The sequence below is a fragment of the Chlorocebus sabaeus genome, chromosome 20, assembly GCF_047675955.1.
Source record: "Chlorocebus sabaeus isolate Y175 chromosome 20, mChlSab1.0.hap1, whole genome shotgun sequence".
Taxonomy (NCBI): domain Eukaryota; kingdom Metazoa; phylum Chordata; class Mammalia; order Primates; family Cercopithecidae; genus Chlorocebus; species Chlorocebus sabaeus.
In genome coordinates, this window is record NC_132923.1 from 83,328,487 (window position 1) to 83,400,235 (window position 71,749).

General features: G+C 45.9%; 1 protein-coding gene and 1 pseudogene across 1 annotated transcript; one reads left to right on the top strand and one right to left on the bottom strand.

Moving 5' to 3' along the window:
* Positions 1-13,052: 13,052 nt before the first annotated feature.
* Positions 13,053-20,531, bottom strand: DMRTB1 (DMRT like family B with proline rich C-terminal 1). Its single transcript, XM_007978696.3, has 4 exons — positions 19,961-20,531; positions 18,041-18,213; positions 14,849-15,053; positions 13,053-13,120 (listed from the first exon to the last, which is right to left on the bottom strand). The coding sequence occupies exons 1-4, from the start codon at positions 20,529-20,531 to the stop codon at positions 13,053-13,055; spliced, it is 1,017 nt and encodes a 338-aa protein (XP_007976887.2).
* Positions 20,532-40,805: 20,274 nt separating this feature from the next.
* On the top strand, positions 40,806-42,540 carry LOC103225919 (solute carrier family 25 member 3 pseudogene; annotated as a pseudogene).
* Positions 42,541-71,749: the final 29,209 nt, after the last annotated feature.

Here is a 71,749-nt window from a genome sequence, read left to right on the forward strand (position 1 = left end):
GTGGAGGCTGCATGACAGCTCCACTCGGGGACTATCCTAAAAGACAGTGGCAAAAGGAGATCCTCCTATGGGCAGAGAACTTCCACTGGTTCCTTCAATTGTCCACTTCAGTGGAAGGAAAGATAGCCTGAGGTATAGATTTGCATCAATGCATGGGCAGGGATTTATGGGTGCTCAAGGAATGGGAAAAAATGAGATTGGAAAATTGGTGATAAGGAGGTAGGTATGTAGCTAGACCTCTCAAAATAGGCATACTAGCACTTTGGGAGGCCGAGGTGGGAGGATCACCTCAGGCCAGGAGTTCAAGACCAGCCTGGGCAACATAGCACATGTTGTAGAGACTCTGTCTCTACAAAAATAAAGAATACATAAAAATTTTTAAATTAAAAAAAAATTTGTAAGGCACAGTATGGGAAGACATTCATGTCCCACATAAATGCCCACTAGGAGACAACCACTGCAGAGGATGCTGTCAATAATTAGGTGAACAAGAGGCCCTGTCCTGTGGGTATCAGTTAGTCCCTTTGCCCAGCTAGTCCTGTCCTTGCTCAAAGGGCTCAAGAACTAAGTGACCATCAAAGCCAGTGTCTTAGTCTGCCTGGGTTTCCATAATGAAATACTACAGGCTGTGTGGCTTATACAACAGAAATGCTTTCCTCACAGTTCTAGAGGCTGGGAAGTTCAAGATCAAGGTGTGAGCAAAATGGATTTCATCCTGCGGCTCTTCTTTTGGCTTGTAGGTGGCCACCATCTTGCTGTGCTCACATGACCTCTTCGTGCACATGGGGGTGGGATAAGGAAGGGAGGGGGAGGGAGAGGGGGACAGAGAAAGAGAGAGAGAGTATGCACTCTGGTGTCTTTTTCTTTGAGAAGGTGTCTTTCTTTGAGACAGAGTCTTGCTCTGTTGCCCAGGCTGGAGTGCAGTGGTATGATCACGGCTCACTGCAGCCTTGACTTCTCAGGCTCAAGAGATCCTCCTACCTCAGTCTACTGAGTAGCTGGGACTACAGCCATGCTACCATGCCTGGCTAATTTTCTTATTTTTTATTTTTTGTAGAGATGGGGTCTTGCCATGTTGCCCAGGATGCTCTTTAGCTCTTGGGCTCAAGTGATCTGCCCTCCTCAGCCTCTCAAAGTGCTGGGATTACAGAAATGAGCTACCCTACCCAGCTGCTTTTTCTTTTAAGGACCCTAATCCTACTGGATCAGGGCCTCGCTCCTATAACCTCATTTAATCTTAATTAGTTTCTTAGAGTAATCTTGGCCCCATCTCCAAATACAGGCACTGTAAGTTAGGCCTTCAACATGTGAATTTGGTGAGGGAGACGTAAGTATTCAGTGCATAACCTCAGGGACAGGGGCCTTTCACAGGCTCAGCAACATGGACTTCCTTTCACCAAAGCTGATCTGCCTACTGCTACTGAGAGCCCAGGCTGCCAATCACACAGACCAATGCTACCCGCTCAGCACCATTCCTCAGGAAACCACGGTGATGGCAAGTTGATTACATGGAACGGTCTCCATCAGGAGGGGTGCTGAAATTCATCCCCAGGGAATCTAGACAGAGATTTGCCTTCTCTACTGGATGTCTCTGCCAGTAATGCCATCTGTGGCCATATGGAATGCCTTACCCATCGCCACACTGCAGCGCCTCCAACCCAGGAACTCAATGGCTAGTGAGAGAAGGATGGCTACAGGCTTGCACCTAGCAGCTAGTCTGAGGGATGGTGGAATGGCCTGCCGAAGCTTCTGCTGCAGAGCCAGCGGGGAGGCAGCACTCTGTGAGGCAGGGCCTTGTCCTGGACGCGGGTGGTGTCCTTAGCCAGGGACCAGTACACAGTGCTGTCTTCCACCAGAAGCATCCCCAGTCTTTCTTTTCTTAATAACAGCTTTATTGAGATGTAATTCACACGCCATATAAATTTCCTTTTTAAAGTAGCCAGTGCGATGGGTTTTAGTATATTCACAGAGTTGTGCAACCATCACCACAGCCCCCTCGTTCTTGTACCTTAATAACCTACTTATGGAATTCTTGTTTCCCATCTCTGCAACGTAACAGATAATGTTGGAGCTCTGCCCAGATTTCCCTTGGATTCTTTTTTCCCATTTTTGGGCCTCCTGGTTTTGGTGTATTTTTGTTTCTAACAGCCACATGTGAGGCTCTTTTTCAGAGAACATCCCTTGGACTCCCAGAGCCTGCCTGGCATGCTGGCTCAGGCAGCTGGGGGTGGCTGGGAATTTACTTCACCTCTGGGGCAGCCCTTAACCATGGAGCGAGTCAGAGGCTGACAGCCAGCATCTCCACCTCATGTCCACCTAACTCCCGGGGGCACATACACGCCAGAGCTCCCATGTGCTCAGGCTCAGGCTGAGGCTTGCCTGAACTTGGGGCCTTCCTAGGTTCTTCCCTTTCCCTGTTCTTTTTCCCCCTCTCCCTGACTGGTCTCCCCTGGGAGCACTTTCTTAGTAAGTCACCGGTGCATGAAACCTCATTTTGGACTCTGCTTTTGAGGAACCCGAACTAAGCAGGTTTGGAGGTCCTATTTCTCAAAGGCTTCCACCAAGAAACACAGTTGTGAGGCCGTTACCTTAGAAAGTGGGGCTACTGTTGGCCACTCGGACTCCTTGTGCTATTGAGCTGACAGGCAAACAGCTACCACAGTGCCCTGGGTGGGTGAGCTCGATCACCACAAAGCAGCTGGGCTCTGCTGCACAAAGAGAAAACGGGGGCTTTGCCTGGAACCTGGGCATCCACAGAGGTCGGGGAGAGATACAGGGGAAATTGCAGCAGGCAACTAAAGCAGGCTGACTGGGGACTCAGGCCTGGCAGGACTGAAGAACTGGGTCAGCTGCCAGGTACAGAACTATCACCGGCCAAGGGGCTCTAAGGGTGAAGGAAGCATGGTGGGGGTGCTGGAAGAAAGAAGCCATGATGACTGTCCTTTGCTTCTTGGTCAGCTACAGACATGGTGACTACAGCCACTGCCGCAGCCTGTGTTTATTGGTTGATGTCTTTCCCCCGTCTCCTGCCATCAAGCAAAAGTTCTGGTTTAGCCTCCCAGTGGGAGCATGACTGAACTATCATCGCTGCGTGCTGACTCAGTGGCTGATGGGCTCTGTGTCTCTGCCCCCATCTTGGAGACAAGAGTTTCTTGCTCTAAAAGAAGGGCAAGAATAGGCATTGAGCAGCAGAGGGGCAGACTGTGCTAATCCTGTCTATCCGCCCCGCCCCAGCCTATTCTTCGCCCTTCTCTGCCATGTTCTTTGCCACATGAGTCTGAGCCAGGGTGTGTGAATGGCCTCGCCCAGACCCCTTGGCCCTCTGCTGTCTGCTTGTGTCTGCACAGTGGATGGCACTAGCAAGAGAGCAGAAGGCGGGAGGAGAGCATGGCAGGGCTGGTCCTCCCGGGTTCCCCTGCGTGCAGGGCTGCTTTCCTGGCTGCAGTCACGTGTCTTCATGAGCACAGCCGCACAGGGCAGACCTTCCTCCACAGGCTCCTGTTCGCTCTGGGATCTGTGGACACTAGTTTGCCCCTTTGGCCCTGGGATGGTAACAGGTTCCTGCTGCAGTGTCTCTAGGGTACCAGTGTCTCTTGTTGTTTCCCTTAACCCTGCCCACAACTCTAAGAGTTGGTGGACTGTGATTAATCAAGAAATTAAATCTCTTGAACCTTCCAAGTTGGCCTCTGTTTCCTACCAGAACCCCCACTGCCAGGACACCTTTCAGACATACAGTCAGAGAGGCTGAGACGACAAAGGAGACACAAGTCCGGAGCCCAGGCGAGCCCTCGCCACACACAAGATGGAGCAAGAGCATGGACCCGGATGAGCACCTCAGAAGAAAAGCATCCACAAGAATAAAGGAGGGGCTGGAGCCCCAGTAGCCAGAGGGCAGGCAGAGAAGGAGGAGGAGCATGGGCGAAGGAGGGGCAGCCCAGGAAGTAGGAATTAGATGAGAGGAGAGTGCTGTCCTGAAGTCTAGAGAAGTGTGTGCAAATGCAGCGGGAGGTCAGGGAAGCAGAGGACAGAGAACTGACCACTGGATTTGGTCACCAAGTTGTGGCTGGTGATCTCAATCAGTGAGTGAGATGTAATCCTTACCCTTAAGTTAAGAAGAAAGAAGAATTGCACAGAAGAAACAAGTGCAATAATGTCTTGGAGAAAAGTGCAAGCCATGCCTGGCAGCAAGGGACAGAGAGCAAAGGAGAGCAAGGCTGGACTTCTGGGGAGGCTCAGAACAGGCTCCATGGAGTGGGGAGGAGGCCCCATGGGAGGGGCGACCCAGGCAAAGGGTGCTACGTGAGCAAGGGCTGGAGGCATTTTGGGAAATTCTAATGCAACGGGGACAATGTGGCATAGAAACCCCAGAGATGGTCAGCTGAACTGGAGGCTGTGAGAGGACTTTGATTACTGACCTATGCCTCTCAATCCCCAGAACAGCAGAGAACCAGGGAAGGGTTTTACGTGGGGAGATGCTCAGATCTGGATATTCGGACGCTGCCATGCATGAGGACAATATCTAGCTCATTCTAAAAGCCTGACGTGTCCTAGGCATCCAGTAAATGCTATAGCCTTAGTGGATAGAACATGGGCTGTTTCTAATGTTGCAGATGGTGGCTGACATCACTCCATGACTGATGTGAATATGCCATGGTAGTAAAAAAAATTCAGTTCAAATTGAAAAATTAAAAATCCAAGAGCCAGATGTAGAAAAACACTGATTTAATTAAAGACTGACAATGGAAATGGCCAGGGTCTCAAAACCAGGTATGTTTCACATATCAGAACAAAGTGTTATGATATCTTGCTTTCCCACGCAAGGGGGGACCATTGTTCCAGCAAGTGGCAACTCAGCGTTTAGTGGGAAACTGGATTATAGCTGGAAATTAATTGTCCATGAATGCGGAGAAGCAGCCAAGTTCACGTGGAGTGTTCCATGGATTACATTTACTACCAAGAAGAAAGAAAGAAAGGAAAGAAAACAGATTTTCTGATTTCAATTAAAAAAAAGAAGATGAAGAAAAGACACCACCCAGCAGCTAATTACTCACAGGCCAATGCCTGTGCTAGCTCAAATGCAAGAGCTGACATGATAAAATGTTAGCATCTTGTGATCTGCTGTTAATAAAATGTAGCACAAAGGCACAGAGGAGTTTTACATCTGCTCACAGGATGCCGCACAGCTTGGGGAACCCTCCCCAGCCCGCCTACCCAACTGCTCTCTCACCAGGACTAGCATGGAACCCCTGGTCCTAGGCTAGGGAGAGGAAAAGGATGTTGTTGTATGGAGGCTGGACAGCTCCAGAAGGGGTAAGAGGTGAGGCTGGAGCCTGCCTGCCCAGACATCCTCTGCAGACTGGCCAAGGGTCTACCCTGCATGCAGTGGGACTGGCGTAGTGGTCCTGCTTGAGAAGAAAACCTTAGCAGGAGAAACCTTCAGGAAATTAAGTTAGCAGTCATAGCAAAAGATTAGAAACAACCTAAACGTCTCTTAGTAGCATTAAATAAGGGTGCATCAATTCAATGAAATACTACACAGCTGCTAACCAGAAAGAAGATGTGAGGATCTTCAAGCTCTAATGCTGAAGTACATAACTGGGGTCCTAGAGAGAATTAAGGGCTCTGTGAACTAGGATGAAGGAATCACAGCTTGATTTTTCACTAACCTCTAACTATAATTCAGTGTCTCCTTTAATTATGAACGTAGGCCCCAAACCCCAGTAGAATTAGCTGTGACTTGGTCACTGACAGAAATCACAGATATTCTCGTCTCACTTTATGGTTGTGGCATGTATCTCAAAAGATCAATTACATCACTACTTTGAAACTATTAATAATGATTAGACCCATGGCTAGACCTTGGTATTTAATACGTTAGCCAGGAATAACATGTATTATTAAGTGGCAAATGTATTTCTCTATTTTGACAAGTGTATTAAACCTAATTGGTTTTCTCTGTAACCTTATGTGTTTTGTTTTATCCACTTAAATCACTACTCTAAGAAGGAGTCACTGGCTTCACCAGACTGACAATGGGGTTCATGCTACGGAAAAAAAGCTCAGAAACCCTGTGGTGTTAATGAACACAGTGACATGCAAACAGTATGGATCATATGCCACTGTATGTGTGTTTGTTCAAAACACAGATCAGTTGAACAGAATAGAGAACCCAGAAATAGGCCCACATACATCTGCTCAATTGATTTTTAACAAAGGCACCAAGCAATTCAGTGGAGGACTCTGTGGTGCTGGAGCAACTGCACATCCACAGGCAAAAAAAGGAACCTTAATCTACACTTCACACCTGATACAAAAATTAATTTGAATGTGAACTGTAAAACTGAGTCAGAATAAATGGGACAGATCTTATCCACGTCAATATTCTGGTTGTAATGTTGTACTGTAGTTTTGCACAATGTCACCATTGGGGGGAGCTGGGTAAATGGTACATAGGATTGCTCTGTATTATTTCTTACAACTGAGTATGAATCTATAACTACCTCAGAATTAAAATATAATGTAAAAAAGCTTTTATATGTATAAATTATCTCTGGAAAGAGACACAAAAAACAGGGATATCTCTGAAGGATATAAGTGAGCATGAGAAATAGAGGTGGGAAAAATATCTGTTCCTTGCTCATACTTTTAAATTGTTTACCATGTTTGTGCATTATTTATATTCATAATTAATTATGTTTAAATAAAAACAAACAAACAAAAAGCATGGAGAAAGATGAAGAAATAACCATGAAAAGAAACTACCCTAGGAAAAATCAAAACGATTTCCCAGGTTACATTTGAATTAAAAGCACTAATACTGAAAAATTTCCCATCTAGTTTGTGAAAGGGATAAGGCTTACATTTTAATATACTATTAATACTCATGTTTTTTTAAAAAATCAACTTCATGTTTGTTTGTTCATCATTTTCAAAATGAAATTAAAGGATTTGGAAATTTCTGAGAAATGATTTCATTCCTCGTGTAGGACCTAAGCTACACGTTCTTTGCTTTTGGCTGGTCCACACCCACTGAACCCCAGGTGGGCAGCAAGTCCTGGGGGGACCGCTTCCCCAAGACTCCCTCTCAGAGAAGCAGGAGAGCACAGTGCAGCTAGGAACTTAACTCTGCACTCAGGTGGAACTTGAATTTGCCACTTATGGACATGGCGACTGAGGGGGAACATCTAATCTCTGTAGGCCTCAGTTTTGCCATCTGTAAGATGAGGTACTTGGTGCCTGCCTGAGGGGTCACTCTGAGGACTCAGAGACAGAATGTGCAGGAAGCATTCAGCACAGTGCCTGTCATGTGGGGAACACCAGGAAGGAAAGAGCCTTGGTCATTTCTAGCCTCTGACATGGTCTCAAAAAGGTCACTGCCTTCAAGCATCCAATGACACCGGTGCCATCAAAGAAGGTGTTTCACAGAAGCACTCCTGCATTCTCAGCGCACCACCGAACCAATGCCACCAGAGAACAAAGCAAGGCTTGGAAAAATGACATGATGAGCCCAACAGTACACAGCTAGGAAGAGAAAGGAAGAAGAGCGAGGTCCAAAGACCCCAGCCTTAGCCAAGGAGAGGAAGCCTTGGCTCACGCAGAGCCTCAGGAAGAGGAGCCTGGCCCAGGCCCACCAAGATCATAGTGCCCAGCAGTGGAAGGAGCTGTGAGAATCTCCAGGACTGCAAAGAGAAGACCTCATCCCCCATCCCCCCATGCCTTGAGGGTACATTATGTCTCCAAGAGGGAGCAGAGCACCTCTACCCCACTCTCCTCAGAAAAGTGGGCTGAGTATGGTGGCTCATGCCTGTAATCCTAACACTTTGGAAGGCCAAGGCAGGAGGACTGCTTGAGCCCAGGAGTTCAAGACCAGCTTGGGCAACATAGTGAGACTTCATCTCTACAAAAAATTTAAAAATTAGCCAGGCATGGTGGTGTGCCTATAGTCCCAGCTACTCTGGAGGCTGAAGTGGGAGGGACGCTTAAGCCTGGGAGGTTGAGGCTGCAGTGAGCCATGGTCACACCACTGCACTCCAGCCCGGGTAACAGTGAGACCCTGTCTCTGAAAATAACCCTCCCCACCTTGCTCCATCCTGGCCACAATAGCAAGCATTCTGCCAATCTCATGCCACATAGTGGGGCTCATGGTGAAGCCTGGGCCACAGCGGGAGCTCAAGCCGCAGAGATGCTGGACATCTCTGGCTGAGTGGGGCGTTATACCTGAGACCCTGAGGGCTCTTCCCGCTGACTCACCATGATGCCAGCTTTAGGATTCCCTTGGGGCCTTGCCTGCTATGGTGAATGGAGTGGGCAGTGGTTGAGGAGGTAAACGCCCTTAGGATGCACTCCCTATGCTGCCCCTGAATTTGCCCAGAAACTAGAGCGCGTCATGGGTTCTGTGTTCAAAAAATCCCAGGATGGTAACTCAAAGCAAAATGGGTATTAAAAACTCCGTAACTGGTGCCCAGGGACCCATGTTGCCCTGTGCACACCCTTGTCCACACTTCTATTATACCTGGGGTTCTGCCACTTACAAACGGTGTGACTTTGGGCAAATCTCTATCCCTGTGTGTGCCCCACTTTCTAGAACAGGGATGATAATGCACCCCTTCCATGGGTCGTGGTGAGGATTAAACCAGGGAAGAAGTGCAGGGCTTGGCACACAGTATAGTTTCAACGAAAGCTGACTTTCTGACCCCTGTGTAATGTCCCAGCAAACAGAGCAAAAATGTAAGGCAAAAGATGCCGCAGTAGGTGGCTAAAGACTGGGTAACTGAACTCTCCACCCGGAAAACCACACATGCCCTGGATTCACCCATCCATTGGCAACATATACTGGGCTAATCAGGGCCAAGCCCCACACTGGAAGCTGGGGACAGAGGCTAAAAAGCCCTTGCCACTGCCTCCAGGACGCTCCCGGGCCTGTGGGAGGGACATCTACTCAGTGGAGTCAGAGGCCTTGACGGGAGGCAGCAGCGGGCAGGGCAGGCCCCACCAGCTTCTAACCCACGCTGAGGCTGAGGTCCGGTGTCCTGAAGAAGCCGGCGCCGGAACTAAGTCTGAAAGGACAATAGATGACTAAGTGAAGCTGGAAGGAGTCTAGGCAGACGGCTCTCCACGCGCAAAAGTGCGGAAAGGAAAGAAAGCGGGAGAATGTGCTATGGAATACGAAGATGCGGGTGGTGTCTGAAGCAAAGTTAGGAGGGCATAGATGTCACAGGCAGGGTTGTGCAGAGACGACTGGCTGAAGTTGGCGACTGCATAGCCCAACCTAGAGGGAAATTCCGAGTCTCCGAGGTGCGCTCCAAGCTCGCCGCTGCGGAAACCTATTCCTCCTGCCCCGCGAGCAGAGGCGCAGCGACCCGCCCACTTGCTCCTCGGGAGGACGGTCGCTAGGCAACAGGCCCCGGCCCCGCCCACAGCTGCTGCAGTCGCCCCCTCTCCCGGCGGCGCCCTGCCAGTGCACCGGCGTCAGGGAATGCCGGCTGGTTGCCTTCCACATTATCCCGGTCATCTGGGATGAAGAGTGCTGCCCCTGGCGGCCACTCTCTAGGCTTTCCATCCTTTTTCTGCCTGGACCTGGACGACCCCACGCCCTCCAGGACCTGGGCTGGGCCAGCCAGTGAGGGAGAGGCTGGAGAGGCCAGCAGGCAGGTCCTTATTATTATTATTAATTTTTTTGAGATGGGGTCTCCCTCTGTCGCCCAGGCTGGAGTGCAGTGGTGTGATCTCAGCTCACCGCAATCTCCACCTCCCAGGTTCAAGCGATTCTCCTGCCTCAGCCTCCCAAGTAGCTGGGATTACAGGTATGTGCCACCATGCCCGGCTAATTTTTGTATTTTTAGTAGAGAAGGGGTCTTGTCATGCTGGCCAGGCTGGTCTCTATTTCCTGACCTCAAGTGATCCGCCCACCTCGGCCTCCCAAAGTACTGGGATTACAGGCGTGAGCCACCGTGCCCCGTCAGAGGGAGCAGGAGGGAGCCACAGAGGGCTTGTGTGCAGAGCAGCAACATGAGTAGACCTGGTTTTTCAATGCTTATGCTATTGCTGCTGGAGACCTGCCTGGAGGAGCTGGGCATTAAGGGATCATGGCTTGGGCTGCCTGGCAAGGCCATGGGGAGCAGGGGTTTACCACCTACCAGAGGAAGTAACCATGGTGAGCCCACGGGAGCAGGAAAGGGCAGGCTGGGTGCTCACAACTTGGGGTTCATACCGGGGAAAGGAAGGCAGGCCTTCCTGAAAACCAGTAAGCCAGGGGGCAGTACTGGGACAAGCCCCTGACCCCCAGTTGGTCTTTTCACCCCAGCAGGTGCCTCCAAGGCTCCAGGAAAGATGCTGACCAATTTCTGGAGATTCATCAGCTCACAGGCCTACAGGAGAAATGAGAAATCCTCCCATCCTGGAGACCCGTGGGCATGAACCCCTCCAACAGGACATTACTCTTCTCCGAAGGCCAAAGCCTCCCATCTCCCCACAGGCTAGCTAAACATCCCATTTCCTTGCATTGGTCTGGAATAGTTGTGGTGTCTATGTGGCCACAGAGACTGTTTCATACTTCCGTGTGTGTGCTGACCAGAAACAGGAAAACAGCTTTGAGTAATGCAACTTGGTTGGAAAGTCTTTCAAAATGTGGAGTCTAAGATAAAACTTCAAGTGTTATGAAAAAGTAAGGTTACCGGCTGGGCGTGGTGGCTCATGCCTGTAATCCCAGCAGTTTGGGAGGCTGAGGCAGGCAGGTCACAAGGTCAGCAGATCGAGACCATCCTGGCTAATACGGTGAAACCCTGTCTCTACTAAAAATTAAAATTAAAAAAAATTAGCTAGGCGTGATGGTGGGCACCTGTAGACCCAGCTACTCAGGAGGCTGAGGCAGGGGAATGGCGTGAATCCAGGAGGCGGAGCTTGCAGTGAGCAGAGATCACGCCACTGCACTCTAGCCTGGGCGACAGGGCGAGACTCCATCTCAAAAAAGGAAAAAGGAAAAAGGAGAAAGGAAAAAGGAAAGGAAAGGAAAAAGTAAGGTTACCAATCCAGCCCTGGCAGGTCAGGGGTTCAGTTAGGGCATGGTGATCGATGTCAAGTGCAACCAAAAGGCATGTCTTCTCCACCCTCTCAGGGTCCTACAGCACTGTGGTCCCCAAGGGGAAGACCAGCACTGGGGTAAGTGATAGCTTTAGCCCCCAAGCCAGGCTAGTCTCAAATCACTGCATCATCCTGTCCAGGCTGACACCAGTGCTGACCTGCAGGCCTCAGGCCTCAGCATGCCTGGTCTGCCCTGCTGAAAGCACTCTTGTGTCTGTATAGCAGTAACTGAAAAGTTCTTGTGACAGTACCTGTCTCCAGCGCCTTCCAACAAAGCCCAGGCCCTGGGCCCCAGCCACCACACTGATGCAAGAGAACAGTTAGGGTATCACTTCTCAATGATCCCCCCGCCACCTATTAGAGGACTTAGAAGGATGCCTGGACACCTCTGCCCACAGGCAAAAGAGGAAGTAAAGTTGACCTGTTCTCTTGGGTGCCAGCCATTCCCTGGACAGAGAACAGGACACTGCCGTGACCCTGGAATCCTTTACACCAGGTCCCCATCCTCCTCTGCACTCTTACTGGGAGTACTCATCTCTCTTCTCTGCTTAACTCATTATTGCCCCTTACAATGTGGTTGAGGCCCTGACTCCTGCAGGCTTTCTCTGACCACTCCCATAGCCTCCCTACCTCTGTGTTCCAGTATGAATCCCCTGAGACTCTCTGTCTCTCCCACTAGATGTCATGTGTCTCATGGGCAGAGCTGGGGACTGTCAGGTTCTTAATCTAGTAGAGACACAGGATGTCTTCTAAATGAAGTTATAAATGCAACCAAGGAAAGAAGCTCAGGACCCTAAAACAGAATTGGTTCAAGTTCTGTTTTTTTTTTAAATGCATGTTCCTATGCAGGGACTATGGAAGGAGCTGGAGGAAGGAAACTAAGACATCTTTACATTTTGTGTGTCTGCATCAGATTTCTTTAAAAGGTCTCTACTGCTTCAAATAACAGCAGTAATAAAGAAGTCTACTAGCCTGGCCCAATCCCCTCACTTGATAAAGAAGGGGGAGGTAGAACGGGGAGGGCATGCCTAAGCAAGTGCAGTCAAGGCCAGCCACAGGCCACAAACCCAGGCCCCCAATCTCCCCAACCCAGGCTCCTGCCAACCCTGCCTTCCACCAGGATCAAAGGGAGAATAAGCCTTCCACCAGGATTTCCATTGCTCATTTTATTTCAATAGCCAACTGTCCTCAGAGAAGAAAGTGTTCATGTTACAGGCGATCAGAGGCACCATTCTATTCCCTAGGGACTGCATCAGTGCTTATGAACAGCCTTTTTAAAGTTGGCAATCACTATAAAAACATCAAATAGTCAAACTAATAAATTTTTTAAAACCAATGCCCATAATGGCTGAAACTTTATGGAGGGGGAATGAAGTAGCCCCAGCAGCCAGGATGCTTGCTAGTAAAACCCCTTAGAGAAGGGGCAAGGGGCTGTGGTCAGGAAGATGTAGGGGACACAGCAGCAAGGCAGGACGCTGCAGAACCTGCTGTCAACGACCCTGGCCTGGCTGCTGGCTCCAGCCACCTGGATGAACTGGAATCTCGATGTCTGTGGTGCCCCCAGTGCCCTGGAGGACCAGGCAAAGGCAGCAGAAGGCTGAAATAGATGATGCCTTCTGTCCTGGAGTGGGGCCTGAGGAAATCAAATACTGCCTCTGGGGCTTGTTCCAATAAATGGCAGTGCAACCCAAGGACAGTTAAATTCATTCCTAAATGGGAGCTTCTCCCAGCGCCCACTCCTCAGAGCCCTGGTCCTTCCCCGGTAATAACTTCCTCCATACTCCTCTTCAACTGTACAGTGCAGAACTGAAACTTAGAAATCGCCCTCCTTCCTCCTATATTGAACTGGGAATCAGTTGCCATCTATGCTATCAACCTCCTTCCTCCCTACACATCACTGAATGAAGACAAGAAAACTGTTGCTGTTGCCCCCCAGTGCCCCACTCTGCTGGCCTGGAGGGCAGGCCTGGGGCCTAGTCAGACTGCTCCTGAGACGATGGCTGGCTGGGCTCACCCGGTGGCACCTCTGCATCCTGATCATCTGTGAAAGACAAAGAAGGCAACTGGATTCAGAAAGAGGGAAAATAACTACCTATTTGCAGATGAAGATTTTCTTTTTTTCCTTATTTTATTTTAATTTATTTTATTTATTTAATTTTTTTGAGACGGAGTCTCTCTCCGTCGCCTAGGCTCGGCTCACTGCAACCTCCACCTCCCAGGTTCAAGCGATTCTCCTGCCTCAGCCTCCTGAGTAGCTGGGATTACAGGTACCCACCAACACACCCAGTTAATTTTTGTATTTTTAGCAGAGACGGGGTTACCCCATGTTGGCCAGGCTGGTCTTGAACTCCTGACTTCAGGTGATCCACCCACCTCGCCCTCCCCACAGTGCTGGGATTACAGGTGTGAGTCACTGTGCCTAGCCCAGATATAGATTTTCCATAAGCCTTTCTCATCATACCCAGCCCTAGGAGAGAATGAATTTTCTTTAATTTGTTAGGTGTCAGGAGCCTGGAATCCTAGCCTTGGCCATGTGATTCAGATTCAAGTTCCAGCTCTTGCTCTGCTCCTCCCAAGCTGGGAGGAATGAGCAAGATACTCCACAGCTCTGAACCTCAGCTTCCCCTTCTGAAAAACGAGACGTATCCACCTTGCAATGGCAGCACGGGTACTAAGTGAAACACAGTGATCGGCCACCTTCACCAATGCCTTCATCACTTCAGGTTCTATTTAATCCTCCGAATCCTCATGAGGTAGGGACCACTATTTCTCTGCTTTTACACATGATGAAACTGGAGCACCAAAGAGTGAATGAGCTTGCCCAAGTTACACAGCTGGGCAAGTGCTGCAGCCAGGCTACCCAGCACTGGGGCCAGTGGCTTTCAGCCACATGACACCACCTCTCCAGCTACTGGATCTAGGCACTGCACACACAGTAAGTGTCCAACAGGCCTCAGTTTCCTCTTCAGTAAAATGGTGATACCACCAGACTCCCCTAGCTCATAAGATGGTCTGACAGTCATTTTAAAGGCCTAGTTGAGTTTGTCAGTTCTTTCCAAATCACAGGAGCCCAAGGGGAAGACTGAAAGGAAAAAATCCTAGAAGATTTAAAGCTGCAAGGGCCCTCAAAAGAAAACCAAAAACATTTTCACATCCAAAAGCTTCCTCGACCCTCACAGTAACCTAGTAAGGGGGCCCCTTTTATAGCTGAAAAGCCTCAGTGCCCAGGACCATCCAGTGCCCCAGTGACAGAGCTTGTGAAGGACAGATTCTCTAGCTTCTGGTCTGGTTCCCTCAGAGCAGCCTGGGGCAGAGGCATAGCCCCACCACACGGGCTCCTGCTGCAGCTCCAGGTTCTGCATCTGCTCTCCTACCCCAGCCAGAGAGGCCTGGCACCTCCGGTCTTCCAAACGCACCACATGCCTGCTGTCCTCCACAGCTCTGCCCACGGAGCCAATAAGGTCAGTGAACAGGCACTGGACTGGGACCTAGGCTGAGAACTCTGTTCAAATCCCAGCTCTGCCATTTACACCCACGAGAACTGCTGGAGGCCCTGATTTCCTCATCTGGAATCCCATTCCCACCTCCCTTAGGTGTGTGCTTATGGGGACTGGAGAAGGAGTATAAGAAGGAGCTCATCCTAGGGCTCAGCACCCTTTAAATTCCACGTCACTTCTCTCCACACCTAAACTTTCTTCAGATTAGGTACCTCTTCCTCCAGAAAGTCTACCTGGCTCTGGCAGAAGCTGGAAGACTGGAGCTCACTCACCAGTGTTCTCCTTGTCAGTATCAAACAGGACGGTCAGTGAGAAAGATGACGGAGGCGGTGGTGGCGGTGGCGGGGGGAGGAAGTGGAGTGCAGAGAGGTAGCCTGGCGGGAGGAACTGGGGCTGTGGTGGAAGTGGTGGAAGGGGCGGCAGTGGTGGCGGCGGCAGGTAGTAGCTTGGCTGGAAGTCTCCCACTGGTTCTGATGCCTGCACAGCACGCATAGCAGAGAAGCAGAGAGGAGAGAGAGTTAGCCAGATGGGCTGACCAAACATAGCTCTCACCCCTGAAGTGGGGGGCTCCTGATGGGGAGATGCATGGCCCCAAACACACAGGCACAGGGCACTCGGAAGGCGGCATTCAGCAAACACCTGCCAAATTATTGAAGGCAAGAAGGAATACAGGCAACCTAAGATAAGCATGGGAACAGCTGAATGGTCACAGTGACACAGCCCTTCTGTATATGCCAGGACGACTGTGCTCACAATCCTAGGAGGGGGTTCTATTACTATTCTTGCTGTAATGATGAAAAACAGGTTCAGTGAGATGAAACTACAGGCCCAGGGCCCCAGAGCTACTTTGTGGTTAAGGGCAGAACTGGATCTCAAGTTGGCTGACTCCACAGCCCACTCAGCTGACCTCTGTCCAGCACTGCTCTGCACTGGGGAAGGGTCTGAATGCATCCCAAGCCCACAGGACCCCCTGTCTGGCACATGTGGTCACTTAAACTCAAGTGCCAGCGGGGCCTTTGGGAGAAGTGGTTGGCAATGTGGGTGTAGAGCAGCTGTTTCTGAAGCAAGATACGCTGGGTGACTTCAGACAAGTGGCCTCACTGATCAACATTTTGCTGCTTCTATTCCTTCTTCAAGGGATAGAATCCAATCTCTTACCACAGCACAGGGACCCATCACAGGATCTGGAGGGGGGATGACTACACAGCTCAGAGCTTAACTGAGAAACACACAAATGTTGTAAGAAATAATACTGAGTTTTGGATGTAGTTCCCGCCGTTTACTTCTCTATCTAGATGCTTCAGAGCAACACTTCCTGAGCTGAGTTTCATGGAGTCCTGGTGTCTTACAAAGTATTTTTTAGTACTCTAAAAGTGTTATTTGTTAAGTGAGTTTGAGAAACCCCATATACTGTTCCCCACATTAGTGGGTCACCCATCAGCATATTAAAGGCTTGGAAGAGTCTGCAAAAATCTCCTTAGATTAACCCATCTAACCCGGTTGAACTTCATTCAACCACCAGGAAGGGAAGAAAGCCCACTTTTAAGTACCTACTATGTGCCAGACCCTGTGCTAGATATTTTACATGCATCACCTTATGTATTCTACTCAGGAGCCCTAATAGACAGGTCCTCCTACCCCCACTTTACAGACCAAGACTTGAGTAAAGTCCTCAGAGGTCAGGTAACTGCCACGGGTCACATGGCTGGGACACGACAGAGGAGGCAGGATTGGACCCTAGGTCTGCCCAGCTCCACGGCTGGTGCTGTCCTGTGAACAGGAGAGTAGAGGGAGCCAAGCAGCAGCAGATGGGCAGGGACAGGAACAGGAAGGAAGAAGCTGTTCTAGAGAGCACCTCCAAGCCTTGGCAGGGGGCAGCAGGACAAGGATGAAAGTGATTCAGGGGCTCTTGGGTTTGAAACAGCTCACAAATCAATGCCTGATTCTCTCTCCAGACGTGAGAGGGTAGAAGGGGGATTATTAATGCTTTAATTCCGAGCTGCTCAGCCAAGCATCTCCCTGGATCACAGCTCCTGCCGGGGGCCTGTGGTGGCAGCTTGGGCCCAGATAAACTGACTGAGATCACACTCTTAACAAAGGCCGTCTGGCAGGCCTGTCAGTCAGAGCCCCTGCCCTGGACGCCAGGCTCCAGGCTTCTGTGTGAGCAGACGGAGCGTGCTCTACTTGGCCAGAGCCCCTCTCTTTGTGTGGAGGCTGGAGATGCCTGGCTCTCCCTGGGCAGTGCCCACAGATGTCAGGCAGGCAGCACTGCTGGTGTGAGTAAAGGGCCATGTGTGTTCTACCTCTGTGGGAGAGAGGGAGGGGCAGTGGAAAGCACCTAGACCCCAGTCAGGGCAACCGAGGTGCCTGACCTGGCTCTGTCACTAACCAGCTGTGTAACTGGAATCCTAGTCTCTCACCAGTTTTGTGACCCTGGCCAAAAGCTTAACTTCTCTGAGCCTTTTTTCCTCAATGCTACAATGGGGTACAACACCTACCTTGAAGGTTCAATAGGCACCCTGGAATTATCAAGGCCAGTGGCTTTCAAACTTCTTTCCCTTGAATCAGTGGAAAATGATTTTTAAGCACAATTTTACAACATCTAAGACAAGTGGAAGAGAAGCTGCTGCCGCCAGGCTGAAGCAGGAGTGAGGACCCAGTGACCTGTGTGCCCAACCTGCCCGGGTGCAGCTCGAGCCCCACTGGACTGGCTCCACAATGTGCGGCTAATGACTTTCATTAAGGAGAGAGAGGGCTTTCAGCCATCCTAGTCTGGAAGGAGCTGGTAACCAAGGCCATAAAACTCAATCACACCTGCCTCGTAGTACACACCACAGGGGTGAACTGACTTTACACACTCGTTCTCAAAATTCCCAGCTTAGAGAGAATACCAGCTAATGACTGACCTTTACTAATCTTATAAAAGGATTAAATTTCATTCTTTCAACAGGTATTTCCTAAAGTGTCAGGTGTTTGGGGGAAGGTTTCCGTATTTTTCATGACTCAGTTCAAATGCCACCTCCTCCTGAAAGCCCTCTGCAGTCTCAAGTGTGCTCTACCTGTGGGCAGGGAGTCTACCTCTGGTCCTGACTCTGCCTTAAATTTTGTGGTCCCAGTAAGGTGATATTCCCTTTCTGGAGTCCAGCAAAATGAAGGGCCCTTCCAGCATCAGCATCAGTCAAGGAAGGGGTCACCCTGAACGCTCAGAATCTTTCAGCCCACTGCCCTGAAAAGCACAGGCCATAGCCCAGGCCGAGTGGTGCAGACTGGTCCACACGTGTGCTCCCAGAGACACACACACTGTGTCTGGGCAGTGCCTAAAGCCATCCACCAGCACTCGGGGGCTGGCATGGAGTGGGCACACCGTTTATGACAGCTGGCTTCCTGGGAATGAGGATCCATCAAGGCAACAGGGGCTGCTGGGAGGAGGAGGAAGCTGGCAAGAAATGAGGGGTGGGACTCACCAAGCCTCCGCCTTGGTACTGGCTGCGGGACACATGCCGGAAGCCCTGCTGCAGGGGGACGCCAGGAGGGGCGTCCAGGTAACCCAGTGGGAATGGGCAGTAGGGGTGCATGCTGGAGCCGCCAGGGTACTCAGGGCCCAGTGCACGGTCCGGGTTGATGCTCACAGGGCGCCCTGAAGAAGGCAAGCAAGGAGGGAAGTGTTAGACACCGCTAGGAAAAGCATCCGCAGGGCGGCACAGGCCGGCGGGGCCATAAGCGCTGCTGTCCAAGCACAGAAAGCCCACCCCGCCCTTCCTTCCGCTGGGCCCTCACTGCATCTCCATCCTCCAGCCAGCCCCGCTGCTCTTGGAGAGTCCTCAGAACGACCATCAAGCCCGCTGTGGGCACCCGGCCTGCGGCTCCCCGCTGCCCACACGCCGTCCGCCCACACTCTGCCTCTACAAGTCCTCAGTGCCAAGTTCCTCTTCCTCCGGGTCAACAGTGAACCCAGCCATGGCTCGAGCTCTGGACACCGATTTGTGTGACTCTTCAATCAACCCTGTTCCTCCCCCAAGGACAAGGTCCCTGAGGGCAAGAAATGTGACCCGCGTCCTCCATCACGAATGCCTAGCTCATAGTTCAGCCCAGCCCTGCTTGTCTGTTGAGATGGAACAAAGAAAGGCGGCTTCTCCTAGAATTGCGGTTTCAGGCCTGTGACCCCATCAGATGGGGCGTTCCCTGGGGACCTAGATTTTCCTGGAAAGTCAGGAAGGCGGGACGAGCCTGCAGAAGCCTCTGGACCAATGCCCTGGCACACAGAGGGCAGGAGCTTGTCCAGCGTGACCCAGGCTCCCGCCTTGGCCTCAGCCCGTCCCACCACACCACCATGGGGAGACACCAGGAAAACGCGTCCACACCAAACCCCGGGGCTTTTAAAGCTTCAAATGTACATGTGACTTGAAACTGTACTTCAATACCGAAAGCTCCAAGGCACAGGGAACAATGTAATTTATGTACCAGGTGAGGGGCGAAAAGAAAGGCAACATCTTTACAGACCAACTGTTCTCTTGCGCGTAGTAAAGCAGCAGGCTCAGCTCACCCGCACGTGGGGAAAGGGAGGGAAGAGGTGCACAGGCGCACTGGTCCAGGGCCGTGCTGAGGGGAGGAGCCTCCCGACCGCGAACAGGGAAGGAAGAGTGCGCAGGCGCAGTCGTCTTTGCGCTAACCTGCCAGCAGGAAAATTCTCTTATTCTGGAGGAGGAGCCTCCAGCCCAAGGAAATGGCGGGAAGAGGTGCGCAAGCGCAGTAGGACTGGGCTCCTCGCGGCCTCTTCCTGGAGGAGGAAGCACTGCTAAGTCGACTGGACGCCATTTTGTTCTTGCATGCCAGAATGGCACAAACTACAGCTAAATGCCCTTTGAGCCGGGCGCGGTGGCTCAAGCCTGTAATCCCAGCACTTTGGGAAGCCGAGGTGGGTGGATCACGAGGTCAGGAGATCGAGACCATCCTGGCTAACATGGTGAAACCCCGTCTCTACAAAAAATACAAAAAACTAGCCGGGCGTGGTGGCGGGCGCCTGTAGTCCCAGCTACTAGGAGGCTGAGGCAGGAGAATGGCGTGAACCCGGGAGGCGGAGCTGGCAGTGAGCCGAGATCGCGCCACTGCACTCCAGCCTGGGCGACACAGCGAGACTCCGTCTCAAAAAAAAAAAAACAAAAAAACCCAAAAAACCCCTCTGAACCGCCCATTCCTTTATGTTTCCTTTTTGCGAAAAGGTACCCAATCCAAATCCCTGTTCCAAGAAGGGGTTCTTAAAGCAGAAGGTACGTTACCCGTGGAAAGCATTCTCCCCACCCCAAACCCCTATGCTAGCTGCCCTTCTGGGCTGGCCTGTACTGCCAGCTCGGGGAGTCCACCGCGGGACTGAGGCCACGACTTACCAAAGTCGGTGAACGGCGGGCCAGGCACGGGCCGCAGCGGCCTGCGCAGGTCCAGGGGGCCGGGGTAGCCACTGCCTGTGGCCTCCGCCCCAAAAGGGGGTCCCGCAAGGCTGGGCATCGCCACGGCGGCTCGCTCGCTCGGCTCCACGTGGCCGCGGCCGTCCAGAACCGGTTGGAAGGCGCTCGGGCCGGGACTCTGGGCCCGCGGGGGCCGCTCGAAGAAGCAGGCGGCCGCGCGGCCCTCGGGTCCCGGCTCGGCATCTCCGGAAGGGGTCCCCGGAGGCAGAGGGCGCAGGCTCCCGCCCGGGAGGGGGGCGGGCGCGGCAGGCGCGGCCCGGGAGGCCTGCTCTGGACCCTGCGCACACAGGGCCGCTTCCTGCTCCTCCTCGGCGGCCTGCGTCTTGAGCACCTTCTGCGCGGCCATGATCTTCTGGCGCTCGGAGATCAGGTAGCACTTCTCGCAGAGGCACTGCTTCCAGCGGCATTTGCCCGCGTGGCCCTTGACGGGCACCAGGAAGCCATGGTTCCTGCATCTCGAGCACTTAGGGGTGCGCACCATCTTGTCGGCCATTGGCAGGGTCAGCCTTCGTAGCACAACCACCACCTCTGGGAGCTGCAGAGCAAGTGGCGCTGGGATGAGCCGCGCCCCACAAGTCCCTGGTTCTGGGGACATTGGATACACTTGTAACAAAGCGTCTCGCAGTGTGTCCCGGGAACTGCAGCAAGAACCTTGCATTTTCCCTCCTTTTGGGGGGTGCACAGTTTGGAGAGTTTCTGTGCTTTGGGTAATTAGATGCAATGGACTGGGTTGCATAAATTCTTAATGGGATTCTATTGCATGTATGTCATTTAGCTTATCTGAAGTCTTAGGCATGTAATTTTCCAAACTCTATTCCCGCCACTGACGGAAGGTATTTGTAACTTCAGGAAAGGCGGAGTGATATTCAACGGTCCACAGATTTAAAACTCGGGAGGAATGTAGCTTTCAGTGTAGAAAAGCACTGTAAGAGGCAAACCGTATTTCTCCTCCCTAAAGCTGCTGCTTCTGTGGCATTTCACTTCTCTGCCCTGCAGAGATGCTTCCAGGATATTCCAGAATATTCTCAAGAGCTCAGTGCAGTGTGATGGTTGCTCAAGAGTATGCCCTTGCAGTAATTCCCGTTTCTTGAGAGTCTTTGTGTAGAAATCCTCTTCTGGAGGATGGCACATTGCTGATGTTCATGCCTTCCAAAGTAAGCATACTTAGAATATTTTAAAGTAAAATAGGCAGAATATTCTGGCACTAAGCCTGGCATAGTGTCCTGTGCCTGTAGCCCTAGCTGCTTGTGAGGATCACTTGAGCCCAGAAGTTGGAGACCAACATGAGCAACATAGCGAGACTCCTGTTTCTAAAAAAAATTAAATAAAACAAATTCTGCAAGACCCCTGTTTCTAAAAAATTAAATTAAAAAACTGTCTAGCACTAGCTTCAGTAATTGCTTAACCTCATCATGAATTTTGTTATCCTTGTAAAACAACGCAAATATTGGGACATCTGAAAAACTAACACAAACGTCATAGTTTACCCAAGGACATTAAGGTTTTTTTGTTTTGTTTTGTTTTTTCTTTTTCTTTTTTTTTTTTTTTTTGAGACAGAGTCTCACTCTGTCACCCAGGCTGTAGTGCAGTGGTGTCATCTGGCCCCACTGCAACCTCTGCCTCCCAGGTTCAAGCGAGTCTCCTGCCTCAGCCTCCTGAGTAGCTTGGGTTACAGTCACCCGCCACCATGCCCAGCTAATTTTTGTGTTTTTAGTAGAGACGGGGTTTTGGCCATGTTGGCCAGGCTGGTCTTGAACTCCTAACCTCAGGTGATCCACCTGCCTGGGCCTCCCAAAGTGCTGGGATTACAGGCGTGAGCCACCCTGCCCAGCCATTAATTCATCTTTTAAAAACAAATTTGTGACACCCTGAGGCCTCTCTCTCTCTTTTCCCCCTTACCTCCCCACTGCCTCCATTTTCCTCCCCTCCCCTCCCCTCTCCTCCCTTCTTTTTCCTAAAAAAGGAAAAAATGGGCCACTAACAAGCCGAAAAGCTTCTAATTAGATCAGTCGCATTTAAGGAGGTAGTTACAGTTAACAAGTGGCTAAGGCCGGGCACGGTGGCTCAAGCCTATAATCCCAGCACTTTGGGAGGCCGAGATGGGCGGATCACGAGGTCAGGAGATTGGGACCATCCTGGCTAACACGGTGAAAACCCGTCTCTACTAAAAAAATACAAAAAAACTAGCCAGGCGAGGTGGCAGGCGCCTGTAGTCCCAGCTACTCGGGAGGCTGAAGCAGGAGAATGGCGTGAACCCGGGAGGCGGAATTTGCAGTGAGCTGAGATCCGGCCACTGCGCTCCAGCCTGGGCGACAGAGCCAGACTCTGTCTCAAAAAAAAAAAAAAAAAAAAAAAAGTGGCTAAAATTTGTGCATTTTTCATTGCCCTTTCTTTGAATTCCTCTCTTTCTGGTGGTAGAATGGGAGAAGCCCACGCCTGGTGTCCACCTTGATTTTCTTTAGTCTCTGATTGTAGTTGTACCTTGCGTTTCTTACTAGCTGCCTGGGAATAGGAAATGGTTACCATTTGGGGGCTTGTTAGACACTGGAAAGCGAAAAAAGGTTTGTAAAGTCTTTTTCTGCTTTAAAAAAAAAAAATCTTAATAAGAAAGTAAAAGTAAGTATGTGTTTCCTGTATTACTTGGCTTGTTAGGAACTTCACTGGTAGCTCTGCATCCATTTAAGGAGGTCTAGGTTTGTTTCTGCTTTGCTGTAACAACCTCTCAGTTAAGTTTTTATTTTAAAACTATGATTAGTGGGCCGGGTGCAGTGGCTCACGCCTGTAATACCAGTACTTTAGGAGGCCGAGGGAGGTGGATCACCTGAAGTCAAAAGTTCAAGACCAGCCTGGTCAACATCTGTACTTTAAAAAAACACAAAAATTAGCTGGGTGTGGTGGCGGGCAGCTGCAGTCCCAGCTACTCGGGAGGCTGAGGCAGGAGAATCACTTGAACCCGGAAGGCAAAGGTTGCAATGAGCTGAAATCGCACCTTTGCACTCCAGCCTGGACGACAGAGGGAGACTCTGTCTCAAAAAGAAATATATATATATATATATGAATGATTAGTGGCCGGTCGCAGTGGCTCACGCCTGTAATCCCAACACTTGAGGAGGCCGCGGCAGGAGGATAACTTGAGCCTAGGAGTTCCAGACCAGCCTGGGAAGCATGGCGAAACATGTCTCTACAAAAATTAGCCAGGCATGGTGACTTGCGCGCGTAAAGTCAAGAGGATCGCTTGAGCCCAGAACGTCGAGGCTGCAGTGAGCCATATTTGTGCCATTGCACTCCAGACTGGGTGACAAGGCAAGCCCCTGTCGGAAAAAAAAAAAAAAAAAATTGGTTAAAGGATAGGTAAGCTCTTTTTCTGACTACCCAATAAAAAATGTATCGTGTTTTTCACTGACCTTGTCTTTCAAAAATGACACTTAAAAATCATAGTTTCAGTACTGCTGTCGAAAAATCTGGGGCACAAACTGCATTGTTTCATGATACTGCAAATTCTAATGTCATTTTCTGCATTATAAAATTTAAATTTGAACATCAGATGACATCGGATAATAAGGCCTAAAAACGAAAACTACTCATTTATATTTCATGCTTGACCACCCAAGCTCTTTGCATTTTCTCATTAATATTAATAATTTAAAGGAAAATTTTCTTCAAAGCAAGCTATTTGAGTTAACATACTTTAGCCTTGTTAACTACAAAATGCTTCCATATTCAGTTCATAGCTTTAGGAGCAAAATATACCCAAGGTGATGTGAATTTGCATAGTGCGTTGAGAACATTAATAAACAACCATGTATCTTTTTAATCAGTAGTCATGTTATAAGATGCAGGGTTTACACAGTAAACAAATCTACAAAGAAAAACACTAGTTTATTTCTCTCTTTCCCCCAAAAGTCTCAATTTGTGTAGGTAAATTTCAACAGAGTTTTATTTATCTCATTCTTGGAAATTCAAGCAAATTGATAGTTTTGTTCTGTTTAGGTTGATGGTTGATTACTTCTTAGACTGCTGCTTTAAAAAAAAAAAAAAAGATATACATATGTATATATACAAAGACATTTCTTTTTTTTTTTTTTTTTTTTTTTTTTGAGACGGAGTCTGCCTCTGTGGCCCAGGCTGGAGTGCAGTGGCGCCATCTCGGCTCCCTGCAAGCTCCGCCTCCCGGGTTCACGCCATTCGCCTGACTCAGCCTCCCGAGTAGCTGGGACTACAGGCGCCGGCCACCACCATGCCTGTCTAATTTTTCTATTTTTAGTAAAGACGGGGTTTCACCGTGTTAGCCAGGATGATCGCCATCTCCTGACCTTGTGATCCGCCCCCCTCAGCCTCCCAAAGTGGTGGGATTACAGGCGTGAGCCACGCGCCCGGCCACAAAGACATTTAACTGGGTTTTTTTGTTTTGTTTTTGTTTTTGAGACGGGGTCTGGCTTCATAACCCAGGCTGGCGTGCGGTGACGTGGTCTCTGCTCATTGCTACCGCCGCCTTCCAGGCCCAGGTTATCTGCCCACTTAAGCCTCCCAAGTAGCTGGGACAACAGGCACACACCACTACACCTGGCTAACTCTTGTATTTTTTTGTAGAGGCGGGGTTTCACTATGTTGCCCAGAAGCTCAAGTGATCCATTGGCCTTGGCCTCCCTAAGAGCTGAGATTACAGGCATGAACTACTGCACCTGGCAGTATTTTAAAAGATAGTGACATGATATAAAAGCAGAAAACAGGAAGTCAAAAAAGGATGGGAGCAGTAAATAAACAGTGAACGACTTCTTTCCCCACACTTAAACCTTGGGATATTTACATTTAAGAAAGTCTGCCAACTTACAATTGCTGAAGAATTGCAGTTTGACTAATTAACTGCAGTTAGGATGCTTGGTGGTCATATATGACTCCCAGCTTTTTTTCCCAGAGTCCCTAGTTTCCTAATACCTCTTCTATTTGGTTAATATGATTGCTGCTAGTACTGTTTAATTCATATTCATTTTAAAGAGCCTTGTATTATGCAGTGCACGGGGGTATCATTTATAATCATTAAATATTGCATGCACTAGAATGTTTCCTTACTGGCAGCACTCAAGAGTAAGGAAGGGCCTTTTTTTTTTTTGCCTATAGCATCTTTTTCCCCCAGCAGCTATAACCCAGATATCTGCTATCTTCCCTTCTTCGAGCTCTCTCCAGTGAGCAATGAAAACTTTATTGAAGATTTCACAGAAGAGGTGGAGGGGAGGATTTACATGATACATCCTATGGCAGATGCTTTAAAATCCTGCCTTAGCATTTCTGTTCTCTCAGGATCCTCCTCTGCTGTGCCAAACCCACTGGTTTGTCTTCCCACAGACCAGTGCTCTGTCCTCCCACCGGCCAGTACCCAGCCTCTCTAGTTCCTCTCTCCTTTCTCTATTTCTGTTAGCCTCTGTAAGGGCTGTGACTATCTTATTTCCCTTTATGTCTAGCACAAAATTGATATTCAGTAAATACTTGTTGCATGTGTGAATGAGTTCTCCCTCTCCTGCCAGTGTCAAAGTTATCTCCTCCCCAATTGGCTTCAGCAACTTTCCTCAAACATTACACAAGTGCTCAGGAAAACAGAAAGCCCGCAGTGATCAAGGCCACTCTTCTGACCAGCAGAACTGGGGGACTGACTTTGGTCTTGAGCTTACCCCCTCCCCTAATGGCTTAATAATAGTAATAATAATATTTAGCACTTTCTAACTGTTTATATGTGCCAGGAACTCTCAAGTCCTTTACATGTATTAAGTCATATAATCCTACTAACAAGCCTCCAAGGTAGGTTACTGTTATCACCCCCATTTTATACATGAAAAACTGAGACCAAAGAAGTTTAGAACTTCCCAAGATTTCACAGCCATTAAGTGGCAGAACCATGATTCAAAACCAGGAAATCTAACATCAAAGTCTCTGTTATTAACCATATATTTGCTAACCAAATATTTCTTCTAAACCAAACAGTGATCTCCCCAAGAAAGCTTTGGTGATGAATAGAAATGTTCGTATCATTATATACTCTCTTACAGTTGGGGCAAAGGGGGGTGAAGCGGGTAGCAACCTGGGGAAACTTCCTAGGATGCCCTGCTTAGCTGCTTTTCTGTATCCATGGTCAATATTTATTGAGTGCCAACCATGTGCTAAGCATAAGGCATGCAGAAGTAAGTAAAAAGACAGGATCCTTGCCTTTAGGCCTACATTCTAGCTGGCAATCCAGACAGTAAACAAGTAATTCCAGAGTAATAAAAGTCAGGCTTTTAGAGCCCATATGGAATCCTAAACTGGCGTGAGAAATCAAGGAAGACTTCCCTGAGGGGCTGATTTCTAAGCTGATGCTTAAAGGGTTAGTAGCCAGCCACAAAAGCAGAAGTGTGTCCCACGGGCTTACTGGCCTGCAGTGTGGCTATCGCGCAGCAAGGTTGAGACACTGGCGAGAAGTGAGGTGGAAGAGTAACCTGGAAGGAGTCCTTGAGGGAAATTGACCAAGGAGAAGAGGAAATGACACGGCAGAGCCAAGCCATACTATAACTTTGGTTATTCTTTCAGAAAGCAAAACAATAAGTAATGAAGACTCGTGCAGGTATTGCAAGATTCAAATCGAGTTGAGTGGGGTTTTCTTTGAGGTGGTTGTTCCAGGTGGGGCACACATTTGAGGCTAGCCATGGTCCAAACTGGCACTGGGCCAGACAGGGTTGCTCCTTCTAACCCTGGGACACCATTAACAGATTCATCTGACCTCTCCTAGGAATCTTAGAGAAATGAGGCACAGAATAGTAATGGATGGAAGGCAAAGGAGGGAGAGAAAAGAAGAGCATCAGGTAGTCAAACAGACCAAAGCTGTTGGAGAGGCTGTGAAGGTAAAGACTGGAACAAGCAATTCTGGGGAGCAAAGGAAAAGTACATCATCCTGGTGGCGAGGGCATGCTCCAGGTGCTACATGCTCCAAGTGCTACTGTACTGACCTTTGTTCTGTTTTGTTTTTACTTGCTAATTGGATGAACAAACATTTTTTGACACCCACAGGAACTTTCTTCCCTTCCTTCCTTCCTTTTTTTTTTTTTTTTTTTTTTTTTTGCAACAGGGTTTCACTCTATTACCTAGGCTGGAGTGCAGTGGCACGAGCATAGCTCACCCTCAAACTCCTGGCTCATGCAATCCTCCCGCCTTGGCCTCCCAAAGTGCTGGGATTATAGGCAGGAGCCACCATGCTCAGCCCACAGAAACTTCCATAATAGTATATGTAGCTGATTACATGTATTTTTGACAGTACTATCAAATTTCTATAAATTTCAAATTTTTTTTCTGAAAATATGAGAGGCACATGTCCCTATAAACTACATTGCTAATAGGGAATAATACAGCCTTTAATATCTCTGTCCTGTGGTAAAATGCAAACTCAATTTAACACAAGAGGCATGCACTGAATGCCTACTATATACAAGGTACTGTTCTCTGGTAAAAGCAGAATCAAAAAGAGCAAAGGAAAAAGAAAATTAAATTGAATCTTCCTTTTTCTGTGTATGTTCCTTGTCTAGTTTCTTAGAACAGTAACTTTCTATTTATCAAAAAACAAAAACTCTAGCATTTTTTTCCAGAGTTATGCTTCTATGAGAAAGGCAAATAGATATCAATAATTTATCTTCCGAGAGACCTTTCTAAACATTTTATGTCAGAGAGTCAGTACAAGTTCAGTCCATTTTGTAACTGAAAACAGATGGCAAGTAATACTACTCTAAAGACAGGCAAGCTGGGTGAGAACATGATCATTAGTTATTAGCTGTGTTAACCTTAGCTAAATTATTTCACTTCTTTGAGCCTCAGTTGCAGTAGTAATATTTGTAAAACGTGTTGCAAATCCCAAAGTATAGCACATTTATCCCATTTAGTGATATTATTTCATGAATGCTTACAACTTTGCAGACATGGCCTCATCTAAGCCACAGAACAACATCTATAAGGTAGGTAATTTTATTGTGTCCATTTGACAAATAACATTGAAGTTGAAAGTTCAGAAATATCTACCCAAGGTATATAGGAAGCGACAGAAACACATGTGAATAGTCTCCAAGTCTGAACTCCTAAGTACTATGCCATATTGCCGTTATTTAGTTATTTCCTTTAACTGTAAGGAAATAAGGTGAGATGGATCACTCTTGTAGGATTAATGAGATAATACATTTGAATAGCCCAGCACAGTGTCTGGTATCTGGCACATGGTTAGCATGCATTACATAGTATCAAGGAGGAAGAAGGGACAAAGGGAAGGGGGGTGAGGAATAAGTAGTATTTCTGACTTATCCCAAGCCACTTCCAATCACAGGATTTGATTTAGCTACACAGTGGCATCAGGCTTTCCAAGCATAGATTAAACCCCAGCTGTCCAATACTATACCTATTATTTACTGTGGCTATTGAGCACTTAAAATGTGCCCAGTTAAATTTAAGATGCTCTGAAAGTATAAAATACACACCAGATTTTAATGACATAGTATGAAGAAAAGAATGCAAAATATCTCAACAATTTTATATAGATTATATATTGAAATAATATTTTGGACATATTGAATTAAATAACATTTTAATGTGGCTTTTTACTTTTTTAATGTTGCTACCAGAAAATTTTAAATTATATGTATGATCTTTCATTATATTTCTATTGGGCAGCAGCGTACAAGAGATTTGTGTGCTCAGTCCTTCTATTTCTGAAGACCAAGTTTTCCACATTAGCTCATATTCAAGGTGTTACATCATCTTCAGCTAGAGTGTACCATGTTCATACCCCCCTCCATCTTGGTGGTTAGATAACCTTCACTAGCATGAATCTCTGCTCTTCACCATTTAGGGCCTTTTAAATGGGATCAAAACACCATCTTGTGCTTCAGAACTGGAAATATTACTATTAGAAAATGCCAGCTAGAAGAGTCTAATAAAACTCCAGTTTGCATTTTGAATCTTCAAACATATGATGTTATTTTTATGGGAATATTTTCCTATTTCTCGTTAGGTATAAATTACTAGTAAAATACTGTGTAAACTAGAAAAGAAAGAAGGGTGTCATTATTTACTAAGGTTACAGCATGCCTACAATATAGAATTCATCAGTTTTGCCTAAAAGCTCGACCAGAGGGCATAGGTCGATTATGTACGTGTCACTTGATACATGTAGTCCTGTGGACATTTTATATTGTAAGAATTCTGGAAAATTAGTTTTTAAAGTATTTGATTAATGCCCTTCTTCTCCCCCAGAACCTACCCCAGGTAAACAATTACTACCACTAGGAATAGTAATTTTGCTTTGCACAAATAATTCCTTAAACAAGAAAAGGCATGAAGATTTGTTATGAACAGTTTTTTCCGTAAGCATATAGAGATTATTACCTCCTACACATTTTCTTTAAACATAGTTAAACTTATTTAGCCTAATCAGTTTGGGGATTGTTGCTTTTTCCTCTTTAACTTGCCAGATAAATCAGAAATATTTATTTTAAGAGACAGTTTAAGGAGCTCCATCATTCCCAATCTGTCAGAGTTTTACAAATAAATCTCAGTTGAATGTCTATCATTGTTTCCAATCTGGTCAAGGAAAAAGAAGAAAAAGTATACAATTCATCAGAATAATTAGTTGACTGGAGTTGAATAATTCTAAGAATAAACATTTGACCCCCTGGCACCTCATAAACGCCCTGGAGTGAGAAGGATTATAAATTAATGTACAAGATGTAAAAGGGTCCAGATACACACTTAACATTATTGCAAGCATGTGGGACACATTTAGATAAGTTAAAACCAAGTGTGGGTTTTGCGTTTGGCCATCTTTCATCAGTGGCTTACTAAAGCTTTATTCCTTTGGTGTGAGGCTAGGGGGTGCAGAGAAGTGGGTAGGAAGAATGGAATAGCAGCAACAGTGCCCCCTGCTGCCCAGTGGCCACTTCCCCTCATGGAAACTTGAGGTTTCAGGAATTTTTAGAGACATGGCACCCCAGGGAATAATGAAACTCCTCTTAAGGGAGTCAGGAAGGAAAGAACTAACACATATAAAGGTTTTACAGCATTGCAAGCATTGTTCTATCATTTAATAATATGAAGCTCATTACAAATTTAGGAAAGAATATGATGCATTTCATAGATGAAGAAACTGAGGATCAAGAATATAGGATAAACTTTACAAATTTCATAGCTAGAAGTGGAGTAGTCCAGACTGTGGATCAGGTATGCCTGGCTCCAAAGCCTGTGCTTCTTGTACTGCAGCACACTGCCCATAGCTGGAGGCCAAGGACATAGCTCAGACTCCTCAAGTATGGTGACCATCCTGATTTGCCTGAGACTGAAAGAGTTTTAGGGACACAGGATTTTTAGTGGTAAAACCTCCCTATTTTGTGCAGGACAAGCTGGGACAAATTGACCGATATAGCTGGAATTCAACGGAATAAGGCAGCAGGCTGGAAGGGTTTATTTGGAAAAGGAGGAAGGCTGCCTGGTTCTCTGTCCTGTCCTGCTCTGAGGCAGCCACAGGTGAACAATCTCTGTCCTGCTTATTTTATGCCGTGACACATCCTGGGGCATTGTCAAAGAAGTTCACATCTCTGCCAGTTACGATTTCTTCAATTCCTGTCCCAAATCATTAAAGTCAGCAGGAATTTGGTTAACCAAATCATCCACTTGAGTGGAGGAGAAAGAGCAGAAACTGGCATCACAGGAACATGAGTTTTGAGAGGACTGAATGAGGCCAGAAAATGGGAGTGAGTAACAGAACTGACATTTGTGGAATGCTTATTAACGTACAGGGCACTGAGCCACATACCTATGCACAACTTCTCACACATTCGTGCACATTGTCTCTCCTAGTGCAACCCTAAATGATAAAAGGTAGTTATAATGAACTCAAATTACAGATTTACAAAAGAAAAATAAGCTCAGAAAGAGGCTAAATAGCTTGTCTAAATTCACACAGCTAGAAAAAAAAATGGAACTCAAAATTTGTTTCAGCCCAAAGTTGTGACACTTTCTCTACTATATCATAGTGTCTGACTGTGATATTGTGATATAATAAGAAATATGTATCTGGTCTTTGTTCTGGTTCCTGGCTCAGAGTCCCTAAAACCCTTGTAATTACCTGAGTGATAGGGGTGATAGGAGCATCATTTGTTATGATATTTGCCCTTTATCCCCAGTTCCTGACAGGAGTTTCTAAGACCCTTGGAATCTCTGGAATGACAGCACTGTCTTTTTGTATGCTAATGATGTGATTGGTGGCTGGGGTCCCCTAGATACCTTCAGGATGGGGGCTGCTCACCAGGAAGACCAAGGCATGATAAGAGAATTAGAACTTTCAGCTCCCACTCCCACCTCTGGGGAGGGGAGAGGGACTGGAGATTGAGTTAAGCACCAATAGCCAATGATTTAACCATGCACAAGTAATGAAACCTCCATGAAAACAAAGTACAGGGCTCTGCGAGCTTCCAGGTTAGTGAACACATTGACATGCTGGGAGGCTAGCAGGCTCTGAGAGGGTATATGGAAGCTCCGTGTCCCTTTTCCCCTTAGTCTGTCCTATGCCTCTCTTCCATTTGGCTGTTCCTGAGTTGTATCTTTTATAATAAACCAGTACATGTAAGTAAAGTGTTTTCCTGAGTTCTGTGAGCTATTCTAGCAAATTATTGAACACGAGGAAGAGATTGTGGGAATCTCCAATATATTGCCAGTAGGTCAGAAATATGGGAGGCTCTGGACTTGCAATTGGTGTCTGAAGTGGGGACAGTCTTGTGGGACTAAGCCCTTACCTGTGGGGCTTGACATGAATTCCAAGTGGTTAGTGTCCAAATTGGATTGAATTGTTGGATACCCAATTGGTGTCCAGAGAGTTGGAGAACTGACTGGTGGTGTGGAAAAAATCCGCATTTGGTGTCAGAAGTGAGTAGAAGCATTCACTGTACTGACAAGTCATAGTGTTTCATAAATATTCAATTCCCCTTCCCATGAAGTTCCTAAGGACTTGAATTTATTAATTTCAGTGTCCTCCATATGCTTTAAAAATTATAAAAAGATTAAGGATGAGCTTGCTGTTAAGAAAAAATGTATATCAAAAGAAAAACCTTAGACAAATTAAATTTAGCAGAGTTGAATTGGGTAAAGAACAATTTGCAAATCGGGCAGCCCCAGAACCAGAATAGGTTCAGAGACTCCATCACTGGTGCATGGTTGAAGAAGATTTATGGATGGAAAAAGGAAAGTGATGTACAGAAAACAGCGAGGTACAGAAACAACTAGATTGGTTACAGCTCAGTGTTGTGTTATTTGAACATAGTTTGAACAGTTGGCTGACTTTGATTGGCTGAAACTCAGTGATTGGCACAAGGGTAGGTTGCAGTCTGTTTGCACGTCCAGTTAGGTTATAGTTCACTATGTACGGAGAAACCTTTAGGCCAAACTTAAAATATGTAAGGAGGCAGCTTTAGGCTAAATCTAACAAAATAAAATAACATGCCAAAAACACTATTCTCCAAACTTGTATGGTGAATATAGAGATTCACTATGGGAGAATGAAGTCATCTGATTAAGTTCACTCTGAGAAAATAATTCAGGCAACTACTCTGGTTCATTTTTATAGGTAAGAGAGTTGGTCACTACCTCCTGATTACTGGATAGAACACTGTTCCATGAAATGATACATAAACAAAGTAAGCAGTGTTCTTACAATCCTGTCAGAAGTATTTCCTATACAGTCAAAAAAAAAAAAAAAAAAAAAAAAAAAAGGCAATTTACCAGTCCAGATTACATACAAATGAATGTCTGGCAAACACAAGGGAGGTGAATTAAGCAAAGAAAGTTTTCTGGCAGATATACTTTGTAACTGACTGTGTAAGATGACATGGATTTGTAGAGGAAAGTGTGTGTGGGGGGGGTACACACAAAAACATGGACAACAGGAATAAGGACATCTTGCATGAATATATTATATATTTGTGTAACTGTAGTAAAGAAAGTATCAATGGGCCATGGACCTAAGTATTTATGGCTGAAAATCAAATACCCTACATGCAAATTAAAATTTCTTGAGAAGGAAGTGAGTCAAAATGATGTAGAGATCAAAGAGTATCTCCCAGATACCTGAACAAATAGGGGTTCTGTTGCTAAAGAGGAATGGGCAGTTGGCTTTTGAGTAGACAACAGTGTCTGCCACTCTATATTCATGAAATGGGAAGAACATCTATCTTATATGCTTATTGTAGGATTACAGATGTTTATAGCAACTGGCAAAGAGTAGATACCAAGTAAGTGTTTGTTATTGTTTTATCTAAGTACTCTATGATTATGCTTTAGAGCTTTTGAAAATTATGTTTGGGGACAATGTGGGATATTAGCTCTGCTTTGGAATACATTTAAAATGTGCCTGGCACATAATAGGCACTTAATAAAAATCTGTTGAATGGATGAATAAAGGAATACATTTTCACTCTTTTCTCTTTAACAAATGAAAGAAACAAAAGTCTTTGGCTTTCTGGAAAGGAAAGGTCTACTTAACTCATCAATCGAAGTTTGCAGAAAGAACACAGTAAAAGTATGATGACGATTTCAAGAGAGAAATATTGCCCAACATCATGTAACCACCAAGGAAATAATAATGGTAGTTGTGTGCTCTGTAATGGTGAAATATTCTTATAGGCTACTTTCAGTTATTACTGACTTTATGGCTGGGTTTTAGTAAAGTTATTTGCTATAGTTTGGATATTTGACCTCTCCAAACCTCATGTTGAAATTTGATACCAAATGTTGGAGGTGGGGCCTAATGGGAGGCATTATGGGGGTGGGTGGCTCCTGAATGAGGGGGTGCAGTCTTCACAACAGCAAGTGAGTTCCATGAGTTCGTGAAAAAGCCTGTTGTTTAAAAGAACCCAGCACCTTCCTCCCCTCTATCTTGCCTTGTGATTTCTGGCCATCTCCTCTTGCCTTCCACCGCGAATGGAAGCAGCTTGAGGCCCTCACTAGAAGCAGATGTTGGTGCCATGCTTCCTGTACAGCCTGCAGAACCATAAGCCAAATAAACCTGTTTTCTTTATAAATTACCTAGGTATTCCTTTATAACAACACTAATGAACTAAAATATTATTGAACTAAGAAGTGTCTAAGAAAAGTTTTATCCTGACAATTTCTTGATTGTTTTCTTTAACTTGTACAAATACATTGTTTGAAACAATAGTTTAAGACCAAATGTAGTGGCTCATTCCTATAATCCCAGCACTTGGGGAGGCCAAGGAGGGCAGATCACTTGAGTCCAGGAGTTTGAGACCAGCCTAGGCAACACAGTGAGACCCCTGTCTCTATAAACAATTTTTTTAAATTAGCTGGGTATGGTGGCACGTGCATGTACTCCCAGCTACTTGGGAGGCTGAGGTGAGAGGATCACTCAAGCCTCGGGAGGTTGAGGCTGTACTGAGCCATGATCATGTCACTGCACTCCAGCCTGGGTGACAGAGTAGACCCTGTCTCAAAAAAAAAAAAAAATATATATATATATATATATATGTATTTTAGTGGTACAGTGTAGGGTCCAGCCCTACAGGGCCTGTGGGTTTTTCTCTTCGTGTGCAGAGACGAGAGATCGTAGAAATAAAGACACAAGACAAAGACAGCTGGGCCCGGGGACCACTACCACCAAGGCACAGAACCAGTAGTGGCCCCGAATGCCTGGCCATGCTGTTATTTATTGTATACGAGGCAAGAGGGCAGGGTAAGGAGTGTGAGTCATCTCCAATGATGGGTTAGGTCGTGTGAGTCATGTGTCCACCTGACAAGGGGCCCTTCCCTATTTGGCAGCCGAGGCAGAGAGACAGAGGGGACAGTTTACGTCATTATTTCTTCTATGTATTTCTCAGAGAGATCAAAGACTTCAATACTTTCAGTATTTCTGCTACTGCTATCTAGAAGGTGGAGCCAGGTGTACAGGGTGGAACATGAAGGTGGATCAGGAGCGTGACCACTGAAGCACAGCATCACAGGGAGATGCTTAGGCCTCCAGATGGCTGTGGGTGGGCCTGACTGATGTCAGGCCTTCCACAAGAAGTGGTGGAGCAGAGTCTTCTCTAACTCCCTCAGGGAATGGGAAACTCCCTTTCCTGGTCTGCTAAGTAATGGATGCCTTCCCAGGCACTGGCGCTACCACTGGACCAAGGTCTGCTAAGTAATGGGCGCCTTCCCAGTCACTGGCGTTAGTGCTAGACCAAGGAGCCCTCTAGTGGCCCTGTCCGGGTGTAACAGAGGGCTCACACTTGTCTTCTGGTCACTTCTCACCGTGTCCCTTCAGCTCTTATCTCTGTATGGCCTGGTTCTTTCTAGGTTATAATTGAAGAACAAAGATTATTGTAATATTGGAATAAATAGTAATGCTACAAACTAATGATTAATAATAGTCATATATAATCATATCTATAATCTATTTCTAGTATAACTATTCTTATTCTATATATTTTCTTTATTATACTGGAATAGCTTGTGCCTTCGGTCTCTTGCCTTGGCACCTGGGTGGCTTGCCGCCCACAGTACAGAACAAGTATCCCATAGAAATGAGATCAATTTGATATAACCTCTGCTTTCATAAAGTGGACAGTGACCTTTGTTATATGTTAGGAAAGCATCCAAGTTGTACCTTTAGGAAATGGAGGCCTAAGGGTTCAGTAAATGTAGCTGCTATTATTATTACTCTAGCTCTCTTTACTCCTTATTTTCTCTAAACTCCATTTCTGAAGAGTCCAGCATTTCCCAAAATATGCTCCATGAAAGACTACACCTGTGAATAGGTATGTCTATGAATAGAAATGTGAATAGGTGTGATATATAAAAGGGTTCTGGGCCAGGTGCAGTGGCTCATGATGACAATCCCAGAACTTTGGGAGGCCGAGGCATGAGGATTGCCTGAGCGTAGGAGTTCCCAACCAGCCTGGGCAACACGGTGAAACCCCATCTATACTAAAATACAAAAAATTACCCAGGCATGGTGGCCTGCGCCTGTAGTCCCAGCTACTCGGAAGGCTGAGGCAGGAGAATTGCTTGAACCCAGGAGGCAGAGGTTGCAGTAAGCCGAGATTGCACCACCGCACTCTGGCCTGAGTGACAGAGTAAATTCCATCTCAAAAAAAAAAAAAAAAAAAAAAAAAAAGGTGGCTGGGGGAGTGCTTCTGGCCAGGCGCAGTGGCTTATGCCTGTAATTCCAGTACTTTGGGAGGCCAAGGCCAGTGGATCACCTGAGGTCACGAGTTTGAGACCAGCCTGGCCAACATGGTAAAACCCCATCTCTACTAAAATTACAAAAATTAGCCAGGCACCATGGCACACACCTGTAGTCCCAGCTACTCAGGAGGTTGAGGCAGGAGAATTGCTTGAACCTGGGAGGCGGAGGTCACAGTGAGCTGAGATCAAGCCACTGTACTCCAGCCTGGGCGACAGAGTGAGACTCCATCTCAAAAAATAAAAAATAAATAAAATAAAAACTAAAAAGGGGTTCTGAAATCCAGGAAAACCAGGAAACCCTAAATTAACAAAGCCAGAGTTTTTTTTTTACTAAACAACTTCTCACTCTTCAATGTGTTTATGTGTCCTGTGAATCTCCAACAGCAAGCTCTGACACAGCGTTTCTCAACCTTTTGTTCATTACAGGCCATCCCTCCCCCAGAGATTTAGACATTTTTACTAATCATCCTTTCCCTCCTTCCCACTCTACCCCAAAATTAAATACTAAGGAATAAAATTTTACTGGGGGGACCACAAACCATTGTACTAAGATTCTTTGCCCCCTAAGAACCATTTCACCCCCTTGGGGATGATACCACCTCAGTTGAGAAGCATGCCCTAGTGTGAAATGCTTCTTGTATTAGTCTGCTCTCACATTGCTATAAAGAAATACCTGAAGCTGGGCACAGTGGTTCATACCTGTAATCCCAGTGCTTTGGGAGGCTGAGGTGGGCGGATCACTTGAGGTCAGGAGTTTGAGACCAGCCGGGCCAACATGGTGAAACCTGTTTCTACTAAAAATACAAAAATTAGCTGGGTGTCGTGGCGGGCACCTGTAATCCAAGCTACTCAAGAGACTGAGGCAGGAGAATCGCTTGAACCTGGGAGGTGGAGATTGCAGTGAGCCAAGGTCATTCCATTGCACTCCAGCCTGGGCGACATGAGTGAGACTCTGTCTGGAAAAAAAAAACAAAAAAAAAACCTGAGACTAGGTAATTTATAAAGAAAAAAAGGTTAATTGGCTCACAGTTCCACAGGCTGTACAGGAAGCATAGCAGCATCTGCTTCTGCAGAGGCCTCAGGAAACTTACAATTATGGTGACAGGCAAAGGGGAAGCAGGAATATTTTACATGGCCAGAGCAGGAGGAAGAAGAGAGAGTGGGGAAGTGCTACACACTTAAACAATCAGATCTCACGATAACTCACAATAACTCCGAAAGGCGGAGATTGCAGTGAGCCAAGATCACTCCATTGCACTCCAGCCTGGGTGACATGAGTGAGACTCTGTCTCAAAAAAAAGAATAAAAAAGAAAAAGAAATATCTGAGACTGGGTAATTTATAAAGAAAAGAAGTTTAATTGGCTCACAGTTCCACAGGCTGTACAGCAAGCATAGCAGCATCTGCTTCTTCAAAGGCCTCAGGAAACTTAAAATTATGGCGACAGGCAAAGGGGAAGCAGGAATATCTTACATGGCCAGAGCAGGAGGAAGAAGAGTGGGGAACTGCTACACACTTAAACAATCAGATCTCATGATAACTCACTCACTATCACGAGACCAGCACGGAGGGGATGGTGCTAACTCATTCATGAGAACTCTGCCCCGCTGATTCAGTCACCTTCCACCAGGCCTCCAATACTGAGATTACAATGCGACATGAGATTTGGTGGGGACACAGATCCAAAGCACATCACTTCTCAAACTCATTTGACCGCAGACCTTTCAAGTGGACCAGTGTTCCCAGGAACGTACTGTGAGAAGCCCTAATTTAGTTAGTATGGGATATTTTAACACTTCATTGTTCTCTTGTGACTCAAGGACAGAGACTTCTCTTTAATACGTAAATTCCTGGTAGAAGACTATTACAAGGAGAGGAGTTTTAAAAAAGGCTTGTTGATTGAGAAAACCTGTATCTGCCTCTGTTCTCCCATCTAGCCATCATCCCTAGTTTGGGGTGAGAATTTTATAACAGTCAACTTTTTAAAAAAATTATGGTATAATACACATAAAGTGTATAATGTACTCTAATCTTAAGTGTACAGCTTGATAAATTTTCACAGGTGAATACTGAAGGAAACCAGAATCTGTCACATGTCACATCAAAACATGCCTCTTTGACATAATATATATATATATATTTTTTTGCTAAAGGCAACTAGGAAGCAGATGTAGGGAGTTCTCTGCCTTCTTTCTGTCTGACTAAAAGCAGGACAGAGAATTATAAATATAAAAGGTCTTTCTATCCACCCTGCTTTCCCGCCTAAAGACAGTATGTAAATTCTTTACAACCTTTATCAGCTTAGAGACGGTGCCAGAGGAATCTGAGCAGACTTTACTCCATTAGCTTCCCCATAAATTTACCTTCCTACATTTTCCCACCTGTAGGAGCCTGGGACTGCTTTTGTCATTTCGTTTCTAAAATGTATCATGCTATATTAGACATGCTATATAAGCCAGACTCTTAAGCTACTGCTTAGAGTTACTTTTCTCCCACATTATGTGCACTGTATGTTAATAAACTTGCTTGTTTTTCTCTTGTTAATCTTTTGTTGCAGGAGTCTGTCCCAACTATGAACTTATGAGGGTTGAGGGAATATTATTTTTTATTCTCTTTAATACACCCAGTTCTGGATATAAGTACTAAATTATTGATCAGAAAATCCATCATGCCCTGGACCTGGTCAAGTGCCACATGCAGGTGGATCAGAAAACCTTAACAAAAATTTTTGACTTCCCATGATCCACATACTGTGGTGTGTAGTTTTCAAACTTTAGTGAAGAATCCACCTAGGAGTGTATTGAAATCACTTCTACTCACAGAGATTCTCATTCAGACGGTCTAGAGTGTGAGCTGAGATTTTTAATAAGGCACTCCAGGTGATTCTGATGCAGGTGGTCTGTGGATCACACTTGTGAGAAAGATAGGCCCGCCCTACAGGATAAAAGTCAAAGTCCTGAACAAGACATTAAGGCCTTCCTTAATTTGACCCAATTTTATTTTTCCAGACTCAGCCCTTCCTGATTTCCATCATACTGAATTAATCCCCTCTGCTCAGTAGGAAATGCACTTAGGTTTGTTTCCTTTAACCTGAAATTGCCCTTCTAGTCTTTTTCACGTGGCAAACTCCTACTTATCCTTCAAGACCCAGCTACACTGTCACTTCCTCAGGGAAATCTTCTGAACCTCATCAGGCAAAATGAGTTGCTCCTTCTTTGTTCATCTAGAACTTTATTCAAATTCTGTTATAGGCTGGGCACGGTGGCTCATGCCTATAATCCCAACACTTTGGGAGGCCAAGGCAGACAGATCGCTTGAGGTCAGGAGTTCAAGACCAGCCTGACCAACATGGTGAAACCTCATCTCTACTAAAAGTACAGGAGGCAGAGGTTGTAGTGAGCCGAGATCGTGCCACTGCACTCCAGTCTGGGTGACAGAGTGAGATTCTGTCTCAAAAACCAAACAAATTCTGTTATAATACTTATCAAAATCCTGATTTTTTTCTTTTAAAACAAAATCTTATTTAGAAGTAAGCAGGAGTATGTCTGGTTCTTTGCTGAACCCGTAGCCCTGCACAGGGCCCAGCACAAAGTGGGTAAATGAATGGATGATGTATGCTACTGATTTATACCTGGGGTCACTTAGTTCTCATTTTTGGGGCCAGTGAAACTGTAAGCTTCCCAAAAGACGAGGGCTTTTGACTCACTTTCGTATTCTCCAAAATCAGTAGTCAATGAAAAGAAAATACCTGATAAGTGAAAATAATCAGCACCCCTCCTAAATTCAGTGAGTGTCCCCATGCTTCCTAGGCTCCCACTACAACCGTTGTTGGGAGACAGGAGTAGTGTGTGAGCTGGGGGAAACTGTCACCTACCTACCAGGTGAGATCGTTATGTAAGGCCAGAAGCCACTGGCTCTCTCTGCCCATTCGCACCGTGGAACGCCACTGCCATGGAGATGACCATTCCTCTAAACCGGCGTAGTTGGGTGAGGACTCCAGAAAGGCCTCTCAGGAAGGCAACAGTGCATGGCGACTCTTCACCCCTTCGCCCACCTCCTCATCTACGTACTCGCCTATTCCTGCGTTTACTCGTGTTTGTACTTGTTGGTTTATTTTCTTCGCATTTTTGTAGAGGACTAGGCAGCCAAGCTGGACCAAAGTCACGAGGGTAGTGAAGGCCCGGTCCACCGTCCAAGGTGAGCTCTGGGACCACTGACCACTGGCCTAGGCGCAGCGGGGCCGGGGTTCCTGCAGCTACCAGGAGCCCATTGACCTGAAGGGGCAAAGGGGCGGGGCGTGCTGGAGGGGAAGGGGCGGGGCAACACCGCCTACTTAAACTGTCTGGTCACACCGCGGACTGCGCAGGCGCGGAATGAAGCGTTGTGGTCCCGCCTGGATGCCCTCGCCTGCACCGTTGGGGGGGCTCACCAGGGAGGTTCACGATGCCCCGCCCCGCCCCGCGGCCCCTGAGGGAATGCGCCGGGAGGGGAGGAAGGCAGGGTCGGCCTGCACCCAGCGCAGCCATGGATGACCCCCTGGCGACCGCCAAGTGCTGCAGGCGAGAAGCGTGGGCCAAGGCGGCTGCAGGCCCTGGGCAGCGGCTGCGGAGGAAGCCAGCGTGGAGTACGGCTCGGTCCGGTACCTGCTGCTGTGCGGCCTGGGCGGGATGCTGAGCTGCAGCTGACACACACGGCCATCGTGTCCCTGGAGCTAGTCAAGTGCCGCTTGCAGGTGAACCCCGGCTGGTAAAAGGGCGTCCTTAGCGGCTTCGGTGTGACGATGCGCAGCGACTGACTGCGCGGCCTGGCTCGCGGCTGGGCCCTGACCTTCTTCGGCTACTCCTTGCAGGGCTTCAAGTTCGGCCTTTACGAGGTCTTCAAGATCCGCTACGCAGAGGCCCCGGGCCCAGAGAAGGCCTACGCGTGGAGAACCCGCCTGTACCTGGTCGCCTGGGCCTGCGCCGAGTTCTTCGCCGACCTCTCGCTGGCGCCGGTGGAGGCGGTGAAGGTCCGCGTGCAGACGCGACTGGGCTACGCCGGCACCCTGCGAGCCGCGGCGCCCAGGAGGTAGGGCGAGGAGGGCCTGTGGGCCTTCTGCAAGGGCGTGGCGCCGCTGTGGCTGCGGCAGATCCCCTACACCATGAGGAAGTTCGCCTGCTTCGAGCGCACGGTGGAGGTGCTCTACAGGTACGCCGTGCCCAAGCCCCAGAGCCAGTGCACCAAGGCCGAGCAGCTGGGCATCACCTTCGTGGCCAGCTACATCGCCGGCGTCTTCTGCGCCGTCGTGTCCCATCCTGCCGACTCTGTGGTGTCTGTGCTGAACAAGGAGAAGGGCAGCACGGCTCTGGGCGTCCTGTGAAGACTGGGGTTCGCGGACGTGTGGAAGGGCCTCTTTGCGCGCATCGGCCTCTTTGCGCACATCCTCATGATTCGCACCCTCGCGGCCCTGCAGTGGTTCATCTACGACCTGGTCAAGGTGTATCCCAAGCTGCCTCGCCCTCCCGTGGCGCAAGCGCCCGAACCCCTGAAGAAGAAAAAGTAGGCGTGGAGTTCTGAACTGCTCTAGCCACAGTGGGTCCAGATTTCCATCAAGTGGGGAGTCGCGTGCAAACAATACTAGTGTGTAAGATGTTCACATTTTGGGTAGAGGTTACTTAATATGCAGTCTGAGTTCTCTTTAAATGACTGCTTCTTTTTGGCAATTCAAGAGGATTTGCAAACCTTTCGTTTGGGGGTTTGAACCATTATCTTTGGGGAGTTGGCATGGTTGCTTTAACTCAATAGCTTTTCAGCAATTAAAAGGAAAAATTCTTAACAGGAAGTAATGTTAGATAGTTTTGGGTCTCTAGGTGTTAGCTCCTTTGATTCGCCCTTTCTGTAGAGATTATCCAAGCATAACTACTGAATAGCCTGCAAATGAGGTTTTAAGGTCAGCACAACTATATGGATGGGGAACAAAGTGAGATTCTGGTACATGGTGTTCATCTCAATAGAAATCGGGCACCTATTGAATAGATGAAGGACTCATCGCGTATTTCCTGTTCATATCCATTACAGGTAAAAATTATTAAAAGTTAAATTGTGACTTATACTGCCTGGTAGCTTAGAATGTATTCACTGTTTTCAAAGAGACATGAGAAGATCTGCATTTTCTCCTTTTTCTTTGTCCCTTCTCTTCCTGATGTTGCTGATTAGAACATAGCTCTCTCCAGGAAGTGCTACAATTGGATCAATGTGGAAAGCCGGAAAGAGATGAAGGGCAGGCTCTGGGAATAAATACGTAAAGAAAAGCCTCTGTTCTCCAAAGATTTCTTTTGTATAACTCAGCTTTCAACAGCCATACATCCAAAGAAGACCATACCACCCTGACATTAAAAAAAAAAAAAAAAAAAGGAAGAAAAAACCCCAAATCCTGCAAATTCCAACTACTGTCTGTTGAATATTAAAGAATGGTTTTGGTGACTTTGGAGGAAAAATCTCACTTTAAGTGTAATAAATACTCTTCACTTAATTTGGTAGATGTTTCAGTGATCTTTACAATGGTTGAGATTCATAAACTTTAATGAAATTATAAAGCATGTTTTTGATTCTCTGTAGCCTTCACATCTCTGATTGGGGAAATTTTACAATCAGTGAAATTCCGTGAATTAGAGATGTTTGTAAAATGTGAATAAGAAACAAACTTCAATAAGGCATTTGATATAACTTACCAAAGTGTAACATGATTGCCTTAAAACTTGTATTAAATTAGACTACAAACTTAGAATATGTTAATGTTTAAACTTTGTAATAGTAAACTGTTCAGCGGTTAACAGAAGTTTAAAAGTGTCTAAATTTAAGTATGTCTGAACTGTCTTGAATAATAAAGAGATGAAGAAAAAAGTCGACTTTTGAATGAGATGGAATGAAATTTATTAATATTTAATGCTTCTATTTAGCATATTATTGGGAAGGAACATTAGCTATTGTTAAGACACTTCAGTTAAATACATTTCTGTCTATTGTCTTCTAAAGTGTAGGAAGTTTCTTTGGTAAACAATTTTTAAGTAAAGTACTTTTAGTAATATAATTTTGGAAATTGCTGCAAAATCTATGGATTTCAAGATAGTAAGAGACCACTTGTTCTGGTTTGTGGTATTTCATGATTGTTCCATTGATAACACCAGATAATTTTTGTAATATATATGGTATATGTTTAGAGAAGTATAATCTAAGGAGAACCAGATGGCATGATTCTGGTAGTTATGAACATGGTCAAGAAGATGGGTTTATTGGCCAGGGAGGTGGCTCACACCTGTAATCCCAACAGCTTAGGAGGCCATGGAGGGAGAATCGCTTGAGGCCAGGAGTTCAAGACCGGCCTGGGCAACATTGTGAGAATCCCTAGCTACTTGGGAGACTGAGGTAGAAAGATCACTTGAGACCAGGAGTTTGAGATTGCAGGATTTTGAGGCTAGGATCATGCCACTGCACTCCCGCATGAGTGAAGAGCAAAATAATTTACTTAGTTCGGGTCAGCAGTTTTCATATTCAGTTCCTGTACACTCTATTCCCCACTCCCCTTCCCCCCCACCCCGCTTTATTTATTATTATTTTTTTTTTTGGTGACTTACAAATGTCTGTTTGAATAAATAGGGGAGGGATAGCTGATAATAGAGAATAAAGATAATTTAAGTAAGATAACAAGAATTCAGAATCATTAAGGTTTTTCCTAGTTATTATTTCTTTGGAACAATTTAAATTTTTATTCAATGTTTTACCTTGCCTGTGTAGGAGACCAGAATATGCTGCCCCAAAATATGAAGGATTGTTGAACAGAACAGAAGAAGTAAATGCAGGAAAGCTATCTGCCCTCTCCTTATTTTCCAAAGAGCAGGACATAGATTTACAAAGACAAAAAGTACCTTGCCCACCTTCCTGCCAGAGAGAACAAACATTAACCACTGAAAACAACTTAGACCCTTATAGGTGTGGAGATGATACTAGAGCAATCTGTATTAACAAGCTTTACTAACTAGCCTTTATGTGCCCTTTATTGCCTTCCCCCAAGGTGCTGTCCCTAAAGGCTCAAAAGTCCTTTTCCCAAAATTTCTCTAAATATTGCTGTTCTTTTTTTTTTTTTTTTTTTTTGAGACAGGGTCTCTGTCACCCAGGTGGGAGTGCAGTGGTGCAATCACAGCTCACTGCAGCCTTGACCTCCCTGGTCTCAGGTGATTGAGCCTGAGCCCGCCTCAGCCTCCTACTCAGGAGGCTGGAACTACAGGCACACACCACCATGCCCAGCTACTGTGTGTGTGGGGGCGGGGAGGGGTTGAGACGGGGTTTTTCCACGTGTGTGTGTGTGTGTGTTGGTGGAGATGGGGTTTTTGCACGCTCCCATGTTCCCCAGACTGGTCTTGAACTCCTGGGCTCAAGTGATCTGCTCACCTTGACCTCCCAAAGTGCTTGGATTACAGATGTGAGCCACCATGCCCATCCTGCTGTTCTTTGTTGAAGATGCTATATAAACTGAAATTCAAAGCCACCTCTTTGAGAACTACTCATTCTCTGTATCTCATATATATGTGAAATATACATGTTAATCAGCTTCTCTTTTTCTCTTGTTAATTTGTCTTTTGTAACAGGTTAACTCCAACTAAGAACCTATGGGGGTTATTCTTCCCTCACACCTATAATTAGCATTCTCTGTGAAATCATCCATATCTTATTAGAGTAATAAAAGCCATAGTATACATCTGGTATTGTTAGGCATTTCATACTCATTTTCTCATATAACCACTGTCACACATGTCCATGTAAGAGACCACCAACAAGCCTTGTGTGAGAAATAAAGCTTTTTAATCACCTGGGTGCAGCTTGGCTGAGTCCAAAAAAGGTGTCAGCAAAGGGAGATAGGAGTGGGGCAGTTTTATAGGATTTGGGTAGGCAGTGGAATATTACAGTTAAAAGGGGTTGTTCTCTTGTGGGCTGGGGCCGGGTGGGTCACAAGGTGCTCAGTGGGGAGCTCCGGAGACTTATAGTCCAGGAGAAGGAATATCACGAGGTAATGTCATCAGTTAAGGCAGGAACCAACCATTTTCACTTCTTTTGTGGTTCTTCAGTTGCCTCAGGCCACCTGGATGTGTGCATGCATGCTTGGGCTCAGAGGCCTGACATTCCTGTCTTCCACTGTAAGAGTTACCCAAAGCATCCGTGATGGTCCAGGAGGCTTCCGAGGCAATTGGGTAGTGTGAGTCTTTAGTCGCTAAGCTGAGAAGATCTGGGAAGGAATCAGTCAGAGAGCCTTGGGCCAGAGTTCCAGGGCTCTGGGAGTGGCTGCCAGGAGAGTTGGACAGTCCGATTTCCAGTGGGGTCCCACACAGATGGGACACGTCTTAGGAGGAATCCCGGGCTGCGGGCATTCCTTGGACCGGTGGCCAGATTTCTGGCACTTTAAGCAAGATCCTGAGGGAGGAGGTCTTGGAGGAATGCCTGGCTGCTGTGGTTTAGGTATTTTGAAGTTCTTGTGTACTGGAGATGTGGCTGGAGTTTCTCTTGCAGTGGAGGCAATTCAACTCAGAAATACGTTGCCACTTGGCTGCCTCTATTATTCTACACCTTGAAGGCGAGGTTAATTAAGTCCTGTTGTGGGGTTTGAGGGCTAGAATCTAATTTTTGGAGCTTTTTCTAATGTCAGGAGCGGATTGGATAATAAAATGCACATTGAGAATAAGACAGCCTTCCGGCCCCTCTGTGTCTAGGGCAGTAAAGTGTCAAAGGGTTGTTACCAAATAAGCCATGAACTGGGCTGGGTTTTTATATTTGATGAAAAAGAGCCTAAACACTAACTGATTTAGTTTGACTAAAGAAGGAGTATTAACCTTGACTATGCCTTCAGCTCCAACCACCTCTCTAAGAGGAAATTGTTGGGCAGGTTGGGTCGGGCTAGTGATGGAACAAAACTGTAAGCCGGACTGGGTGTGAGGAGGGGAAGTGATAGAAGGATTACAGGGTGGGGGGAGTGGAGGCTGAGGAAGAATTGGGAGCTGGCTCGGCCTGGCGAGGAGCAGCCTGGGGAAGAGGGGAGAGGCTAGATGGGTCTGTAGAAAAGGAGGATTCAAAGGACTCAGAGCTTGGGGTGGAGACTGAAGGAACAGACAGGAGAGAAAGAAGAAAGATTTGGGACAAGTAGCATTGGGAGCAGAGACTAGGGAGGGACTGATGTGTAAAAGAATGCCTGGACATCAGGCACCTCAGACCATTCACCCATTTTTTGAAAAAAATTATCTAGATCTTGTAGGATGGAGAAATGCAAAAGTGCCGTTTTCTGGCTATTTGGAGTCATTACTCCAAGTTTGTACTGGGGCCAAGCAGTGTTGCAGAAGAAAATAAGACACTTAGGTTTCAGATCAGGTGAAAGTTGAAGAGGTTTTAACTTTTTTAGAACTAAGTCCAAGGGAGAAGAAGGAGGAATGGAGGGAAGAAGGTTGCCCATAGTAAAACGGTAAGTTTAGAGAAAAGAGAGGGTAGAGACACAGAGAGATGGGGGGTGGTCCTTGCCACCAAGGTGAAGGATCAAGGCAGGCATCCCTGTAGTGATCAGACACCTCTGAAATGTGGGTAAATAATCAGACAGGTGTCCCCGCAGTTATTAAACACCAAGGGAAGACTGTCTTCCCGAGTTGGTGACCAGCGCTGAAATTTTAAGTTCACAGATAAAACGCATCTCCTCTGTCTCTACCAGAAAGGGAAAGGAACCAAAATTAAGGAAGGGAGAGATTGAAGTGTGGAGGGATAGCGAGAGAGGTTGGAGAAGAGAGTGAAACGACCACTTACCCGATTTAAAATTGGTGAGATGTTCCTTGGACTGGTTGGTCTGAGGACCCGAGGTCGCAGGTGGATCTCCTCACCGAGTGAGGGCAAGGACAGGGGACTGGTCTCCCAAAGGAGTCCTCCTGTTCCTGGTCTTCAGCACAAAATGTCAAGCGTGTCCATGTGAAGACAGTCCACCAACAGGATTTGTGTGAGCAATAAAACTTTTTAATCACCTGGGTGCAGGCGGGCTGAGTCTGAAAAAGGAGTCAGCCTGCCTGTACCCAGGTGATTAAAAAGCTTTATTGTTCACATAAAAGTCTGTTGGTGGACTCTCTTTACATGGACGTGCTTGACAATCACTATTCTTGTTTCTATATAAAACTGAGACTCAGATGCTAGATAACTTGCTCAAAGTCATGTAGCTGATGAGTGATATAGTCTGAATCAAAGTCCACCTGTTCTTCATTACTCCAGCTCAGCACCTTGATAGAACTAATGACTATCATTTTCTTAAATTGTTTTTCATAGTACCCTGAACTTATTTCTTAAAAAAAAATTAAGCCTGGGTGCTGTGGTGCAGGCTTGTAATCCCTGCACTTTGCGAATCTGAGTCAGGTAGACCACTTGAGCCCAGGAGTTCGAGACCATCCTGGGCAACATGGCAATACCCCATCTCTACAAAAAAAAAAAAAAAATTAGCCAGGCATGGTGGTGCATGGTTGTAGTCCCAGTTACTCAGAAGGCTCAGATGGCTGAGGTGGGAGGATCCCCCATCTCAAAAAAATATATATTTGTATGTACTATAAAGCTTTCCTCATTTTGCACCAATGAGGAGTTTGCAGTGTGTCTCAATTGTGGAAAACCTATGGCAAAATTATCTAGAAATAAACTGCAAAATAGTCAATATTTAATTTAATATTTAAGTCATTTGCTCACCAGGTCAGTGCCTCAGTTCTAACTTGAAGGGACTGATCATAAATGCAGCACTTTTGCGTGTGTGTGTGTGTGTGTATGTGTGTGTGTGGTATTGCAGTTTCAATGAAAGGCTTCATCACAATTTTTTCCTCTAATCTTAGTTCCTACTGCTAAGGAAGCTATATCAGGCTATTTATCTTTTCCCCCAGGTGGTGATTAAAGTAGCTTTCTCAAGTATATGAAATTAATTTTATGATAGCTGTAATCTCATCCATTGATCTGTCCTTTGAGAAGTGAATAAAGGAAGTAGGTAAAATCTTGAAAAACAAAGGTCATATTTACATGTTAATACCACATGATAAAGATGAGAAGAAATCAAAGTGTTAATGTTATGAGTACTTTTCCTTGCTGTACAAGTATGTCTTTAGAAAGTCTTTCTTTTGAGCCTTTGGAAGGCAAAATAATCACTGAAGTCAGATCACATTTTGATAGGCAGTCATTCAATTATGGTATGCTTGTTTTTTGTGGTCTTGAAGATCAATTATTTTTTAAATCATGAGCAAAGAACCATTTGAAAGGAAATGTAAATTTTAATATCACTTAGGAGACTTTGTCTTGGTTTCCTGAATTCTACTATTTGGGTGGATGTGTGAATAGGGTAGTTATTAACGATGTGATCATGACCACATTTGTGTTTATGTGTGTGTGTGTGTGTTTCAGTTAGTATATTTTGAGAGCCTCAGTGATAGGGTATCCAAAATTTCAGCAGCATTGTGGTAAATATGCTCATGCCCCAGTCTAAAACACTACCAGTCAATATCCACCATGTGCTAGGCAAAAAGTTTTTGTGATTAGCATAATACACAGACCGTTCCCTTGGGGATCTTACAGTTTAGTGGGAAAAATAAATTATGTAGGGGCAAAGGGGAAAACCTCTTCACTCTCTTGAGTTTCACTGAAAAATCAACTCATAAAAGGCAGATTAATAAGTGAAAAGGCATCCAATTTACTAACATGTGCATAGAGTACATCAGAATGATTACCCAGTACCCCAGTGGGGTGCAGAAATTTTTTTTTTTTTTTTGACAGAGTCTCGCTTTGTCTCCCAGACTGGAGTGCAGTGGCCGGATCTCAGCTCACTGCAAGCTCCGCCTCCCGGGTTTACGCCAATCTCCTGCCTCAGCCTCCCGAGTAGCTGGGACTACAGACGCCCGCCACCTCGCCTGGCTAGGTTTTTGTATTTTTTAGTAGAGACGGGGTTTCACCGTGTTAGCCAGGATGGTCTCGATCTCCTGACCTTGTGATCTGCCCGTCCCGGCCTCCCAAAGTGCTGGGATTACAGGCTTGAGCCACCGCGCCCGGCCGGGTGCAGAAATTTTTATGCCATCTTGAGGTTACAGAAAGAACGGGGGCCTGGATTGTGGCAAATCAGGTTATGGCAGCATACACACATACACACTAAAAGGCTGTGGGAGGAAAAGAAGAGAAGGCCTGACCAGCAGAGGTGGTCTTGTTACGTAGATGAAATTCCACAGGTAGTAGCCCTCAGAGAGAATAGATGGTGTTTCTTTCAGACCTTTAGAGGTGTCAGACTCTTTTTCCTAGATCCAGACAAAGGAAAGCCTGGCTGCATCAATGTAAATTCTCTACACATGTAAATCTCCCCCACAAAAGACAGCTTTACATGCCTACTTCTGTTTGCTGGCTCTCTGACAACCATCTCAAAATATGTCAAAGAAATATATTTTGGGGTAAAATATTTTTATTTCCTTCAGTCCCCACGTTGAAACTTTAAAAAATTTCACATATTAAAAGCCAAGCCAATAGCTTAGGAGAGATTTGGCTTAGAAGTTATTAGGTACTGATGGACAAAGGAGTGGAAAAACAAATTGGGATAAACAGAAAAAAGTAAATTTAAGTGTATCGTTCTATATCTTCTTGAATCAGTCACCCCTGAGAATATATCAGTTTGGTTAAACAGTTGTGACCTATTTCAGGAGGTGGGATTGCAGATTGGCTCTCTCTATATGATGCAGGCAAACAGATCTTTAATACGAAGCATTTCTATGGAAACAGAAGAAAAACAAAGGTTAATGACTGGAGTAGTCTATAGACAAGCTTTTCAAGAGTCTCTGAAGCATCTTCAGACTGCAGTGGCGACTTCGGATTGCAGTTCAACTCAGGTGTTTAAGTGAACTTTTTCAGTCGTCCATACTTCAGCAAGCATGAAATCTGTTTATATGTAATTTGCTTTGATTTCTCTGAAGTTTAAGTTGTCTAGCTTCAGTTTGCAGGGCCTTAAGAAAAGCACAATTTTAATGATTTCTAATGATTTCAAGTCAGAAAAATGGAAAAAAAAAATTGAAAATGTTAGTTTGGAGACATATAGCCAGGAAGGAATTCAGAATTCAGTCCAAATTTTAGGAAAATAATAAAAACTCAAAAACAATGGACAAAGCTAGAATCTAATAATATGTGTCTTATGGTTTTCTTTTGAAACATAATTTTTCTCTCTGCAGTCCCCTATTTTTACCAAAGACAAATCATAGTAAGATAAATTTATTTGCAAAATAAGTTTTAGTCTTGGCTGGGTGCTCATGCCTGTAATCCCAGCATTTTGGGAGGCCAAGGCAGGTGGATCACAAGGTCAGGAGATCGAGACCATCTTCGCCATCTTCGCCAACATGGTGAAACCCCATCTCTACTAAAATACAAAAAATTAGCTGGGAGTGGTGGCACGTGCCTGTAGTCCCAGCTACTCGGGAGACTGAGGCAGGGGAATCTCGTGAACCCGAGAAGCAGAGATTGCAGTGAGCTGAGATCACGCCACTGCATTCCAGCCTGGCAACAGAGCGAGACTCTGTCCCCTGACCCCCAAAAAATTTAGTCTTATTATTCTTGGACTGATTATTTGCATAAAATGTAGCAATAATAGTGATTGGCCATAGCGGCTGTTTTAAAATCAGAATTTCAGATTAGACTTTTAAAATCCTCAAGGCTAGGAAGCCAAGCCAGGGATTTGCCATTAGATTGTGCTTGTGGTACCTGTATGAGTTGGGTGCATTCCTCTTTCTTTGAGGTTCCAAAATAACTTGAGTTTCATAGGCCTGTCAGAAAGTTACATTTTTTACTTAACACAAGTTAGAAACCTTATGAAATCTCATAGATAAGGTACCAGGCCAGTCTTTCCAAAGAGCCTATTATTAGCTCTATAAAGTCAACCTCTGTTTCTCAAAGCAATCTGATCTTACTGGAAAATATGACACTCCAGTCAAAGCCTTAGTAAAATAACCAACCTCTAATGTGCCCTGTTACAAAAGAAAACAGATTCATATTGAACTTACACAAATAACTATATTGCCAAAAAATAAGAATACTCACATATAATTTCCAAATTCTGGAGAAATCAGAAAGATAAATGCTTCAAATTTGCTCACAAAGGTATACTTTACATAATAATTGTAAGCTAAAAATAGCTCAAAAGAAAAAAAAACATTTTCTTGGCTCTGGAAAACAAAACATAAAAAGAATCAATAACCAAACAACAAAAAACAACAACAACAACAACAACAACCCAAAATCTTTTTTTGTTTTAAAGAAGTCATAAAAACTATTTCAGTTCTTTATTAGTTTAGTTCTATTTAATGAATTCTTATTCCACTTGATGTTTAGCTAGCAATCTTTTGACTTTTTTCTGTTTTTTTGTTTTTTTTTTTTTGAGATGGAGTCTTGCTCTGTCACCCAGGGTAGAGTGCAGTGGCACGATCTCAGCTCACTGGAACTTCTGCCCCCTGGGTTCAAGTGATTCTCTTGCCTCAGCCTCCGTAGTAGCTGGGATTACAGGCATCCACCACCACGCCTGGTTAATTTTTGTATTTTTAGTAGAGATGGGGTTTCACCATGTTGACCAGGTTGCTCTTGAACTCTTGACCTCAGATGATCCACCCTCCTTAGCCTCCCAAAGCACTGGGATTACAGGTGTGATCCACCACACCCAGCCTGAGCTAGCAATTGTCATGAGCATATCAACCTTTTAATTATAGGGTTGGAAGTTTTTAGCCAGTTCAATAGTATAATCTCTAAAGTTGTCAGAAACCTGTATTCAAGAGTATTGGTGAAAGTCCTTTCCATTAATTCGTTGAAAAAGAGCAAATTTTGGACCATAGCTGACTATAAACCAGTTTTTGAGAAAAGTCAAAGTAAAACAATAATTGTCTGGATGACAAAAGTCTAGAATAGCCGTGGTCGAAGATATAATTGACAAGGAAATTTGGTTATTTTTGTGGCATTTAACATAGTGATCATAATTATTACTGATAACATATACTAAGACATATGAGAATTTTAGTAGTCTCATACAATTTTGGAACGTATATTAAAACACATTTATATAAATATAACCCAAACAAAGTTAAACACTATCTCTTATTTGACAATGCTTCACATATGATTTTAACATACCAAGCAAGTCTAATATGTTTCTCTTAGACTTTCAGGGTCCCTAATATCCAAAAAGTTAGTTTGAGGTCAAGAAGATTGAATTTAGAATATGGAATTTTGATTTTGGAAAGTTTGTCAAATACCAAAGATTTAAAACTCTTGTTCAAAATAGGATCATGAGTCACTGGAAAATGATAGTTATTCATTTAGCCAAAGTGATAATTCAGAGATTTCAAAAAGCAAAACCTTTCACTCTTTAATAGAGAGGAGACTCAGTTTCCCAAGCAATCATAAGACCTAATAAAGACACCATGAGGCAAACTGAATCTGTCTTTTCTGTTTCCCCTTTATATCTTTTTTTGCAGTTTACTCAAAGGTAAACAAAAATATTTTCCTATCGCTTATTAATACTACACAAAAATCTTGTTCAAAAGAGAAGACCAAATTCTACCTTTGTATCAGTGTGTTATTAAAACTAAAGCCAATCTTAATAAACCTTGTAAACAAGTCTATCCAATCTCAATCAGTTTTGACCACAAGATAAGGTTTCCATAAACCTTTTACAACCTCTTACAATTTTCCCATTCTCTTTCTTTCCCCAACTTTCTATATCTGTTCTTTTTATTCCTTCAATTTAAAACAACTTTTTAAAACCTCAAAGCTAGACAAAATTACTTTTCCTTTAACAAAAACTACATTTTCATGGCTTTTTATAACCTTTTAAAAACAAAAACTCTTTTCTTCTGTGTCTTCACTAGAATTGCCCTTAATGTCTCATTCACAGTAACCCATGCATTTCTATCCTGCACCTCTAAATTCTTCCAACCTTTACCCATTATTCACTTCCAAAGCCACTTTCACATCTTCATGTATTTGTTATAGTGACAGCCTATCTCTGGTACCAATTTCATGTTTTAGTCTGTTTTGTGCTAGTTTAACACAAATACAACAGACTGGGTGATTTATAAACAGTAGAGGTTTATTTGGCTCACAGTTCTGGAGGCTGGGAAGTCCAAGAGCATGGTACTGCTATCTGACAGAGGCCTTCATACTGTGTCACTCCACTGAAGAAGGTGGAAGAGCAAGAGGGGGAGACAGTGGCAAGAGAGGGCCAAATTTGCTTTTATAACAAATCCACTCTTGGAATAACAAACCCACTATAGCAATAATGACATTAATTTATGAGGGCTCTGCCCTCATGACCTAATCACCTCTTAAAGATCCCACCTCTCAACACTGTTGCACTGAGGATTAAGTTTCCAATGCCAGAGCTTTGGGTGACACTTTCAAACCATAGCAAGAAGTGATTATTTAATGGACATGAAGGATTTTTCCAGGGTGATAAAAATAGTTTTGAAAGTAGAGAGAGGTGGTGGTGGAACAGCATTCTAAATCCACTAAATGCTGCTTAATTGACCACTTTAAAACAGTTACTTGTATGTCATATGAATTTCACCTCCATAAAAATAATCATGAAACACTTTTTCATAGTGGCCCTAAAATAGAAACAACTCAAATGTCTATCAACTAATGAATGGATAAAAATGTTGCTTATCTACACAATGGAATATTTTTGCCACAAAAAGGAATAAATTACTATTTGCCATAAATAGAAATAAAGTACATGCTACAGCATGGATGAATCTTGAAATCATTACTCTAAGTGAAAGAAGTTAGACACAAAAAGCCATATATTGTATGATTCCATTTATATGAAATGTCCAGATTAGGCAACCCATACAAACTGAAAGTACATTGGTGCCAGGGGCTGGAGTGGTGGGTGAGGGTGGGAGGGAGGAATGGGGAGTGACTGTTAATGGATAAAGGGTTTCTTTTGGGGGTGATAAAAGTATTCTGGAATTAGTGGTGATGGTGCACAATTTTGTCAATACCCTAAAAACCACTGAATTGAACACTTTAAAAGAATGAATTTCATGGTATATGAATTCTATTCAACAAATCTATTATAAAACATTATGGGACTATGAAAAGCACCTGAAATATTTCTTTCTAAAAGTACAGCCCTTACCTTGAGCTTCAAATATCAAGTTAAGACCATAGCTGCTAAAGTAAACATTAAATTTCTTAAAAACAAGTTGAAAACAATCTATCATGTTGTAAAGAGTAGAAATTGCCTCCAAGGAATCAATGCTATCTTAGTCTCTAGTGAAGTAGGAATCACTGATTTTGGGAAATCACAATGTGAAAAGTTGAGCTACCACTAATTTTGCTTTTTATTGTAAAGGAGGAAAGAGGAAATACGTGTATAGCACATAAGAAAATCTCAATTAATCAAAATGTTCAGTAATTGGTGGTTTTATTCAATTAACTGCAATCTAACTAGAAAAACCCTCTGGGTTCCAATTATTCGTGAATTTTTGTCTGTATGTTTGATTATTTCTTTTTTATAACAAATATGCTGGATATGATTACTAATTCAGAGATCTGCAAAGCCTTATGGCCATAAGTTATAAAAATCAGTGCTTGTTATATAGCACCATAGGCACAGAAAGTGTAGGACTTTTGAATGGATGTACACTAACCTTAGACATAAGTGGATAAGGATGTGAGTATGTGCATATGTTTATTCCCCAGCGTTAATTTTTAATCTTGTCATTTGCCTCTTTGGTAAAACATAGAGTGATGAAAAAAAAATCTGGTTACTTTGAGATTATTTATTGAGTATCTACTATATTACCTCTATAGTAATAGAGGTATTACTTCTTACTTCTGTTATACTAGATACTTTCACATGTTATCTTATTGTTTTCTTTTTTTGTGTTCCAGTAGGTTGTATTTAAAAAATCAGTTCTTTCATGTAAACTATATGTGGTCCTGTGATACCGTGGTGATTCAAAATAGTAGACTATATCTGCGGAAATTATAATCCTAAATTATATTCATATATGTCAGTGTATCTATTGTTCTGCCATAAAGAAATAAAACATGTTTTTAGAAAATTCTAGTAAAATTTAGTATTCTAGAAAGATATTTTGTGGGTTGAAAGAACCCTGCCCCTTCACAAGGCTGGGAATTCACATACACATAATTGTTAGGCTCCAGACATGAATCGGAGCTGCTGACAGGGTGATTGTCGGTTTGTGAGAGGGGAGATGGAAACCTGGCAAAGAACCCCAGTCCTTTCCTGGCCAATAGCTTGTGTGCTCTGGCAGCGGTTGCAGCTCACTCCCTGAGATGAGGATTTGTGACTGTAATCAATGTCTTAGACCTCAAGGTCTCCCTAGCACCCCTTCACCAGGAATATAAAGGTGGTTTTTGTCATGCTAAATCAGTACCATTCGTCTTATCTGTGTTGTGCTTTGGAACTTTTGCTCTTTTAAGTCATTATCTATGTTTGATCAGTTTTGTTACTATTTATAGCAACCATTTACTGTGCCAGATATTGTTCTAAGTACTTTATATACAATGTACGGTTTATTACAACCATCTTATGAAGTTGGTATTTGTATAAGTTAGTGTGTGTGTGTGTGCACGTGTGTGTGTGGCTGTATGCAAAAGAAAACCCAATACGCAACTGGTTAAACCATAAAAACGTTCACTCTTAACAAGAAACCTGGAGATGGATGGACATTTGGTTCAATAGATCAGCATTGTCCCCAGGGACTCTGGCTCTTTCAGGCCTTTTGCTCTGCTGTCTTTAGTGTGTCCATGATGTTTCTTCTCGTGTTCATAAGATGGCTGCCACAGCACCAGACATCATGTCCCAACGGCAGCATGCAGAATGGGAAACAAGAGGGCAAAGGCAAATGGGCTTTCTTTTTTCTTTCTTTCCTTTTTTTTTTTTTAGGTGGAGTCTCTTTCTCTTGCCCAGGCTGGAGTGCAGTGGTGTGATCTTGGCTCACTGCAACCTCTTCCTCTGAGGTCCAAGCCATTCTCCTGCCTCAGCCTCCCGAGTAGCGGGGATTGCAAGTGCACACCACCATGCCCGGCTAATTTTTGTATTTTTGGTAGAGACGGGGTTTCACCATGTTGGCCAGGGTGGTCTCAAACTCCTGATCTCAGGTGGTCCATCTGCCTAGGTCTCCCAAAGTGCTGGGATTTCAGGCGTGAACCACTGCACCCCTCCCAAATGGGCTTTCTCTTCATGTATCTCTCTTATCAGAGAGGAAAATCTTTCTCAGAAGCTTCTAGCATATTACCCCTTCAGCCTCATTGGGCGGAATTTGATGACAAGCCTTCCATAGGGGCTGTAAGCCAATCACTGGCATATAGAAATGGAGTACTTAGATCAATTCAGCTCCTCTGCTGGGATCAGGAACACTGTGACCTGAACAAAACTAAGATCTGTTGTCATTCATTGAAGGAGATGGAAATGGCTATTAGGTAGGCAACCAGGGTCCGCCCTGCATTATTTTCCCTATTTCACAGATGAGGAAACTAAGGCTCAGAGAGATTAGTAAGGTCAAACTGGAAGGACAAAACCAAGATTTACAACAGATCCGTCTGCCTCCAAAACAGTTTGCTGTCACATTACTTGCTTTAGCCTGGAACTTGCTATAAGGCAGAGTTACTATAAATCACATCAAAAAAATTTATTACTGAAAGTGTCAGAAAAACTGCTTTTTAACAGTGACTAATACATAATTAGGTCTCAAAGCTGGGAGTCTTTGGACAATGATGGATTCATGAATAACAGGAAACTAGGTGAGAAAAAACACCAAGACAAAGAAGTATCTTAAAAGAAAGTAAATGTTTATAATCTTTTTTGGCAGGTATCTGCAGTCTTTTAATTCTGCATCTTCTGCCCCCTCCCCCAACTTGACTCCAGAAATGGCCAATTTCTTTCAAATGCTGTATACTGGAAAAATCCAAAGGACTCATCAGATGAACACATTTCAAAGAGCCACTACCAATTTTTTTTTCTTAAGCAAAGCATCAAGCCTCTGATTTGCTGCTGATAAATTCTCTGTAAGTAGCATTATAATTAAGCACACACAAACCATTCTGTGTTTCTGAGAATACAGCTGGGCTGGCACTGAATTGGTGATAGCGTGTAGGCACCGAGTGGGAGGGGCCCATTGCATCTCAACAGCCATGTACCGTCTTTGTTCTGAGACCAATCCGTCTCTCTCCTTGACACCCTCTGAATCACAGGCCATTGCCCATTCACCCCATGTCTGTCATGGAGCTCGTTTATGGGGCACCTTCACTGAGCCTTGAGACTCTGGCCATCCTGCTTCTAGGCTCTGGTCAGAGAAAATGCCAGGAAAGCAAAGTACAACATGACTTCCTCTCTCAGCATGACTTCCTCCCACCTCCCAACAGGCTGGTGGAAGAAAAACCCAATGGTGTGCAGCAAAACTGGGAAAAGAGAGAGGCAGCTTGGGGCGGGGGTGGCAGGAAAGGGCTGAGCAGTCAGTCAGGCTTCCAAACCTGGTTTCACCGCCCTGGCTTGCAAGGCTTTGGCAAGGTACATTACTTTGACATGCCTCAGTTTCCTCCTATGTAAATGGGGAACCACAACACCAACCTTGAAGACTAATTGTGAGAATAAGCAATCATCTATGTAAAACACATGGGATATCATAAATGCTCAATATATTATAGCACTTGTTATTACCAGCCTCTCAGTAAAAAGTTGACAGGCTGTTAGCACGAAACATTTAGCGTGTGTTGTTGTTGTGGTTGTTCTTGGATATCTACAGGATATAGTTGCTTTAAGTTTTAATGCATCATAAAATCCATAACCCTTTTTTGGAAATTCAGCACATAGGAAAGTGAAAAGTAAGTAGCCTGGGAGAGTTGTGTGTATAGAAGTCAACAGTGGCAACCCTATCTCCCCCCGGCTTCTATGCAAACAGTTTCTTTTACAAATGTGTTTTTGGTATGCAAATCACTCTATGCAGATTTCTGTTTGTGCAAAATACAGCATAGAAAAATGGCCTTCTTGCCAAGGAAGACAGGAGATGTTGGCTGCGGTCAAATGAAATAGCAGTAAATTTTAGATTTCTTTTCCTACTGCTCTTTCTAACAATGTATGGGGCGAGCATATTTTTGGCACGTTATACTCAACTATTTTGGCTTTAGATTGTGTGTTCTTGAGATAAAAGTGTGGTTATTGAAGCATGTAACTAATTTTTGAAGCTGTAATCATGTTTAGTGGTATTTAATTTAGAATTTCACAACAGCGTGCCACCTGAGGTTAGTTCTAAAATCACAGATGGCTTTGCATGTAAGGTTAGGCTGCTACTGTCTGTGTACTTCCTACTTTTCTGTAAAGACTAGAGCTTATTAAGGGATTTAATGTCATATTTTGGAACATGTTTTCTCCCTAATTAATGTATGGCTTAGTAAGTGAAAATAATACATTTAATATTAAAATCCTCCTTTTCTTTTGGTGCACATTGAAAGCTGGCACATAATTCACAAGGCAATGCTTTACCAGCCAGGCAGAATAAGAATACATCTCTTTTAGGGTGTTCCTTGCCATTTCCAATGCCTTTTCCCATTGGTTCTTCTGTGAGCTAATGGAAGGAAGTGAGAAACAAACTTTGTCTAAGGTCACTTGTCATAGAAGTCCTGTCAATTGTCAATTCCCAGGCCTGGGTTTTTGTTTTCCTCAATCATACGCAAGAAACATAGCACCTGTAAACCAGTGGCCTGAAACCACACTTTCTCTCCCTCCTCTTCTTTTTCTCTTTCCACCCAAGCATTTTTTGCTTGTTTTGGGTGTTTCGAACTTGCCAAATGAGCCACTCGTTAATTTTACAAAATCATTGTTTAATTTGAAGGCATTTTTCAAAACAAAGTACGCGGCCTGAGAGAGAGTGCCAAGCGTGGCTTACTCTTATTGGACATCATCGATTGCTGGAGAGAGGATGGAGGAGAGTGTCTCCGTTGACTCACTCATGCTGACCTGCATTCATTCACTCACTCCACACCCTGCTTCCTAGGTGTCAGGCACTGCCCTAGGCCAGGAACACAAGGAGGAAAGTAGACCCAACCATAGAGGAGTTCACTGTCTCCCAGAGGGCAGATGTGTAGACAAGGCACACTGGCATAGATGCCCCAACAGAAGTACATACCAGGTGTGAAGGGGTGCAAAGGTGGGGTGGTTAACTCCATCACACTTGTAGTCAAGAAACGCTCTGTGGAGGAGTTTCACGTGAGCAGGTGTTCTCCAGATGGGCAGTTGTAGGTGGGAAAGGAGCACTGGAGGCCGCGGAGCAGTGAGCACATGGGCACAGCAGCCTGAACCCACACACCATGGGGAGCTTTTTCAGTGGAGAAATTTCTTTGGACTAAGAACAGAGATGGGGGAAAGTGTGGGAAATATTCCCAACGTGTTCCCCTTTTATATTTCCACGCACTATCCATGGTAGGTCACCTTATGGCTGGTCCAAATTATTGCCACATCCAATAATTGGTCTTCTTGCCTCCAACTTCTTCCTCCCTGACACAGAAGAACACTCCCAAGTCCCCTGTGCTGCATTGCACTCCCACAGGGGAGCCACTGTGGGCAAAATTAAGTGCCTCACCCCAGAGGCTATGAGGCCTGTCAATGCGTGGCTCCTCCTGGCCACTGGCATGGGACGTTTTCCACGCACTGCCTAAACCTCACACGGCCTCTCAGGTCCCCGCCCCCTCCCCTCCTCTGCCCATGTCCGTCCCACTGGCCAGCCCATCTGCCCCTCCCTTGATCTTCACTTTGGCCCTTCAGGATTCCGCTCGGGCCCCCTTTGTCCGGCTGGGATGAGTTCCATCCCCCTGTCTGCCAACATATATCAGGGAATAAATAAAGGCTTTAGAGTCTCAAGATGTGGGTTCCAATCCTGGCTCAGGCTTTAGACAAGTTTTTGAAACTTAGTTCCCAACAGCGGAAGATGACTGCCTCCCTTGCACAGTTGTCCTAGGATGAGCAGAGCATATTCGCATCAGTCTTCAGACGTTGCAGTTGTTACGGTTATTATAATTTAGCCTCTGTGTGAAATTCAGGTCATGGTAACTACCTTTCTAAGGTATGAGGATCATCTAAACTGATGGGCATGAAACATTTGTAAACGGAAAGCCCTTGGATAAAGTTTATTATTATTTGTATCTCTATCGGCATATTCATTCATTCATATTTTTGTTCATCCATCCATTCACTCATTTAACATTTGCTAAATTCCCAATAGCTGCTACATGTAAAGCCCAGCGGGGAGGTTAGAAAGATGAGTTTGAAATACCTCAAAAGAGCTCATAGCCTCATGGGCGAATCAGTCAGGGAAGCAGTCAAGTCTCAACCCAGGAGGGGAACCCTGTGACAAGTTGGGAGCTGTGGGAAGTGGGGACTTAGGGCTTAGGGATGAGTTCCAGAAGAACAGCCCTGTTCTTGGATCTGGAAGGATGGGGCGGGGAAGGGCATGACAGCTGGAGGGAACTGTGTTGGTCATTCAATATGGGCCAGAGGTATGAGACAGCTTTTGGGAGTCAGGAAACTGCAACATCAGACTGAGGATCAAAGCTTCTGGGGCTGAGTTAGGGGGAAGGAGAGTGGACGTGAGGCGGGACGCACCTGAGAGGCGGTGGCAGGACCAGAGGTCAGAAAGGTAGACTGGGCCCAGGGGTGAAGGTTCCAGGTGCCTGTGTGCTCAGGAGGTGGGAGGACCCTGCGGCCCCAGTCAGGCTGCAGCTCCTTTGAAGGCAGAGAGGTTCTGAGTCATCTTTCTGTTCCCACAGTGCTCATAGCACTCTCACCACCGTGCAGTCTGGAGAATCCAGAGGGGAGACATGTGATAGGCAGTTCTGAAGATGAGTAAGCAGAGCCATCCCCAGCTGCCACCCCAGGCTGTGCCTCACTGCACCCCATTACCCACCCCTCACGCCACCAAGGGGTGCAGTGGACTGTTTTTGCCAGGGAGCTGCACCATCCATACGACAATAATATTAGTCAACAGGATGCTACAGAATTTGACTTTCAGTAAATTTTGCTGAAATGCACTTAGTTATAAAGAAGGGCAGTCCATCTGCCAAAACACTTTTGAAGTAGTCAGGAAATGATTCACTGTAAAGATTAGGCTTTGAAAACACGTCTGTGGGACAAGGCCGACAAGCGTGCAGGTGTTATAAGAAACACTAAGTTATTGACTAGAAAATGGGCAATAGGGTATGTGAGGATAAACTGTCAGAGGCTGAGGGTTAATGACCTTTTCTTTTATTGCATGTGGAGACATAAGCGCTTGGAACAGAAAGGAGCTCTACCCGGAATGCAGGCGGGCCTGGGACTATGTGACTACCACCCTCTAAGAGAGGTTTGGAAAATAAACACTTGAAAGTCTGCCCAGATTGTTGTAATCTTATTAATCTAACAAAGAGACTCAGTGGCTGCCTCAACCAGGGGGATCCGTGTTTACCATGTAATTTGCAACAAGCTGATAAACACAGCCCGGCCCCACGTGAAGAAAAACCTCATGCTCCCTGCGAGGAAAGCAGTTGGCAGAAAAACAGTAACCGAGGATTAGAAACCAAAAAGACCATGCCTTAGGTTCCGGGCCACCTCCCCTGCCCCCTGGCCTGCCAGCCCCCTGCCATCTCCAAGTTCAGAGGTGTTGTGTGTGGCTTCTCCTGGGCTCTCTCTCCTAGGATCTGTCAGATGCTCTGGCCCTTTCCAATGGCCGGGCTGTCCGTGGACAAGGAGCTCCCTGTGTGGGATTTCTGCCTTGGGGTCTTTCTGTGGGGTCTGGGGCCATTCTCCATTTTGTAGTGGAATTCAGGCCTGTCTTCTGAGCTGACCCTTCTGGCTGGTCTGAGGGCATTCCAGAGGGCAGTGGTATTGGACAGCAGTGTTAAGCATGGCTTTACTTGGAGCTCTTGGTTGCGTTCCACAGGGCAGCCTCTGGTGATGCAGCAGAAATGGAATTTATTGGAAGAGCAGCGGGCAGGAGCTGGGGCGGTTATGCCAAGTTAGCACAGGGACAGTCTGCTGTCCTGCCACACTGGCCACAGCCACCCTTCCCCACGCGGCCACCAGCCCTGCAAAGCATCTCCAAGAGGGGTCCCGGCACCTTTGTCTCGGTTCCTCAGGATCAAAGTCCTAAGCCTCCCCGAGGCCCACCTTCTGCCTCCTTCATGCAGGGACCCCCACAGAAGGAAAGATATTTGGATGCTGGGTAGGTTAAGAGATGAAAAATAGCCACTTCACTCCTCTGAATCGCCATGCCTAACATTTACTGAGTGTTTTGCCATGCACTTTAAATGGTATAACTCATTGAGTCCTCACAACAGGCCGAGAAGAATGGCTCTTTTTACAGATGAGAAACTGAGGCACAGAGAAACTGAAGCCCAAGGTCACACGGCTGGAAAGTGGCAGAGCTGAGAGCCAAGCTTCACCTCAGGGTTTGAACAGAGGTCCGTCTGTTGCCTACAGAGGCTCTGGAAGCTGCTTGTAAACCTGACCTAAATGGGGCTGCCCTTATCTCCAGGTCATCTGTGTCTCTGCCGCTAACCTCTTGCCCTGCTTGCGTGCCCTGTTTTGGTTTGAGTCTAGGCCCACTGACTCCCTGACCCATCTCCACCATCCAGGTTCTTGCTTGCTCCCAGTCACAGACCTGGCCCTCTCACCCGCTATGTCTGGGTAGGGTCCCTCTTGGATTTCACCCTGGTTCTCAAGAGTGTGTGGCCCACATCAGAACCACACAGAATGCCAAATGCCATGGTTCATTCTACATGATACATTCTTCCACCGTAGTTTACAACTGCCATATCAGGGTGTGCTTCAGGATTTGAGTCACTGAGTGAAAAAGCATACTAACCTTTACAGACCTAAGGCTTGTAGATTTTTTTTTTAAGTGTCATCAATCAGTGATTGTAACATGTACAACAATAGAATTTGACATGTGGGGTGTTTGCTGATTTCAAAAGATTAGTATGCATGGAATCTGGCACATGGTGGGCACCTGATCGATATTTGCTGCATTAAGGAATGAGAGCCAGGGGCCTGCGACACTGGTGGTTGCAGCATTTATTGAAGGATTTACATTCTTTTTTGCTCATGTTACGAACAAAGCCTCATTTTCAGGTTTTTTAAAGTCTTTTCATTAATTTATTTCTCCTTTTCTTACCTCCTTTTAGATTATTGATTACCTCCACTTTTTTGTGTGAATGGCCAGACGGCAGAGATGCTGTGGCAGAGCGGAGCATCTGCCTGGGGCACGTTTCTGCACAAAGGCAGCATTCTACCAGCGACTGGAAGGTTGTTTAGGGGGCCACCTCTCCCAAGGGTCTACACCCCATAAAAGCAGTTTCCTGAAAACTTCTCTAAGGTTGCCTCTCATGCTGGAAGTTCCTTGAGGGCAGCTCCATGTGCTGGCCCCAAGCCCACCAACCAGCCTAGGAAAGGACTTTTTTGCTTAGCATTCATTTTAGGGACACCCCTCCCTGCTCTCCCCCACCAGTCACAGACGCACTCACGCAGCGTGAGAGAATTCTTCATGTTCCACGCCATTACTGAAATCTAAATGTGACTATTTAGACTCTAAATCGACCAGGCGGGAACCGTGTTTGTCAGTTTGTCTTATTCTGCGGAGCCCATATCCCACTGTGATTTCTCAGCAAGGCATCATAACTATCCATAATTAGATAAAGTCTGAACGTTAAACCCGTCCTTCTAAAAACAAAAACTGGTGGTTTGAAACACACTAGATCTTCTGCAGTCCAGAGTTGCAGCTGGAAGGAAGCTGGCAAACTCCTTAAATGCAACGGTGAATAAAGTTTTTGAAATGACAATGGGTCAATACTTCAAAAATAAATCTGTTTCAAAAGGAAAGTAATTTAGGATTTAAGACTCCAGGAGTGATGCAAAAAGGAAGGGAAAGGCCTCGAGACACCTTTTGCTAAGTTGGAGTGATTGAATTCATTTCCACCAGCTTGATCCTTTCCTGAAGGCAGCCAGGGAGTGCGTCCAGTCACCCTCAAACATCTCATCAATCTCCTGCCACAAAAAGGAATCAACGTTGCACACAGACCCTCATCCTACACCCCCTCAGCAAAAACACCTGCCAGGCTGGGTTAGAAAGGAATGACACGACTGCAGATGGAAGTCCCCATGCTGCAGCACTGGGGGGCCAGTGGGAGGAGCGGAGCAGCCCCCACCACGAGAGCCCCATCTCCTCTGGGATGTGTCGGTCTCCCATTCCCTCCAGCATAGATCTGTCACATCCTGTTGTCAGCAGCAGAGCGGGTGGGCACATGTGTGCATGGCCAGACAGCAGAGATGCTGTGGCAGAGTGGAGCATCTGCCTGGGGCACGTTTCTGCACAAAGGCAGCATTCTACCAGCGACTGGAAGGTTGTTTAGGGGGCCACCTCTCCCAAAGATCTACACCCCATAAAAATAATTTCCTGAAAACTTCTCTAAGGTTGCCTCTCATGCTGGAAGTTCCTTGAAGGCAGCTACCTGTGCTGGCCCCAAGCCCAATCAGCCTAGCACCTGGGGTGAGTTAAGCATCTGGTGCATCCATTGAAACCTCTGTGGCCCAGCTGCGGCGGTGTTTTTCTGCCCGGACAGGACTTATGAGAGTCTCCTGGGTCCCTTCATCTCCCTGTTCAGCAAACACAGATCTAGGGTCAGACAGTTGTGGGTCTGGATTCCAGCACGGCCACTCAGGCGTGCTCCCTAGTGTCTCTCCAGCCTGGTGGCAAGGGCAGCGCTCACCTTTAGAGGTGACTGTGCAGCACAGAAGCAGCACATGGGAGCACCTGACGCGACAGCCAGCACGCTCTAGGTGTCAGGCTCCTGTAGACCGGGAAACCCCCAAAAGATTGGGCCTGAGTCATCCTGGCACCATAGTTACTGTCTGGAGACTTAAGGGATGAGTCTCATTTGTGACTTTCTTCAGATTCTGCAAAATTCATAGCCTGTGAGTCCATCCTGCTTCCTGCCCTTCTTTCCTCATGGGCCCAGACTCCACTCCCAGGCCCCAGTTCTGCCTCTCACCCACCTGGCAAACCCAACCCAAGGACAGTCTGATGGCCTCGCCTTCTCCATGCCTACCCAGGCTACTCAGTGCCACTGGGTGTTCAGCACTGCCAGGCTGTTCAGAACTGTCATCTCCCTGTTCCACCCAACCTCCATTCAACCCTCACTCCCCTCTCAAACCCCTGTCCACTCCTCTCAGCAAGTGACTTTGGCCCCCACTCCATGGGGACTATGCAGATGCATTCCTCCTCCCCACCTTGCTCTCCCAGCTTCTCTTCTGCTCCTACACCATCTCTATCTCCCTCTGTCTTAGTCTGCTTCTATTGCTATGAAGGAATAGCAAAGGCTGGGTGATTTATAGAGAAGAGAGGTTTATTTAACTCACGGTTCCTCAGGCTGTACAAGAAGCATGGCGCCAGCATCTGCTTCTGGTGAGAGCTTCAGGGAGCTTCCACTCACGGCAGAAGGTGAAGGGAGAAGGTATCACCTGGTGACACAGAAGGAAACAGAGAGGGGATCTTTTAAACAACCAGACCTCCAGGTGAACTCATACAGCGAGCACTCATTCATTACAGCGAGGATGCCACAAAGCCATTCAAGAGGGACCCATTCTGATAACCCAGACTCCTGTCGTCAGGCCCCACCTCCAACACTGGGCATCAAATTTCCACAGGAGATTTGGAGGGGACGGATTTCTAAACTATATCACCTTTCTTGTCAGGCACGCTGAGAACACTGGCAGGGGTCCAGCCTCAGTCTCCCCATCCTCAGCCTCTCTAGCCTTCCCTGAGGCATCTCTACCGCTGCTCAGCTGTTTCTCTTCTGTGTTCCCAGGCTAAGCTGCTGGGACCACCAACCACCCTCCTGTGCTGGTTTGAAACCTGGGAGTCATCCTTGGTTCCCCCTCCCTCCCCACAGGCCGTCTATTCCCTCTTCTGCACAGGATTCCTTCTCTCTTGCCATGGCCATCCTCACCTAGGTTCAAGCACCCTGCCTCCAGCCTGGCCTCCTTCCCCAGTCCTCCCTCTATGCTGGATTGCATATCTGTCCAAGGTCAGACAATCATCCTTACCCAAGACCCTCACAACTCCCCTAGCCTCCTGGGTGGGGTCTGCCCCTGACTTCAGCAGTACACACCCATGGCCCTCTGTCATCTGGTCTCCATGACCACTCTGACTTATGTCCTCCCTACTCTTGCCCCTCTGGCTTCCCTGGGCCCTCTCCTACTTCTTTGACATGAAACATGCAGGTTCCTCTGCCTGGAAGACTTTCCTCCCCTCCCAGCCCCCTCTTCAGCTGACCCAGTCCTCTCCATCCTTCCAGACCCAGCTCCTGCATCACCACCTCCTGGGGCTATCTCCAGCCTCTAGGGTTAAGGTTATAGCCCCTGACAATTCTTCTTTCTAACCTGGATCCCAAGGTGCTATTGTCATCTGTTTACACATCTGTCTCCCACATAGCCAGAGTGTTCTTCCAAGTCAGGGGCCGTGCCCCATTCACCTCTGGGTCCCCCAAGTCTGGCACATGGTGAATGGCCAGTGGCTAACTTGTGATGGAACGCAGGCTGTAAGGTCTATATCCAATGTCCATACCTCTGGCCTCGCCAGTAAAATAACGTTTCCTGCTCATGCAGAAGGACTGTCTCTGGCTTCACCTTGTCTCCAACTCTGATGGCAGGAGCATGGTCTGCAGATTCAGATATCCCAGGTTCAGGCCCTGACTTGGCCAATTATTAATGATGGGTTTTGGGCAAGACACTCAACCTCTCTGAACCTTAGTTTCCCCATGTATAAAATGGAGCTGGTAATGCCTACCTCATAAGGTTCTGGTAGAAATTAAATAACGTGATGCAACTGGAGCTGGTAGAGGACCTGCACGTAGTAGACACATAAAAGTGGGAGCTATCCCTCAGGTGGGCTTTTTAGTAACATACAGTAAATTAAATAGAATAGGGCTGGATTACATTAGCTACAGAAACAAGCCAGGTGCAATGGAGTGAGCCCCAGGATAAAAACAAAAAGACCCCAGTCCCACCTCTGTCACCAAACTAATGTCCTCCCTGGGGTCCTCACTTTTTAAAAAAGGGATGGGCCAGGCATAGTGGCTTACACCTGTAATCCCAGCACTTTGGGAGGCCAAGGCAGGAAGATTGTGTGAGCCCAAGAGTTCGAGACCAACCTGGGCAACGTAGCGAGACCCTGTTTCTAAAAAAAAAAAAAGATAGCCGGGCAGGATGACATGCACCTATAGTCCCAGCTACTCAGGAAGCTGAAGCAGGAGGATCGCTTGAGGCTGGGAGGTCTAGGCCGCAGTGAGCCATGATCGTGCCACTGAACTCCAGCCTGGGTGAGAGAGAGAGAGACCCTGTCTCAAATTTTAAAAAAGGGGACAGCTAGGTTAAAATGGTAACCAGGTTAACTCCCAGCTCACACGTCCTCTGATTCTAAGATTCTTTGACTCTACAATTTCATGAACTGCCATATGTAGCCTGAGGTGCAACCAAGGTCATCAAGCAGAAATGCTCAGAAAACCTAATTCTATTGAAGGGCAAAAGACTAGCATTAGAAGGCCAGGTTAGGTGACAAGTCCTTACCTGCAACTATTTCCTTCCCCAGGAGAAGATTGCTTTCCTCCTGAAGTGTTTAGAGGTAGTAATGCTTAACACAACTGTTTTGTGAGTCCCAACAATGCTTAACCTTCCGGTAATCACCGTGAATGGCTGGCAAGAGCTTATGCCTGAGAAATGCAGCCTTCTAGATGAAATTTTCAGGGAAATGGAGGCTTTAGACATCACAGTGTTTTCAAATATCGTTATTACTGCTCTATAAATATCCCGTGCCCACAGTGTATCAGGTGCCACATGGGAAATATTGGATTCAGTTGGAGATTTTCTTAAAAGACACATAACAGTACCATATGCCAGTCATCTTGTATAGTATTTATGTACATGCCGCAGAAGCAAAGATTAGCTATGTCAACATATATAGAAAAATCCCACAAAACAGAGTCCGTGGGATGTGTATTATCTGTACTTATGATCAAAAGCATTTGCCGACTTTCTTCACTACAAGAGCTATTTCACCCATAAACTACAGAAAGGTTAGAGGAGCAGGAATGAATAGAGTAATAACCAGGTGGAAATCATCAGAGATCCCTGCAATCTCCTACTAGCTCAGAGGCTGTGCAGCTGAAAAAAGCAGTTCCAGAACTGTGAACAGCAATTAACCCTTCCATTTACTTTGAACGAATGCTATTTAAACACACTTACTCCTTTTCAATGGTCCTCACCACCACACCAAAGGGGACGTTGCTTGGAGAAAAAATATTTTTTGGAGACATGTAAGAGGAGAAATTATTTCCACTAGGATGATCCTAAGTGCAAAATTGTTTATGAGCACTGTGCAAATAACCAGCCAGTTGCTTTGGGTGTTATGAAGGAAATTACATCCTCCCCACTCATATGTTGAAGCCTTCACCTGCAACGTGATGGTATTTGGAGACGGAGCCTTTGGGAAGTTCTTAGAATTAGATGAGGTCATGAGCATAGGGCCCTGATAGTGAGATTAGCGCCCTTATGAGAAGAGACACCAGAGCTCTCTCTTTCACTCTCTCTCTCTCACTCTCTCGCTCTGCCAGTGAGGACACAGCAAGAAGGTGGCTGTCTGCAACCCATAAGAGAGCCCTCAGCAGAACCCAACCGTGCTGGCACCCTGATCTCAAATCTCAGCCTCCTGAAATGCAAGAAAATAAATGTCTGTTGTTTAAGCCACCCAGTCTATGCTATTTTGTCATGACAGCCATATCTAATACAATGGGGTTCTTTCCCTCTGAGCTTTCATTATAGATAGTGACGAGATCAAAATTCAAGATCACATTAAGCAAAGAGACACACTAGATTATTGGTAGAGTTTGTAGCTGAGGACTGAAAGGACATGTGACTATCTCTTAGGCCATTAATCCTGAGCTAAAAATATGAAATTGTCCAATTATTTGGAGAACTGAGCAGTACTAAACAGATTAATGCCAGCAAATGGTTTGAAATCCAGTAGCAATATGTGGAGCCCAGGCAGGTGGAGTGGGGACAGAAAGAACAACTTAGTTTATTGTGAATTGCATTTCTCTTTACTGTGCAGTTTTATTTTTAATTGCAAAGTGTCTGGTTGAGCAGTTATTACTGCAATTTATTTTTGTAATAAAAGCTCTATGTTAAATCACAGTTTTATGAACAGTGACTTAAACCAGATTTTGCCGTAATAAATAAGATAGTGAAGTGCTTTTAAAAGTTGAAAAAGCTCTGCGGCTCACCCTAAATGTTAATGTAAATGTTAGGCAGAAATAACAGTGACCTAACAGGATTATGCAAGAACTCTCCAGGTACTTGTGCTGAGCATGCTGAGGGCTCGTCTGGCCTCACTGGCCTAGTGTTCTGGATTTAATTTGATCCCCAAATAGCTGTGTGGCCTGGGACAGGTCCCTTTCCCTCTCTGAGCTTTAGTTTCCTCATGTGTTAAAGCGAAAACAAAAAAGACAAGAAGGCTGAATCTTTCTGCTCCAACATGCTTCTCAGGAATATGGCTCCACTCAAGAGAAGGCAGCTCTGAAAGATGGACTCCTAGACTGAGCAGAAAATGAAGGGTTGGGGCAGAAATGAAGCATGAAAACCCCTTGCCCAGGTATGGAAGGCCCAGTGTGTCACACTGACAGGATTCTTCCAGCCGGAAACCTCTGTGGTCAGTGGCACCTCTGCTTGGGCTTCACTGGGCTCTGGGCTGGCTGCTGGACTCCCTCTGCCCACTCGGTCCAGTGGACCCCGCTCAGTTCCAGCTTCTGGCCCAGACTCCACACCCCCAGCTCTGTGCTCAGCCCACAACTGGTCCCAGCATGCCACCTTGAACGGCTTCTGCCTTGGGGCCAGTGTCTAGACAAGGGGGACGCAGTAGTGCCCAAAAACTCACAGACATCAGCAACACGGAGTCCCAAGTGATGTAGCTTTTACCTGGGGAGTCCGTAGGCCTGAACCTCCAAGGACTGTTATAGCTCTCTCTCTTTCCCACCCCTGCAGTGCAGTGAATGGTGTCGGGGGCACTGTTATAAGGGGCATGTTGTAGGAGGTATGTTATGGCTCATTTGTGTTACAGCTTGCTTGTTCCCACCATCCGCATGCTTTGGCAAACAATGGCATGTCACAGCTTATTCAGTCCCTCTGCCCCACTCTGGCACGGGGCTCCTGGGCTGGCCTGGCCCAGCTGCTGCTTCCATCATGTGGGGAAGCCACCCCGAGCCAGCAGAGTGTTCTACAGCTCATTTCCCACCCGTGTTCAGCAGATCCTGGGTTTCTGTCCCGTGTCCAAGAAGAGTGAGGGTTACGAAGACAACTAGAGAGTGAACAAGGTGGAGAAGAGTTTTATTGAGTGACAGAAGAGCTCTCAACACTGGAGGGGACCTGAAGTGGGTAGCCCCTACCTGAAGGCAGGTAGTCCCAAGGTGTGGCTGAGTCGGGAGTTTTTATGGACTCAGAATAGGGGGAGTGCCTCCTGACTGGTCCATGGATGGGTCTGAAAGAAGCACCATTGGACTGACTAAAAGGCATCAAGGAAGTTCTCACTCTGGGTCGTGGACTCTGTCTGGAACTGACAGCCCAGTTTTCAGGCTTTAAGCTGTCTTTGGCTTGAAGGTCAGGTTTCACCGGGAACCCATCCTGTCCGCTTAGGAACCCATCTCTTTCTGGCTACTGTCAACATGATTACCCTTTGTAGAGGCCCCACTCCAGCCCCCATGTGGTGCTGGTGGCCATGCATGTCCAAAGCTGTACATGGGAAAGGCCAGGCACAGGCAGAAGGCCCCAGGCCAAGGCACCCACAAGGGAGCCTCGCACAGGAGGAGTCTGGGGAAGCAGGACATTCAGAGGTGCCTCTGCAATGGGGGACTGGATAAGAACTGTGCTCTCCTGAAAGGGTTGGGCAGGTGCCAGGTGGGGGTTCATGGCTTAGTGTGCTGACTCCCGTCCACCCCATCCTCAAGCCAGCTAATGCTGTCAGTCCAAAGGTGCAGGCAGGGGAGTCTCCAGCTGCCCTCCCACCTATCAGGGCTTGGGGTAGATTAGTTTGCTGAGCTGTCATAACGAAGTCCCACAATTAAGACTGTGGCTTAAATAACAGACATTATTTTCTAACAATTCTGAAGGCTGGAAGTCTGAGAGCAAGGTGTTGGCAGCGTTGGTTTCTTCTGTGGCCCCTCTCCTGGGTTCATAGATGACTGTCTTCGCCCCGTGACTACACATGGGCTTCCCCCTGGGTGTGCCTGTGTCCACACTTCCTCTTTTTATAAAGACACCAGTCACATTGGATTAGGGCCCACCCTAATAACCTCATTTTAATTTAATTACCTCTTTAAAGACCTCATCTCTAAA

Excerpts from the sequence above, each read along its gene's own strand:
- DMRTB1 (XM_007978696.3), bottom strand. The coding sequence starts at position 20,531 with ATGGCCGACAAGATGGTGCGCACCCCTAAGTGCTCGAGATGCAGGAAC. Across the intron at positions 15,054-18,040 it reads AGTACCAAGGCGGAGGCTTG|GCATCAGAACCAGTGGGAGA; the intron begins GTGAGTCCCACC and ends CGTGCTGTGCAG. Across the intron at positions 13,121-14,848 it reads TACTGACAAGGAGAACACTG|ATGATCAGGATGCAGAGGTG; the intron begins GTGAGTGAGCTC and ends TGTCTTTCACAG.